Genomic DNA, 64661 nt, shown 5'->3' on the forward strand with positions numbered 1-64661 from the left:
GCAGTCACAAGGCAGAGGTGGGCAGATCATTCTGAGTTTGAGGCCAGTCTGGTCTACATAGTGTTTCAGGACAACAGCCAACATTTCATAAAGAGACCCTACCTCAAAAAAAAAAAAACTTTTTGTTCCTCATCCTCAAAAGTCCAAAAAACTCCACTAATAAGGCTAGTCAGTATTTCCTTTGTGTTTATCCGTGAGATAACGTGAGATTTTTTGACTCTGGGCATAATGTTTGTTAGTTTTGGAAATGCTGCCGTCCTCCTTTCCGTATGTTCTTCTGAGACTCTAGCCACACATGTATGAGCACTTTCTGTTAGTTCTGTGTTTACTGGCCTCCATGTTATCGTCCTTCTTTCCTCCATGCTTCAGTTTGAATAATGTCTATTAACCTCTTGGTCTAATGTGCTATTAAATGCACCTTAATTAGTGCTATACTTTAGGTACTATATCTTCCAATTTAAGTTTCAGGGAATGCAAAACCCTCTTCTGGTATCTCTGGACATGTATTACACAGACATACACATAGGCAAAACATACAAACATAATATTTTTAAAGTATCAGAATTTAAATTATTTTTTAAAAGTTTGAGATATAGTTTAGTGACAGAATTTGCCTTGCATGTTCCCATCTTCTGCTCCCAAAGAAAATGAGGTAATATAAAAATTACAAAAAATTCTATGGATTCCTTTATCAAACCAAGACTTCTTCTGAGTAGTACTACTACAATAAGTGAAATGAATGAAAGGCCCTGTCTCCTAGTCATGTCATTTCACTATAAAGCCAGAACACCAAAAATTTAAGTCACTACCTTAGGTTATTAAAATTAAGAATTCTATCTCACTCCTAAGGATCTCTGGAAATACTGGTTCATAACATTATATGTATCTTCCAAATGGTAATGCATTTTTATTATATAGTTTTTCAATACTAGGAAGCTATTTCACAAAAGCAGATAAAGCTTCTCAAAATTCTAAATCACATAAAATTCAAATTCAGCAACATTTTAGCTGTTTTCCTTGAAACAGGTGATACATTCTGGTTAAAGAAAAACATCATGTGTAATAAATATTTAAATGACCATAATTTGTAAATACATCTTTTAAATAATAATGCTGTGCCTTCAACATTCAGCTCATAAGTCAAAAGTTGAGCACAATTTTTTTTAATTTCAAACAATCATCATACTTTAGTTTGCAGAAGTATTTTATACATACCTCCCATTTTATCCCACAAGGTGAGAAGATGTTACATTTACGACATAAAAGTAGCAAGCCAGGTGTGGTGGCAGACACATTTGTGACCCCAGCACTTGAGAGGCTGCAGGGGTTCAAACTAGTTCAAAGGCAGCCTGATCTACATAGTGAGTTCCAGATCAACTTGGACTATGCAATTGCAAGATCCTGTCTCCAAAAAAAAAAAAAGCACAAAAGGAACTGGTATTGACCTTACTGTCTCATTTAGAGTAAGTCAGAGTGTGGTGGGGAAGAACGTGAACCATCAGTGTGTCAGAGTAGCTCTCGCTAGGGACAGTTAAGTCTTACTTCTACTTTATGTTCACTGCTTCTACACTCAAACAGCTTCTTTGTGTACAATCCTTTGAAAATCAACACTGAAATAAATCAACTGGTAATACCATTATGTTAGTTCATATAAAGAGCCAAGGAATAACACACAAGTATAAATGCTACATCTAAAAAGGCCTGTAGGCTAGATATGGTGGTGCACACCTTTAAACTCAGCTCTCAGTGGGCAGAGCCAGGCAGATCTCTATGAGTTTAAGGCCAGCCTAGTCTCTACACAGCAAGTTTCAGGTCAGCCAGGGCAATATAGTGAGACCTAGTAACAAAAAAAAAAAAAGAAGAAATAAAGGAGCTTTTAAAAGTTTGTGCTTTTTTTTTTTTTTTTGAGACAGGGTTTCTCTGTGTAGTTCTGGCCATCCTGAAACTCACTCTGTAGACCAGGCTGGCCTCGAAGTCAGAAATCCGTCTGCCTCTGCCTCCCAAGTGCTGGGATTAAAGGCATGCGCCACCACCGCCTGGCTAAAAGTTTGTGCTCTTAATCGGTAGTGGGAACATATCCCTTTAATCCCAGCAGAAGGAGGTGGATCTCTGAGTTTGAGGCCAGCCTGGTCTACAGAGCAAGTTTCAGGCCAGCCAGACTACATAGTGAGACCTAGACTTTAAAAAAATGAAACAAAGATTAAATAAGGAGGCTTTTAAAAGCTTGTCCTCCTAGGCCGGTGTGGTAACATACCCTTTTAATCCTAGAAGAATCAAGTGGATCTGAGTTTGAGGTCAGACTGGTCTACAAAGCAAGTTCCAGGACAGCCTAAACTATTCAGAGAAAACCTCTCTCAAAAGCTATCCAAAAAAATAAGTAAGAGCTTGTCCTTTTAGAATGTAAACAGCATCTAGAAGCCATAAAATAATTTACTAGTACTAGAAAAAAAAACTTACTTGGCTTCCTTTGGTTTACAGATTATTATCTGGTAAATAAGGAAAAACTTCAAAATGTTTACCTAGTATTTTTCTATCAGACTATGTAAGTATGCTGTGCACACAAAGACCAAGGAGTTTCAGCTTCCCCATCAAAGCCCTCATATTTAGTCCAGTAGAATAGAAAGACTTAGATATAGAGATGGCTATATTACAAGCTCTTGTGGGCTATACAAAATATTAATATAAAGTGCGAAGCAAGCAAGGAAGCATTGGAAAGATAAAGAGACTCCAGAAAAAGATGAAGAAATCCTTAAGCAGCTGAAGAGAAAAGCTATTACAAAGGTAATACATGAATAGAAACAGGAAACTTTGTAAGTGTGTGTTATAATTATAAACACTGCAGTCAGGGCTGAGGGAGATTAGGACAAGAACAGTTGAGATGGAAAAACATTAGGTGATACTAAGATGGAAACTATGACTGCCACAAGGGGTATGAACTCTACTTTCAACAACAAAATCTCTTTTAGGCAAAAGAGTAACTCCTACATGTATTTGATAGCAGTATGACAGATGAACCGAATGTCTAGAGGCAAAATAAAATTACAGGCCCACAATAATTAGGACTGGTTCTTAAGAGAAAAAGAAAAAAGAAGAAAAAGAAAAACAGGTGCCAGGCGGTGGTGGCGCATGCCTTTAATCCCAGCACTTGGGAGGCAGAGGCAGAGGCAGAGGCAGGCAGATTTCTGAGTTCGAGGCCAGCCTGATCTACAGAGTGAGTTCCAGGACAGCCAGGGCTACACAGAGAAACCCTGTATCGAAAAACAAAAAACAAAAACAAAAAAAAAGAAAGAAAAAGAAAGACAGACAGACAGACAGACAGACAGACAGACAGAAAGAAAGAAAGAAAGAAAGAAAGAAAGAAAGAAAGAAAGAAAGAAAGAAAGACAGAAAGAAAGACAGAAAGAGAGAGAGAGAAAAACAGGAAAAAAGGTAATCCATCTGACCTGGGCTAACTGGATGGTGGAAAATGTAGAAAATGAATGAAGGATGGCTCTTATTAGTTAAGACCAGGTAAGTTAATCAAAGAAGAGCTGCCGTATTCTCCACAAAAGAAAGAGAAAGAAGTTATCTGCCCACAATGTCTCAGTGCTCATTACCATTACTCATTACCATTACCCATGGTAATGACTTTTAGTTGTAAGTTCTTACTAAGAATCAGAAGATGCTTGCCTCTATAGTTAGCCTTTTTAAAAATTAGAAAATTATGGTTAGATATACTGTCAAGCTAGTTGGAATCAGTATAGTAAGCATTTCTTAAAATTGGAAAATTATACCTAAAAGATACACTGTCAAGTAATTGGGATTGGTAATATATCTGAAATGGAAGTATGATTTTTTTAAAAATTAAGACTGAGGAAAGTGTCGGTAGCTATTCTTTAGTATTATCTAAATAAATGTCTCAATATTAAGAAAATGTTACTAATGTTTCAGGATTTTGTATATTTTTGTCAAAGCATATTTATCAAGGCACTTCTGACACTCCCCTTAAAAGGGGATAACAAAAGAAGAAAAATAGCTACTAAACACCGTGTACACTTAAAACATTACATGGGAATGTAACTCCTATAACAATATATGGCACTCCTTATTTAAACTCTGTTTTAGCCTGAAAACCAGACTTAAATTTTTTTTCAAAGTAAAGCTCTAAAAAGTTGACTTGCCAGAACAGCTCAGTAACAACTTTCAAGCTTTGTTTTAAAATTCCATCCAGCAATTTAATCGGCCATCTACCGCTATATACCATAAGACATGAAATGACATTATTCCAAATAAAATGGTATGGTCACTTATCCCTCAATTAAAGCTAAAAACAAACAAACAAACAAAATTTTTGGAAAAAATTTAAATCATATCAAGTAGATCTCTTGAGTTCAAGGCTAGCCTGGTCTACATAGACTTCTAGAATAGCTAGGAATACAAAGAGAGACCCTCAAAAGAAACAAAAATAAGAAAAACTTTTAGGCTTTGAACTAAAAACAATAAAGACTGTCTCTATCATCGCTAAGGGTTCTCATCCAAAAAGTAGTGACCATTCAACACAGCCTAATCATACTCTACTTACTGCATCACCTCATAGGGTTAGTAAGCTAGTCATAGTTATTAGTGTAGTTAACATTTACAAGGAAAATAACAAAAAAAAAGGGTGGCTGGAGACATGGTTCAGCAGATAACACTGGACACTCTTGTAGTACAAGAGTTCAGTTCCCACCATCTATCTAAGGGCAACTCACCACCATGGGTCACTACAGCTCCGGGTATCCAGTGCCCTCTTCTGGCCTCTGCAGGCATCCACATACCCACACATACACAATTCAAAGTCTTTTTAAAATTTTTTTTAAATAATTTTTTTTTAAAGTACAAATAAAGAAAAAAAAAAGTAGTGGCTAGCTAAAACAGAATGCACCTGTTGTGGTTAGCACTTGGTGTATATGGCACATTTGTAGTCCTGGTACCCAAAAAGGTGAGACAAGACCACCACTGGAGCACAGGAGTAAACCAGCCTGGGCAACACAGGGAAATTCCATCTCAAAACAACACAAAATGAAGTAAATTAAAAAGCATGAAAAGAGGGGAAAGAGTAAATATATGTTCACTGTATCATAAATAGAATGATGATACAGCATGAGTTCCAGGATGCCCTGAGCTGTACAATGAGACTCCTGTCTCAAAAATACACATAGCTCAGGGATAGAATACTTGCCTAGCATATGCCAGGCTCTGAGTCAGACTACAGGAGAATTCAAAGTTTAGGGAAAGCCAGAACTATATATAAAACCCTGTTCTGGTTTTTTTGTTGTTTTTTTGAGACTCACTATGTTCTCCAATGCACTATGTACATCAGGCTGGCCTCAAACACAGAGATTAACCTGACTCTGCCTCCAGAACGTTGGGATTAAAGGCATGCACCAATATGCCTCACTCTTCAAAGCTAATTTGTTAAATGACCATTTGATACCAATTAGGCAACTAGTTTAACTTGAAAACACAACACCATCTCAAAGCCTTGAAAATGAGCCATTCTCTTTAATTCTACAAGTGGACTTACACCAGGAAATAAGAAAACATTCTATGTCTGACCTCTGAGGATATATATATGCTTATAAGTTAAAAACTATAAAAAGCTAGCAATAGGTTGATTATACAAATAAATGTATAACCACTAAGTTCTGTAAAAGAGCAGTTACTTATTAGAGAAAGTTCTTCAGAAATTCTTTCTGGTTTTGAAACCTGCTTCTTCTCCCCACAGAAAACAAATTACACAAAATCATTGTGTTGTTTGTTTGGTTGGTTGGTTAAATATGTATGGCTATGCAGGTTCCAGAAAACTAGCTAGAGCTCACATTTTGATGTCTCTTGGTAACTTATTTTGTCTTTAAGTTTCTCTTTACTCATGAGATTTTTTTTTCTTACAATGTGCATGTATTACCCGCGCAATGCTTTGAATTTAAATAACCTAAAACAGAATCAAGCCTAGTTTAGGTGTATAAGAATACTAGTTCAAGAAAACATCATCTGGGATATATCCTACCTTGGACGAGACTGGTATTTCTAAATATGAACTTTCAACAAGGGATACATGCTCAGGTGTTCGTGAATGCTGTTTAAGAACAGTCTGACTTATAAAGGCTATAATAATGAAGCAAGGAAATACAGGAAAGTAGGACACCTCCCTCTAAAATCCCTAATTTTTATAGGTCTTAGTAGTTCATCAGCATTGATTCTCATCTAAACCAAGGAAGGATGATGTCATGCACATAAGCTACCTGACCTAGGTAAGGAAGATAAATACATCTAAGAGCTGACAAAATTGGATGAGATTTAACTGAAGTATTAACTGAAGTAAAATATTCATAAGTCAAAAAGTTATTTCTGATAAACACCCTTGAGTTATTTCAAAACATAATTATAATGCCAGTAAGCTAGGTGAACTTGAAAACATCAGATTTTATATAATTGCATGTAAATAAAGACAATTCAAGTTTTAACCACAAATTACTTGTTAACACATTTTTTTGTTTCTAAAAAAAGAAAGAGGCCGGGCCTTTAATCCCAGCACTTGGGAGGCAGAGGCAGGTGGATTTCTGAGTTCGAGGCCAGCCTGGTCTACAGAGTGAGTTCCAGGACAGTCAGAACTACACAGAGAAACTCTGTCTCGAAAAAACAAAAAAAAAAACAAAAGAACAAAAAAAGAAAAAAAAAGAAATCTCAATTAATTATCTAAAAACTAGAGTAGTGAAACTTATCTGACTTCTACAATCCTTCCATTTATTTCACCATCATCTACATTGAAACTTGAGAGTTCCACTGCTAACACTAGACGAGATTTTCCATTATGCCAAGCATTCTTTAATGCCTAGATGGTTTAATCTGCAAAACAGTGCCTACTGGATGAGACCATAAACATGTCACTAATGGAACGAAGCACGTAGGCAGGGACACGGATAAGCTGTCCGTGAATATTACGCCGACCCATTCTGAAGTTAATGTTACTCTTGAAAACAAGAGTAACTTGTTCCTATGTAGTTTCCTTCCATGTAACTACTGTTTTCTAAAAGTTAAAATGAATCAAGATTTCACTCTCATTTTTCATTTTTGCAACACTGAGGGCTGAATCAAGAGCCTCGAACTTTTGCTCTACCACTGAGCTGTATCTCCAGCCCTCTTTTTACTTTAAGACAGGGTCTCATGAAGTTGCCCAGGTAAGCCTTGAGCTCACTCTGTAGTCCTGGTAGGACTTGAACTTGCCATCATCCATCTGCCTCAACCTCTTTAAGTAGCTGAAATTTCAGACTTTCACACAGGGTCGTGTGTCATCTTTATTTTCCAATCATATCCCATTCGTAAAAACTTCCCCCAAACAAATGGAAATTTATTTCCTAAACTCAAAAATAAAAAATCTGATTATACATCAGAATATATATAGTGTTAAATGAAATGCAGTTACTGGCCTGAAGCAAGTTTAACTTTCTATGCACGAAATAGAAACTTTCAGAGAAAGGAGTTCGGAAGTCAGAATGCCTCTACTTTCTAATTCACAATAGAGTTTTGTCCAATTAGACAACACTGCGTTTTATTGTTGCTGAAGCTGCAAGGGTGGATAGGGAATCTGCAATAACTATTCCAACAGCTTCCATCAAGTTACATGCTACCACTGAAAGTAGGAGCAGTTAGGTCCCAAACAGAAAATATGCCCCTCCCCCTCTCCCAAAATGTAGGCACAAGCCTCACCATCAGAAAATAAGGCCCATCAGCACCTCTTCCGAGAAATAGTCCCTTCCCCCACCGTTAAGTAGCCACTTAAGACTGCCAAGGAGATCCATTTCTTTATTAGCCGGTGCCCACTTGGGGCAATCGTACACCAAAGCTTTACTGAAGGGCCTGCCCTAATCCCATCTGAAACTGCTCAAGAGACTCAAAGGCTAGGATAAACCTTGAGAAAAAGGCTGGGTTCTTTCTGACACCTCTTCCCCACTCACCACTTCACCCCCCTCTAACCCGCCCATCCTACGGCCTGAGGAAAGCCACTCGGGCCGTAGTCAGGCAGGAACTGCCGGCCATAGCCGCTCAGGCAAGCCCCAGGCCTCCGCCATGCCAGGACTCCGGGAAGCACCGCCCAAGCGCACCTCCCGACCGGCCGGCAGGGCAGACAGGCCCGGGACGAGCCAGGCCCTGGCCTGCTCCCCGGCGCCGCACCGGCCGCCTGGGTCCGCTCCCCAAACCGGCTCCGGGGCCAGATGGCGTGGCGGGGCCCCTCACCTGGATGACCTCGTTGACCTCCCGGATACATTCCACCATGTGCTGCAGGATCTGTTCGGCCGTGAGCACCTCGTAGCGGTAATCCTCCTCCTGCTCGTGTCCCGGGCCGCCGCCGCCACCGCCACCGCCGCCGCCGCCTCCGGGACCCAGAGCGCTGCCGCCGCCGCCGCCAGTCTCCCCGCACAGCAGTCCGTCCCGCTCCCCGCCGACGCCCAGCCCGGGCTCCACCAGCTCCACCTCGCCCAGATCCAGGTTATCATCGTCCGGCTCGTCCTCGTCGTCGTCCTCCTCCTCCTCGGCGCCGCTGTCCTCCTCGCTGCACTCCTCGTCCTCGTCGAACTCGTAGTTGTAGCCCTCGTCCGAGTCCATGGCGCGACGCGCGCGGGCCCGGCAGACGCTGGCCGCGGCGCGGAGAGGGCGGGGACGCCGAGGCCCCGGCTCTCGCTCCGGCTCCGGCTGCCGTCCGGACGCAGGCCTGGTTCCGGCCCCGTGGGCCGCGACTGCTCCCCGGGTGCGGCGGTTGGAGGCGGGCGGCAGCGGCGGCCGGGAGGGCGCGGAGCAGGGCGGGAGGGAGCGCGGGGGCCGCTTACTGCCGGCCTCAGTCAGACGCCGCTCCGCTCCGGACTCGGACGGAAAACAGTCCCCAGCGCCACCTCCGCGGCCGCTGCTACCGCTACTGAGCCAACAAAGGGGCGTGCGTCACCGCGCCGCGCTGCGTCATCGCGTTGGTCCTCTGTACGTCACCGCGCCACGCCCCTTGGCCCCTGCGTCGTATTTGGGGAGACCCCACGGCCGAGCCGGAGGAGGACAGGAGCGCGGCGGCGCGGCGGTGGCCAGGATCGACTGAGAAGCTGTAGGTCCTGGACGCGAGGCGACTGAGGCCTTCCGGTCGTGGGGAGGAGTCCGGGGAGCGCCCAAGCGGAGGTTTTCGCCGCGGTCTTTCCTCTCTTCCGGGCCTCACAGGCACATCTGACACGCCCTGGCTAGTTCCGGGAAGCCGGCGGCTGCTCTGCTAAAATTCCGGTTGCCCGAGTTACTGCCTGGAAGGTAGCAGTACGCCGAACCTCCAAACTGTGGGACAGGTAGTTGGAGTGTTGCTGTCCACTCGTGTGGATCTCCAGCGGTTCTCGGGTCCCCCTGAAGTGACGTCATAGTAAAGAGACAGTTCCTGAACTCATCTTGACAAGCACTTCTTGAGGGTCCAAAATAATGTGAACAGTCATGTTCCTCAATTGATCACTAAGGCCAGCAATTCCTCAATCACTAAGGGCCTTCCATAGATATCACTCATTTTCACTGAGTCCTAGTACCCAGGTTATAGCAGAGGCACCCGAGGCTGTAAAAATAAAAGTGTATACCTTGTGGTGGCATATACTTGTCCAGCACGCACAAAGGCCCTAGTTTCAGCCCCCCCAGCAATGAAGCAGAGAGGCTGCTTAATAAATACATAATAAATCTTACATGTAAATTACAGTAATAATTCTAGGAAACAATACAGGCAAACCACATCTGCAAAGACCAAGAGAGACTGCATATCTGCAGACAGTGCAGAAGCGAGCTGAGTTGTTGGATGGCTGTTTCAACAGAGGAGGAGAGGAAGATGGCCTTGGCTCAAAACACAAGGTTCACTGTAGTTACAACACTGAAGCTTGAAACTCAATCAGTAAAGGGGAAATATTGGGCAAATTAGTTCGAGGTCATGACAAAGCACTTTGTGCCTTTCCAAGACTGGGTTTATCTAGTTTTATTTGCTTTGGACTTAATACCTTGAAAAATAGGACAGGAGAGCCAGGAAAGTGTTTTGAAGGAAGCAGAGGCATAAGAAATTTCCCTCTTCCAGTAACTTGAAGAATGGGCCAGTCTGAAAACCTTTTAAAAGCTGAATCTTTAATATAGATACAGTCCTTAAGATATAGATTCTGTTTAAAAACTTCCTTTGAAAAGTGGAAAACAAGCCGGGCGGTGATGGCGCATGCCTTTAATCCCAGCACTTGGGAAGCAGAGGCAGGCAGATTTCTGAGTTCGAGAGTTCGAGGCTAGCCTGGTCTACAGAGTGAGTTCCAGGACAGCCAGGGCTACACAGAGAAACCCTGTCTCGAAAAACCAAGAAAAGAAAAGAAAGAAAAAGAAAAGTGGAACACATATAGATACGTATTGGTTTGTCTATTGTGTTCTTAAATGATCAATTTACATACATATTTCATACACACACACACACACACACACGCGTGTGTGTGTGCGCATACGTACACACTGAGTCGAGGGCATGGCAAGTAGAGATCAGAAGGCAACTCGTGGGAATCAGCCCACCCTCTTCACTGTGTGGACTCCAGGAGTTGGGTTAAAGTCCTCAGGCTACATGGAAAGTGCTTTTCTGTACCTGCTGAGCCTTTTTCAGTTTGTTTGTTTTTTATAAATAGGATCTCATGTACCCAAGGATGTCCCTTAACTCCTGACCTTCCTGCCTCTGCCTCCCAAATACTAGGATTTGAGACATGCACCACCATGCCCAGTTCAAATCAAAGCTCTTAGCATCAGCTGTAGGTTATCTTGGTCCTCTGAGTCATTGTGTTCCTATTTAGCAATTTTAAGTTATTGCCACAACTGAGACAAGCCATAGACACAAACACCCTTTGTTCTTCTCCATCCCTGTTGTGTTATATCTATGGAAATCAGGAATATTTGTGTATTCATTAATTCACTATTTTATTGTTGTGACAAGATAACAGACCAAAGCAAGTTAAGAAAGGAGAGGATTAATGTCCACATTTTGAGGTCAAAGTCTATCCTGTCGAGAAAAGCATGATGACAGAAGTATAAGACAGTTGTCACATTGTATCAGCAGTCAGGAATAAGAGAGAGAGATGAACAACAGCTTTTAGATCACTTTCTCCTTATTAAGCCTGGGACCCCAGCCTGTGAAATGTTACAGCCCACACATAGGATGGATTCCCCACCTTAATTATTGGATCTATAAAGTCATAAAACTTCCCAGAGGTTTATCTCTTGAGTAATTCTGGGTCCATCAAGTCGATATTAACCATAACAATTTCAAGACTCTAGAACCCCTTTGTGTCATCTTCCTTTAGGTACTACTGTCAGGAAAAAAATGCATAGCAATATGCACTCTATTACTGAGTTTGAGTCACAAAGCCAGCTGAACCCTTAATACTACTCAATAGTACTGTTAAGTTTTAGACTTTGTTCTCATAATATGACTCCTTTCATACCTTAGTTTCCTTGAACCTCCAACCCAGTAGTGTGGGTGCTGGTTCCCACCTGTAATACTAAAATCTCTGAAGACTGAAGATTCCAATTTGAAGCCACCCAGCTTCAGTTTCATAGGGAGACCATGTCTCAAACAAAAACTATCAGCAACAAAATTCACTCCAAATCTGCCTTTTCCAATCCTCTCAAGCACATGAATTTAAGTTATACTAAAATTTGAAAACATCTGAACCATGTTTAAAATTTTGACATTTGAAAATATCATCATCACCGGGTGGTGGTGGCACACGCCTTTAATCCCAGCACTTGGGAGGCAGAGGCAGGTGGATTTCTGAGTTTGAGGCCAGCCTGGTCTACAGAGTGAGTTCCAGGACAGCCAGGGCTACAGAGAAACCCTGTCTCGAAAAACAAAAAACAAAGAACAAACAAAAAAAAGAAAAAAGAAAATATCATAATCACTGAAATATGCTGAGCAGCTAGATGCTATTAAGGGATGAAGCCAGAGAAGGCAGACGAGGCAGGGACCAGAGGGGCATCATGAGCTATCCTCCTAAGTTTACATTACGGCAGTGGGAAGTTTGAAAGGGTTTCAAGCAGAAGAGAAAAACAATATAATCCTTGCTCTCAAAAAGATAGCTGGGTAACTTGTAGAGCATTGGCTACAGTGACAACCGCTAACTATGAAACCATCTCAGAAATCCAGGGGGACAAGAGGGCTTGAGTTCGATTAAAGCACTGGAGATACAAGTGGTTAAATCTGGGTGTGATGTGAAAGTAGGCCCAACATGTTGTGTGACGAGAGCACCAGCATACTCCTCCATTTCTGACTACAGACACAGTGTGAGCCTCCTTTCAATCATGGACTCCCTGCTGTGATAAGATTCCATCTATTCAAATTATAAGCAAAAAAATTCAAAATAAACCTTTTTTTTCCCCATGAAGTTGATCTTGTCAGCTATTATTTGTCACAGTGACAAGAAAAGTGCTACAGATAATTGGTACCAAGAGACCGTGATAAGCCTAACCATGTGGTTCTTGGACTTTCTAAATTAGCTTCAGGAGGAATTTGAAAGATTTTGGGCACTGTGGACTAAAGAAACCGTAGAATGTTGTAATCAGACCCTAAAGGGCCATTCTGGTGAGAGTTTGGGGAAAAAGGGAAGTTAAGAGAAATGCATACAGTAGAGGCCAGGTTCATGAGGTTGGAGAGAGGATTGAGACACTTAATGTGTTGAAGGCCACTTATGTTCCACTCTAGCAAAGAGCTTCAATACATTCTGTCCATGTTCTGAAAACTTTGAGTAAGGCTGAATTCTAAGGTAATAGACTAACTTGTTTGATATTAGAAATTTCAAGATATAGAATTTTTAAAGCACGGAACAGTGCTTGCTGTTCCAAGTCAGTGCTACAATGACAGCACAAAGATGTGTGTGTGCAGCCCAACGAAGAAAGGAATGTGAATTTTATTTTTTTAAAGATTTATTTATTTATTTTATGTATGAGTACTCTATCTTCAGGTACACCCGCATGCCAGAAGAGGGCATCAGAACTCATCACAGATGGTTGTGAGCCACCATGTGGTTGCTGGGAATTGAATTCAGAACCTCTGAAAGATGGCTCTTAAACTCTGAGCTCTCTCTCCATCCAAAAGTGTGAGTCTTTAAAAGTAGGCATGGATCAACTGTGAATGTCAAATACAGTAATACTGGTAAAAAGAAACCTTTCGCTATGCACCAGAAAATAGGAAGCATGCCCTGAGGACAAGACTCCACCACTGATGACTCCAACTTGTTAAAGTGCAAATTCACTTCAAAAGATAAGCCTGAGGTGAGAATACTATGGATGGGCTTCTTCCTTGCCTAGGGAAGCTTTTTCACCAAGGTTAAGCAACCAAGCTACACAGAGGCAATTAAAGTGCTGTGGGGTAAAAAAAAGAAAAAAGAAAAGGCCTTACTACATTAAAGCTGTCCGCAGACTTCGGAAGCATCATTCATGGAGCTGGTTTTGTAGACATACAAAAACGCAAGAGTTAAGAGTCATTACACTACCGTTTCCAAAAGCTGAAAAGGCCAAGCAACGTGAAGCAAGGTAAGATTCCCTACTGGGAGACCATCCAGTGAAGACTAAGCCTCAACAGAACCTGACAAAATGGTACCCACTTCTAATCCCAGCATTTGAGAGGCAGAAATGTGCAGACCTCTGTGAGTTAGAAATCAGCCAAAACTATGTAGGAAAGACCATGTCTCAAAACAAAGAAAGAAAAGGAAAGGAAAGAAAGAGGGAGAGAAAGAAAGGTTACAATGGAGACCTTAGGGCCATGGAACATCATGTGAGGGAAGCTGCAGGCCGATAACGAAGAAAGCTCAAAGGAAAGTCTGCATATAACTACAGGTCACAGAGATGGAGGGGTGGGGCTAGTAAGCTTGTTGGAGCATAGGTAACATCAGCTCAAATGCTTATGCTTAGAGCACAGGGCTGCAGGCTTTGGTGTCTTCCTACTGGGTTTGGTGTTATTTTGGCTCTTCTTTCCTCACCGTCACAACATTCTTTTAGATTGTGAGTGCTTATTCCATGCCACTGTGTATGTTGGAAGTATGTAACATGTATTTTATAGCTAGTCAGCTCACAATTGCTTTAAGTCTCAGAAGAGACTTTAAACCTTAGAATTTTTTGAAATTTTTAATTGACAGCATCATACATTTATATAATTAATTTTATTTTCCCATTCCCATTTTTCATCTTCCTCCCTCACCAACCAAAAACCTTCATAACAGTTTCCCTTCCTACTTTTATGGTTTGTGTGTGTGTGTGTGTGTGTGTGTGTGTGTGTGTGTGTGTAGTGGGAGGTTATTTACTGGAGCAAAAGAACACCTTATCAGTAGCTACAATATTGAAGACAATGACAACTCTCAACAATTGTTGACTGTTACTTGGATAAGGCTTTGGGCCTCATGGCCCCTCCCCAATCCATGATGAAAATGATCACAGGTCCAACCATGTGCAGGTCTTTGTGGATGACCACAAGTGCAGTTCATGAGTGCAATGACTCTGTCATGTCCAGAAGATGACTTTTTGCTACACATCTCTCCATTCTCTAGCTCTTACATTAATTCCTCTCCTTCTGCAGTGATCCTCAAGCTTTAGAAGGAATGATATAGCTGTCCCATTTAGAATGAGCCTTTGATGACGAGGGATGGAATGTTATGGTTAAAGTGATGTGTTTTGGTGTAGATTTGACAAGTGGTACACTTGTGATGATCATCTAAGACATTCATCTGGCTACATTTGGAAACACCTACTGGACACACTTCTGGGTGTGTCTTTGGAATGTCTTCAAGAAAGGCTTAACTGGAGAGAAAACACCAACCCAATATGTGTGACACCATCCCATGGACTGGAGTCTCAGACTGAAGAATAAGGGAAGAAGAAAGAATCTAGCTTAATGCCAACACTCATCATTATCTGCCTGACGACAGAAGCAGTATGACCAGCCACTTCATGCTCTTCCTTCTGTCAGGCCCCCTCTCCCATTATGTACTGCACTCCCTCACACTGTGAGCCAAAATAAATCCTTTCTTTCAAAGAGGTTGGAAAAGTAGCTTCTATTTGCCTGGTGTAATTGTCATCTCAGAGGATTACTGCCTCAGTCTGCTAACCTAGGCCTAGTTCCAGAAGCCTCTAGCCTCCATACAGTCTAATCTAGGCCTAGAATGTTTTCAGCCTCTGGGACTTACTGCTGGATATGCTCACCCTTTCTAATTCTTTCTAAACTCTAAAGGCTGGTTTAACTCAACTGTTCTGGCTCAAATTTATCTCCAAGCTCACTGATCTAATCTGACCTCTTTCAGCTACTCCTCAACTGCTCTGCTTGGTCTCAAGCTAACTCTAGCAATCTCTTCTGATTTTCTAGCTCCTCATTTTGTAGCTCCTTCTGTCTTCACCTGTGTCTGGCTTGTTCTTCTCTTCTGCAACCTGTCTCTGTACAACTGTTCCAGTAAAAATTGCCTCATTTCATCTTTTTTTTCCTCTCTTAAATAGTCTCTTTTTCCTCTCTCTTCTTATGAGAGTTGGGCATGTCCTATTCTGTCACGTCTTCTGCCATTCAATTAGACATCAGTTTCAAACATGCATTCTTCCTTCTACAAACTAACTCTGCCTTCATTGTTTAGGATTAAAGATGGCCAGGCAGTGGTGGCGCATGCCTTTAATCCCAGCACTTGGGAGGCAGAAGCAGGCGGATTTCTGAGTTTGAGGCCAGCCTGGTCTACAGAGTGAGTTCCAGGACAGCCAGGGCTAAACAGAGAAACCCTGTCTCGAAAAACAAAAACAAAAAATAATGATTAAAGATGCATACCAAGGGTATTCCAGCCAGAGGGATTAAAGATGTATGCCAAGGCTGAGCCCCACGATAACCAGAAACAGATTATTTCCCAATAAATAACACAGTCGTGGGGTTCACAGTAAGATCAAATGCCCTGCAGCAAGGGGGAAAAACTTGCTTTAAGTTTGTACCTTTATAGAGGAATCAACACTGCCTACAAGATTTAGGGTTTGAGCAACTAAGACAGCGCATTGTTTTTCTTATTAGGCATCAAGGCAGAGCTATTAAGTAAGAATCCCATTACTAATATTCAGAACAGAAAATCAAAAAGAGCTAGATGTGGAGATAGGATTTTTATAAATGTTGATATTTACTGAATTGAGAAGCAGGGTAGGATAATGGTGAGGCCCTTACGCTATAAAGGAGAGCAGAATGTACCTCTGTGTTTCTAGTTGTTGTCTGTAATCTTAAGAAAATTATTGACTCTCTATGAGCTTTTCTGTAAAGGATCATAATTCCTACTCTCATAGGACTACTCATAGCAGTGGGAGTGTAGCTCTTTAATAGAGCATTTGCCAAGCATGAGCGGAGCTCTTGGTCCAGTTCCCAACAACACAAACACACACACACTACTTGTATCAAATGAAAACTGTATTTAAAGTACCTGAGGCCAGATGCTCGCTTTTAATCCCAATATTTAGGAGGCAGAGACAATTGGCTCTCTGTGAGTTTGAAACAAGTATGAGCTAAACCAAGTGCCAGGACAGCAAAGGTTACACAGTGAGGTCCTGTCTCAGAGAAAAAATGAAATATGAGAGTCAGTACCTGGCATATAGTTAGGTACTCACAAAATTACAACCTTAAAAAGTTGCTGAGGCAGTGGTGGTGTGCCTTTAATCCCAGCACTCAGGAGGTAGAGGCCAACAGATCTTTGAGTTAAAGGGCAGCCTGGTTTACAGAATGAGTGCTAGGACAGCTAAACGTACATAGAAAAATGCTGTTTCCAGAAACAAAATACTCCGTCATAATCATCTGCATCCATGGGGAAAAAACTGTAGCCAATTAGATTTAAGCCTTTATATCATTTTAATTCTGCTAATATATATATATATACCCCAGAGCCTCCTTTTTTGAGTATGCATGTGTAGTGTGTATACATGTTTGCATACGTGTATGGTATATACCCGTGTTTGTGTGTATGCAGATGTGTGAACCAAAAATCCACATCAGTTGTCTTCCTCAATTGCCTTCCACGAAAGTTTTGGAGGCATGGCTTCTGACCAAAACTGGAGCTCACCCATTTGGCAAGGATGGCTGGCCAGAGAGCTCCAGGGATCTGCCTATCTTCCCCAGTGTTGGGGCTACAGATACCAACGGCCTATCTGCCTTTTCGGATGAGTACTGAAGAGCAAATTAAGGTCAGGCACTTTACCAAGTGAGTCATCTTCTAAGTCCCTCACCCCCAATTTCTAGAAAGGAAAATTTATCTTTTTTTCTCAGAAATTCTCTCAGTGATCTCACGGATCATTTAAAGAATAAGCAGTATCAGAATGCATCTGAAATTTTGATTCTCCTACTCCAGGATCAGCTTTCACAATTAGGTTCTTGGCAATAGTCATTCCATTCATATTTGGAAACTATCTTAGATTGAGGTTAGCTTATGGTGTGTGTTGCTATTTAAGGAAAACCAGTAGAACAGCTTCTCTAACGTCCCAAATTGGCCAAGGGATGACCTACATACATTATTAGGGATTTGTTTTTTCTTTTAATGATTTGCTCTGAAAGGTACTGCCTGTATTATTATTGTCTCAAGTATGATGATTACTGGGTGGAAGTATAGTACTCTGTAAACAACAGGACATGGCCCCTGGAAAAAGAAAATAGTTAAACTAATTCTTCCTTAGTACAGGAAGGAATTGGTTTTGGTAATGCAGTACTCTCATTCCTATATCAGAATGAGGTCTTAAAAAAAAAATACTAGCACTAGTCAGTGGAGGTGCATACCTTTAATCCCAGCACTTGGAAGCCAGAGGCAGGCAGATCTCTGTGAGTTCAAGGCCAGCCTGGTCTACAGAGTGAGTTCCAGCACAGTCAATGCTACACAGAGATACCCTATCTCAAAATAATAATAATAATTATTATTATTAAAATTATTATAATAAAAAAAAAAAAAAGAAAGAAAGAAAGAAAGAAAGAAAGAAAGAAAGAAAGAAAGGAAAGGAAGGAAGGTAGGAAGGAAAGAAAGGAGGGAAGAAAGAAAAAAAGAAAGAGGGAGAGGGAAGAGAGAGGGAGAGAGAGAGAAAGAGAGAGAGAGAGAGAGAGAGAAAGAGAGAGAGAGGGAGAGAGAAAGGCACTAGCTAGCCAAGCACAGTGATTCTTATCTGTAGTCATAAGGCTGTGGCAGAAGTTTGAAGCCAGCCTAGACAACATTAACAACCCTCCCTCAGCATAGTTACACGCCTAATCCCAGCAACTGGGAGGTGGAAGCAGAGGGATCGTGAATTTAAGGCCAGCTTGTTTTATTAAAAAAGAACTCAGTCTCAAAAAATAAACAAACTCAAGACTCACAAAATAGTTATATATTTATTAAGTATTCATAGAGTAAATCAGTACTTACGAAATGGTTATGAACTAAATACCAACAAGAAGAATATGACATGCTTTTTAGATACAAATTGGGATAGCACTGTAATTTTTCTGAGGACAGATAATAGCGCCATGACCTATACCAAAGCCTAGAGTGATAACAGGTTACTAAAATAACTAACCAGTCCAGTAGCTCAGGACCTGATTCAGGGACATGAGATTTGCAATGCTAAAACAAGCTCTGTGGTGAAGGATGCTTGAGTCAGCCTATAGAGAACACCACAAACATTTTGAGATGTTATTGGCTCTAAAAGTAGGTGGGGAAAGGGTGTTTTGTTGTCCTATTTATCAAATGTGTTTCATTACAGCTTTTTTTAAAAAAAGTGTGCGTGTGTGCGTGTGTGTGTGTGTTTCGTGTGTTTGGTGTGTTTTTGGTTTTTGATCTTTGATTTTCTAGACAGGGTTTCTCTGTGTAGCCCTGGATGGCCTGGAACTCACTTTGTAGACCAGACTGGCATGGAACTCAGTGATCCACCTGCCTCTGCCTCCCAAGTGCTCTGACTAAAGGTGTGGGCCACTATGCCAACTCTTTCTTTCCTTTTTTTCCTTCCTTTTACATTTTAAATTTTATTTATATTTTATGTGTATGAGTATTGTATGTATGTATGTATGTATGTATGTATGGTATGTATGCATGTGTGTGTATGAAAAAGTATGTGGTGCCTGAGGAAGCCAGAAGAGAGTGGGATGTATTCTGAAACTGGAGTTACAGATGGTTAGGTGCCATGTGATGTTGGAAATCAGACCCAGGTTCTCTAAAAGGGCAGCAAATGACTTTAACCACTGATTCCTCTTTCTAGCCCCAGTCTTTGCTTTTATTTGACTAGGTGTTCCTGTGTTCTATCAGCCTGGAAGGATGTTAACTTTTAACTTTAATTTAAAAGTAAATTTTAGCAAAAGTACAAAACAATGTTATAAATTAATTTTGTTCTTCGTATTTTTTTTAAAAAACCACACATTTATTTAAGTCACATATTTTATAAAACATCCATTAAGTGTAACATAATTGCTGAAAAGATTTTATTTCACTGATTCTGAATGGTAGATAATAAGGCATAAAGAAACAGGTTATCTGCTCATTAGAAGCATGTAAGAGAAAATAAGATAATAATAAGAATCTAAACCTAGTATAAGCATAATAAGTAAAATATAACCCTAGATTTCTCATTGCGGTCTTGTAAGAGATCTTCTACCTGATCTTTAAAATATACAAGGTCAGAGTGAGGATTTAGCTCAATTGGTAGAGTGCTTGACTAGATATACAAAGCCCTAGGACTCAAACCCCAGCACCACAGGACTGGTTTCTAGTGGCATTTTTGGTAACACCTGTCATTCCAGCACTTGGGAGGTGGAGGCAGAAGGATCAATAATTCAGGGTCATTTTCAACTACATAGTAACTTTAAAACCAACCTGAGATATTTGTTGTTAATTTCTCCACATGTATGTCCTGAAATTTTTGCTCTGTCTGGGTCATCGCTTCTGCTTCAGGTGTTCATTGTCTAGGACTGTTTAAGTTCAATCACCTTGTAAAGTTCGAAACAAGTTACTCAACTCTTGAGTAATTAAACTAATACTAGGCCTTAATCAGTTAATATCTCCCAGTAGTTTCAGAAAATCTTCTCTTCTGATCTGACCTTTTGTGGTTGAAGCTTTTGTTGATTTAATTTAAATCCTGGATGGTTGGTAGAATCGCTTCTCAGATTTTTTTTTTTTTCAGGAGCAATCTGTAAAACCCAAGTAGGTAAAATCCTTTTTGCTTCATTAAACATTCTCTTGAATGTATTTGCATCAGAATCAGCCAACAACCATATAATGGTAAATTATAGATTGAGGAAATTGTTTACAATTATTTTAAGTGGCTGTTGTACAAAATATTGACATACGCCGGACAGTAGTGGCGCACGCCTTTAATCCCAGCACTTGGGAGGCAGAGGCAGGCGGATTTCTGAGTTTGAGGCTAGCCTGGTCTACAGAGTGAGTTCCAGGATAGCCAAGGCTACACAGAGAAACCCTTTCTCGAAAAAAACAAGCAAACAACAACAACAAAAAAGACAAAATATTGACATAGAGTTGGACTATTTAACATTCCTTGAAGACAAACTTTACATGGGTATCTTTTCACAGGTTGAGCACTGTTATAAGTAGGTCATTTTGTAAAATAATATAAGTAGGTCATTTTGCATTTTGTAAAAGCAAAATTTTCTCTCTTGCTCTTGTAAGGGAATAGTAAAGAAGCAGTTTTTAAAATCAATTATTATTATTTTTAATATTTTAAGGATATATTTATTTGTTTTATGTACATAAGTACATACCACAAGAGGGAATTGTATACATTACAGATGGTTGTGAGCCACCATGTGGTTGCTGGGAATTGAACTCAGGACCTCTGGAAGAGCAGTCAGTGCTCTTAACCACTGAGCCATCTCTCCAGCCCCCAAATTGATTATTATTATAAGCCATCCTTTTGGTAATAGAGAAGGTAAGGTGATATTATTGTCATTGTTTTTTAACCAATTGGTTTTATAACCAATCAATAGTTATTTGTCTCTTACTGTATAGCACCTTTCCAGGCATTCTAGAAAGAAAAAAGGATCCTGCCATACAGGAGGTCACAATCTCATTTAGAAAGAGGCTGTAATTTTTTTTTAAAATGTCTAATTATAAAGATGTAGTTGAAGAGATGTCACAAGCTGAAAAGAATGGGAGGGGCTAAGGAGATCAGAGGAGGCAGAGTCGCTAACCTGGATTATTCTAAGAAATCACAAGATGACGACCAGAGAGAAGCTCAAAATCCAGACAACCTGAGTTCAATCCCAGGGACTCCCATGGTGGAGGGACAGAACCAACTTCAGAAATTGTCCTCTGTCTTTTACATATTTGCTGTGACACATGAATCCAAATGCACACATGTTCATGTGCATACGTATACTCACACATATGTGCACACAGGTATACACACACACTGAAAAAAATAAATGTGACTTAAAAAGAAGTCACATTAGACTTAACGGTTTTTAATCTATTGTTTAGTCTACCTAAGCTCTCTACTTAGCTAATCCATGTGTTTCAAAACTGCTGTTTTTCCAATCATTTCATACTTGGCACTTAAAGCCTATAATGTGAAGTACCCTTGTGTCTCCCATTTGTAACAAGAATCTAGGTTTTTGCTAGTGTGGGGGTTAATTATAAATCCGAAGCTGTAAACCAATCGGCATTTATTGACTTCCTATCTCAAAGTATATTGCGTCTTGCCAACTTTAATAAACATTGGTATGTCATCTGCTAATTCTTTTAGGTCTTCATGAGAACTTGAATGCTGGGAGAAAGAGAAGAGAGGGGAGTAGGGGGTGGGATGTCCATCTGTTCTGTACCAGTCCTTATCTAGGACTTCTCTGGGGTACATGTCCATCCAGCCTCCCTCAGTAGCAGCTCTTAATACTGCACTGCAAGTCCAAGGAGATAGGATACAAAGGCCACAGTGCAGCTCGTTTGCCAATGACTGAAGGACTGCAGACTGACATTAACTGCCACAACCCAGAAACAGCAGCGTCGGGTTGTGTCCACAGACCATCAAAGCTTTCAGAAATGAAAAAGCTGTTGTTCTGTCTTTTATTTATTTTGATTTTTTTGTTCTTCTGGTTTCTTATTTTGGAAACAGTACCATGATTGAAGAGTTATTATTATTATTATTATTATTATTATTTTTGGTTTGGTTTGGTTTTTCGAGACAGGGTTTCTCTGTGTAGCCCTGGCTGTCCTGGAACTCACTCTGTAGACCAGGCTAGCCTCGAACTCTCGAATCTGCCTGCCTCTGCCTCCCAAGTGCTGGGATTAAAGGCGTGCGCCACCACCGCCCGGCCGTCTCTCAGTGTTATTAAAGAAAATAGTCCCAATTGTGCTATATTGTCAATTGAAACATCCCATTATATAACAAAAAATGAGGTATGTGTAGGCACATGTTCCCAAGGCTATGAGGTCCTTGAGACTATAACTTTCCATATGAGTACATACAGGAGGTTGGAAGTGGAGAGGGTCAGACACGGGGTATGTTGTAGAAAAGGAGCCGTGTTCTAACTCTTGAGTTTTTCTTTGAGGTATTGGGAAATGAACCCGGCCAGGGCTTTGTGACTAAAATAAGTGGATTCCCTTGATTCAGTTCTTTTTATTTTGGGGTTTTGGTTTAGTATGTTTTGTTTTTTGAGACAAGTTCTCTTTTTGTAGCCTTGGTTGTCCTAGAATTGTATATATACACCACACTACCTGACTCTGCCTCCCAAGTGCTGAATTTTAAGGTATACTCCACAATAACTAGCTTTGAGGAAATTTATTTTCTGATTTGGTTTGCTTTTTTTTTTTTTTTTTTTTGATACAGGGTCTCCCTGTGTAGCCCATGCTGGACAGAATTCGAGGCCTTCCTGCATTGGTCTTCAGTGTGCTGGACTTAAATAGGCATACATCACTCTGCCTGACTCAATTCAGCTATTAAAGGCACCGTCACTTAGCACTTGACACCACAGGCTTCAGGACAGGAAACTCACACAATAAGTATTTGACCTTAAGCAATTCATTTTATGAACTTGATATCTCATCTGAATACAAAATGGGAGTAACTATTTCCTTCATTGGGTTGTAACAAAATACTACTTCATTAAAGGACTCACATCATATGGAACATAGAAACACAAGGCTTAGTTTTAGACCTAAATATGTACAAAGATACTTAGACTGTTTTAATGTAGTGGCTCTTAGACCAGTGTCAAGCCATATTTGTTTGTCAATTGTTGAAAAGACCATTGTGCTCTTTTTTAAAATCTATTTGTTATATATTTAATTTATTTGATATATATGAATATTTTGATGTATATTTATCTGATTTATATCTAATTTACATATATTTTTATATATTAATTTATGAATACACTGTAGCTGTCTTCAGACACACCAAAAGAGGGCATCAGATGCCATTACAGATGGTTATGAGCCACCATAGGGGTGCTGGGAATTGAACTCAGAACCTTTGAAAGAACAGTCAGTGTTCTTAACCACTGAGCCATCTCTCCAGTTCAACCATTGTGCTCTTATAGACCTATATATTACTTAATTCAACAAGTCGGTCATCAATATGTCAGTCATGATGTTAGATATTTAAGGAAATGAATAGAATCATTCCTGTCATTAGCATGCTTACATTTTAAGCCATGAATCATACAATACGGTAAGTATTAATACCGACGTACATAATGATTTGAATGTTGGGACATGAGAAGATAGGAATCTGACTCAGAGTAGGATGCAAACCCGATCGTCATAGAAGACTCCCTAGGGGTTTGGATGACCTGAGCTGTGCATTGTGGAAGAATAAATAAATGATCTGTAAAGAAAGAATCTGAATGTATGTGCAATGCTAAGAATATGGAATAGAGGCTGTAGAGATGGCTTAGCGTTAAGAGCATTGATTGCCCTAACAGAAGACTTTAGATTTGATTCCCAGGACCCATACGTTACTTTTCTGCTGCAATGGCAATGCATCATGACCAAGGCAACTTATTAAAAAAAAAAAAAAACTGTCCTTTGGGGCTTACAGTTTCAAAGGGTATTAGAGTCCGTGACCTTCATGATGGGAGCACAGCGAAGGCATGGTGCTAAAGCAATAGCTGAGAACTCACATCTGATCGACAAGTGGGAGACACAGAGGAAGTCAACTGGTTATGCGTTGGTTTTTTTAAACCTCAAAGCCCATCGCACATGACAAACCTCCTCCAACAATGCCACTCCCCCTAATCCTTCCCAAACAGTTTCAAACTTCAGACCAGGCATTCAAAAATATGCACCTAATGGGCCTGTCTCCCGACCCCAGCCGCACAAACCTACGCCCCACCCTGCGCGCCTTCCTTCCTGCGTTAGCCAGCCTCCTTCTCTTCTTCTTCTTCTTTTTCTTCTTCTTTTTTTTTTTTTTTTGAGACGGGGTTTCTCTATGTAGTTCTGGCTATCCTGGAACTCACTCTGTAGACCAGGCTGGCCTTGAACTCAGAAATCCGCCTGCCTCTGCCTCCCGAGTGCTGGGATTAAAGGTGGGCGCCACCACCGCCCGGCTAGCCAGCCTCTTCTGTCTCTTAGAACCTACCTGTGGTTGTGCCTGCGTCTTGCCGCTACAGCCTCTGGAGCTACGTTCCATCTTTTCAGTCTAAGACCCGCCCAGAAAAAAACAAAAACAAAAACCCTAATTATCTTTTCTTGCTCAGCACCTACATTGGAACCATCAAAAAAAATTATTGTTCCAGGACAGCCAGGGCTACACACAGAGAAACCCTGTCTCGAAAAAAACAAAAAACAAAAAACAAAAAAAAATTATTACAGTAAACCGTAGCCATGAGGGGAACTCGTGCACATCCAGGCCGGACAGTGTGGCAACCAGATCCATGCTAAGTTCTGGGAGGTGATAAGTGATGAACATAGTGTCAACCCCATCCGTACCTACCATGGGGACAGTGACCTGCAGCTGGACTGAATCTCTGTGTACTACAATGAAGCCAGAGGTGGCAAGTATGTCCCTCAAGCTAGCTTAGTGGATCTAGAACCCGGAACGATGGACTCAGTTTGCTAAGGAACTTTTGGCCAGATCTTCAAAGCAGACAACTTTGTTTTTGGTCAGTCTGGGGCAGTTAACAACTGGGCTAAGGGCCACTCCACAGAGGGAGCTGAGCTGGTTGACTCGGTCTTGGATGTGGTGCGGAAGGAGGCAGAGAGCTGTGACTGCCTGCAAGGCTTTCAGCTGACCCTCTCACCAGCCGTGGAAGCCAGCAGTACCGGACCGTCGCTGTGCCTGAGCTTACCCAGCAAGTCTTGGACGCCAAGAACGTGATGGCCGCCTGTGACCCGTGACCTGCGCCACGGCTGGTAGGTACCTCACAGTCGTGGCTGTCTTCCGTGGACGGATGTCCACGAAGGAGGTAGATGAGCAAATGCTCAAGGTGCAGAATAAGAATAGCAGCTACTTTGTGGAATGGATCCCCAGCAATGTCAAGACCGCGGTCTGTGACTTCTCACCACACATGGCCTCAAGACGGCAGTCACCTTCATTGGAAAGAGCACAGCCATGCAGGAGCTCTTCAAGCGCATCTCGGAGCGATGTTCTGGCGGAAGGCTTTCCTCCACTGGAACACGGGTGAGGGAATGGACGCGATGGAGTTCACCGGAGCTGAGAGCAACATGAATGGCCTCGTCTCTGAGTATCAGCAGTACCAGAATGCCACTGCAGGAGAGGAAGAGGATTTCGGAGAGGAGGCAGAAGAGACCTAAGGCAGAGAGCCCTGCATCACCTCAGTCATCTCAGCATTCTCCAACTGCACTTTGTCCTCCCATTTCTTTCTGCTGCCTCTGTCCTGTTTTTTTTTTTTCGTTTTGTTTTCTCATGGGGGGAGGGGAGGAGGTAAACAGTGCCTGGCACATGGCAGGCACTCAATAAATGTTTGTGGAAAAAAAAGTATGCGCCTCTGGGAGTCCGTTCTCGTTGAAGTTACGCACACACAAAACCGTCTGTATCTCCGGTCCTAGGAAACCCCGTGCTGTCTTCTGTCTTTTCAGATGCTTCACCTGTATGATGCACAAACATTCATTCAGGTAAGCAAAACACCCATACACATAAAAATACATCTTTTTAAAAAAGAGTATGGGATATTTAAGCTGTAGCCTGTCTGGAGACCTGCCAATCAAAATTCTGGTCTATGTAAGACTAATAAAGGCCATGGTGGTGTATGCCTATAATCCCAGCACTCAGGAGGCAGAGGTAGGCAGATCTTTGAGTCTGAGGCCAGCCTGGTCTACATAGTGGACAGCCAGAGTTACATAGTGAGACCCTGTCTCAAGGAAACCTAAATAAATAAACTACTAGAAAGGCCCTCAGCACGACTCTGTACCTCCCATATTCCTTTTCCTCCTATTTTTTATTCCCTTCTTTGTGTAACTTTGCCAAAGTCCGCTAATACAGCTGAAAATTCGAACTCCGATCCCTGTCTCCAGTCTGCTTTATACTCTGACAATGTCTTTTTCACCTGATGATGTTATATTTTGCTGGGGTTTTTGAAGAGGAGACTGTGACAGGTTGCCTGCTTTGCTGTTTTGATTACACATCCAGAACTTGCAGAGCCTCACACATGCTTCGCAACTGCTCTAGCAATGGACGACAGTCTCATATTTTAGACTTTATTCTACCCATCTTCCTTCTGGTTATTTTTTATTATTAAGCAAATTTGTTCTTAGGCATTTCACACATATACACCAGACACCACTCACCTCCCTAGAATTGTCTAACTTCAAACGTCTCTCTTATATTCATGTCTGTTCAGTTTATTTCATGACACACTAACCAGGGCTGCCTTTGTGACCATGGTCTGGTGAAATTTAAAACCATAAATATATTGTGTGACTATTTCTGTCACATAGGCATATTATATGTGCTTTATGTATAAGAAGTGTAACGTTCTTCATGCACAACATGGACTAAGACTCGGCCCTGTGGAGGGAGACAACAGTTTCTGTGTTGAAATGGATGCACTGAACTAGAAATTGTGACTTTCATAGTGCGCGCTCTCTCATAGTGTAATATTGGCAATCTGATCCTAGCTTCTGTGTTGTAGTAAATAGCTAACCAAATAGTAGACATAATTTGGAAATTAAATTTCCTGAACTCAAGTAAAATCTATAACACCGTCAGCATCAGATTTAAAGAATCAGATAAATGTATAAGCACATACTTGCATGGCTGAATTCAGGGATGCCAGATTGTACAAGCCCAGGGGAGCACATTCACAGTAGAGTTTACACAGTGGGAAGGAAAGGAGACTCAAGTTTATAATTTATTTATTTATTTATTTATTTATTTGGTTCCTTTCTGAGACAGGGCTCCTCTGAGTAGCCTTGGCTGACCTGGAAATCATTCTGTAGACCAGGCTGGCCTTGAACTCAGAGATCCACCTGTCTTTGCCTCCTGAGTGCAGGGACTAACGATGTGTGCCACCATCTACCTGTTAAAGTTTATGCATTTCAACTTCAGTCTGTTCTATCTAAAGCTCTCTTGTTTGTCAGGTCTTTTGAAACATGTCTATATATCTCAGGCTGGCCTTGAATTCAAGATCTGCCTAGCTTGGTTTCCTCAGTGCTGGGAATATATAGGATTATGTATGCCATTGTGCTTGGCTTCATCTTCAACTGTTCATCTCTGTCCCATAAAAAACTATGCTTGTCCTACAAAGTGTGAAATGCTTTGTGAACGCTTAATTCACTCATATATTATCCTTATATAGGCTAGGAATGCCGGGCAGTGGTGGCACATGCCTTTAATCCCAGCACTTGGGAGGCAGAGGCAGGTGGATTTCTGAGTTCGAGGCCAGCCTGGCCTACAGAGTGAGTTCCAGGACAGCCAGGGCTACACAGAGAAACCCTGTCTCGAAAAACCAAAAAAAAAAAACAAAAATGTAGGCTAGGAATGAATTCAAATTAGGATTTTCAGTGTGAACACATTCATTTTAGTCTTAAATATAGGATTAAGAATATGGATACTGGTGCCAAATGTTTACTTCACAAAGATGGTCCTTATAAATCAGTTTATCAAAACTTGCCCCAAAACAAAAATGAATTCTACTGATCTATATGTTATTGCAGGATATTTGATCACATTGTTAACAAGATTGTGTTATTTACTGGAAAAAAAAAGCTGTTTCTACTTGTGGTGTGGCTCTGCCTTAGCACACACCTTTAATCCCTCTGGCTGGGATACAGATTTGCACTTAGTACACACCTTTAGAAAGAAGCACCCATGTTTGAAAGTGATGTCTAATTGAGTGGCAGACAGAGAAAGATTTGACAGAATGAGATATGCTCAATTCTCAGGAGAAAAGAGAGAAAAGAGAGGCCTCTTAAGGACATAGAGGAGAGAGGGGAGAAAGGGGGTGCATGGGGAGAGGGAGAGAGATAGAGGGAGAAGAGAGATGGGGAAGAGGGAGAAGGTGGGGGAGAGAGGTGTGAGAAGAAAGGAAGGGGAGAGGGGAAAGAGAGGAAGAGAAAGGAAGAGAGGGGGTGGGAAGCAGTTTTAACTGGAGAGTTTTACAGACACAGGTTGGGGAGAGAACAAGCTGGATAAAGGTGAAGACAGAACAAGCCAGAGAATGAGAAGGAGCCAGAAGATTAGAACTGATTGTCAGAGTTAGTATGAGAAGCCAAGAGACTCCAGATTGAATCCGTCAGCTTGGAGAGGAGTTTGAGCCGGAAGAGCTGAGTTGAACCAGACATCCAGAGCTCAGAACTAGAAAGGGTGAGCTTATTCAGCAGTAAGTCTCAGAGGCTAAACATAGTCTAGGCCTAGATAAGCTTGTATGATGGCTACAAGCGTCCATTGTAGGAAACCGAGGTTAACAGGCTGAGGTAGTAAGTCTCTGAGATGAAAATTAATACAGGAGGATAAAAGATAGATTTACAGCATGCCAAGGCTCTGAAGGAGACTTTTAGCCAATAAACACTATGAGAGACTGAACGGCCCAGAAAAGCTCAAGACTTGGCCGCCTGTGGAACTAAATCCTGCCAATAGCTATGTGAGCAAACATGGGACCAGACCTTTCTGTAGTCAGGCATACAGGTGGGGGATCCAGCCTTGGCCGATACTTTATTTGGACTCTTGTACTGAATACTGAGATAGGCAACCTGGCTAAGAAACAATCAGTTTTTTTTTTTTTTACAGATAGATACTGAAATGATAAGTACTTCTTATTTTTGTTTACTTTTGAAACAAAATCTCAGCTAGACAAGGCTGGCCTGAAACGTTCCATAAAGGCAAAGTTGACCTCGAATTCTTTGTTTGTTTGTTTTTTGAGACAGGGTTTCTCTGTATAGCCCTGGCTGTCCTGGAACTCACTCTGTAGACCAGGCTGGCCTCGAACTCAGAAATCCACCTGCCTCTGCCTCCCAAGTGATGGGATTAAAGGCGTGCGCCACCACTGCTCATCGACCTCGAATTTACATTTGCAATCCTCTTGCTTGCATCTCCTAGAGGCTGAGGTTACAGACACGTGCCACCACAGCCAGTCATGTAGCACTGGGAATCAAACTCAGGGATCAAATCCATGCTAGGCAGGAACTTTACCAATGACATTACATCCTCAGCCCCTGTAATTATTCACTTTAATTCACCTTCAACAAATATCTTGCCTTGTGAATGACAAGGGTCATCTTGCCTTGTGAATAACAAGGGTCATCAGAGCAAATAGTGTCGACTATACACTGCCATAAGAACTTAGTGCTTCTTAGGATTCAATAAATTTGCCCCGTGGAGTATCTTTCCTCTTAAGTCTGGTGTGAAACGAAAGGAAAGAAGGCCCAGCTGCTGCATTCGTTACTGTAGACTAGGTAGTACTGGGTCTGATACTTAGAAGGCATACCATAATTAGCAGGAAGGTTGGTTTCTCCATTTATTGTATCAGTTTAGAATCTTGTAAAAAGTAAAGAAAATATAGAATTAATAGAGCTTGGTGAACATTAGACAACCAGAGGTAGCCAGAGCCCATTGAAGAACAACGCTAAGGGCAGTGTCTACAAACAGAGTATCAATGTGTGTGATTACACACTTGAGAGATTTCATGTGTAAAAACAAAACCATAAATAAAAGATAGAGACAAATCAGGGGAAATAAAACACTGTTCATTGTCTCTGATGTGTAAAAGTTTTATATGAGTGTAAAAGAAACACATTTATACATGTTAATGTGCTTGAAAGTTGTATGTAAACTGAACTCCAAATGGACAAGAAAATGACAAGAAAACAAATCAACCTTATTGTTGTTATTGTTGGTTTTTAGTTAGTTTTGTTTTTTTTTTGTTTTTGTTTTGTTTGTTCTGTGTAGTCCTGGCTGTCATGAATTTACTACATAGACCAGACTGGCCCCAAATTCAGAGAGATCTGCCTGCCTCTTCCTTCTCTGGGATCACAGGCATGGACCACTATACCTGGCAAATAACTGTAGTTTAAAAAGAAAAATAAGCTCTATTTTAACCTAGTCAAACATTTTTCACTGGATGGTGATGGCAAACACCTTTAGTCCCAGCACTTGGGAGGCAGAGGCAGGTGGACTTCTGCGTTTGAGGCCAGCCTGGTCTACAAAGTGAGTTCCAGGACAGCCAGGGCTACACAGAGACACACTGTTCAAAAAAAATATTTATGAAGTACTAATGCTGAGTCGTAATTTTAAAAAATAATCAGACAGACTAACAGGGATAAGGCAACTCCTTGCCAAGTCTGTGATCATACACACCTGGCCGCGTCTGATCCCAAAAGCTAGGCAGGGTCACCAGTCTCCTGGTTGGTACTTACAGAATATATATTTGCTGAGACAAATTTTGGAGCAGCTTTTCTAGAAAGCATGTTGTAGACTAAGAGAAAAACAAGCTTTATTAGCATGCCTATTCATCTGGACACAGTCACCTTAGTAATTTGATCTAAAGAAATTTGCTTTGAAATTCAGCTGTGGAAAAATTCAGGGAATGAATTGAATTGCCTTAACAAATTAGAAAAACATTTAAAGTCATCATTTAAAATGGTGTTGTGCCGGGCAGTGGTGTCGCACGCCTTTAATCCCAGCACTTGGGAGGCAGAGGCAGGCGGATTTCTGAGTTCGAGGCCAGCCTGGTCTACAGAGTGAGATCCAGGACAGCCAGGGCTACACAGAGAAATCCTGTCTCAAAAAAAACCAAAAAAAAAAAAAAATGGTGTTGTAATCTGTAAATTCATCGGGAAAAAGTCAAGATATATGGCTAAACTGAAAATAAAAAACAGTCACAATCCATGCTGGAGGACAGTGCCACAGCATATATGTTCACTTACACAGGTAGAAAGCAAACACACTAGGGGATATTTAAGTCTTATCCATGCTAGTTTACAAGTCCTAAAATGTGTGGACTTTGAGCCTCAGCTAAGGAGCCATGATTGGACACTGCTAGATCCATCCTCCTTTCAGGAAAACGTTATTTTTCCTTTTCGGTCTCTTTCCTTTGGATGCTGGCCAGAGCCTAAGTCTTTCTGATATTTCTCTGATATTTGGGGTTTCGGAAGCAGCACCCCCACCCCTCACATGTGGCTCTCGGTTTTTTCAAGACAAGATATCTCTGTATAGCTGTAGCTGTCTTGGAACTCACTCTGTAAACCAGACTGGCTTCAAAATGAGAGATCTGCCTGCCTCTGCCTCCCTAAGGCTGAGAGTTTAAGCATGTGCCACCACTGCCTGGTTTACACTTGTTCATTTTAAATATTAAATTCCCCCACTTTATTACTCCTAGGCAAAATCAGAGGCAGAACACAAAACGTCAAAATGATTGTAATGACAGTTGAAAGGTTTCCCAAGAAAGAGAAAGATAACAAGCAAATGCACTTGAATTCCTGGAGCGTAGACAGTTGCAGAGGGACTGAAGGACTTGGTTTGGGCTTCTGCAGCTGTGCCTGAAGCCAAAAGGCTTTAGGGTTAACCCCATCTGCTCTCTCTCTCTCTCTCTCTCTCTCTCTCTCTCTCTCTCTCTCTCTCCTTTCTAGTTCTCCCAACAGATTGCAGCTTAAGGAATAAGAGTTTGGGTGTGAGGCTATTTAAGGCCTAATTCTGCTTTCATTTAAAAAGGGAACTAGGCTTGATAAACACCAAGACACATGAGCTCAAGTAATGAGAAGGTGATCAGAAAAGAGAAAATATTAACAGCCTAGACTGACTTGTCTTTCCTTTTTCTTTGGGTGTGCATGTAGAAGGCGTGTGCATGTGGGTATGAATGCAGTACGGAGTGGAGGCCAGAAATCAATTCAAAGAGCTTCTTTATCATTCACCACCAGAGTTGTATTTGTTTAGTTTTTGAGACAGAGTCTCTCACTGGACCAGAACTCTGTGAATTAACTAGACGCAAACCCGAATAATTCTTTCTCTCCTTTCCCAGAGCTGATGGGGTTACAGCCATGTACCCTCCCACCTGGATTTTATTTGGGTGCTAGGGATCTCACCTCAAATCCTCATGCTTGCACAGAAGGACTCTTTAACACTGAGCCATTTCTCCAGTCCCTGTGCTGCAAGTCTGTGAGAACAAATTACTGCTGTGGAAAATACATATCTACAAAGAGCAATACTTGGCTATATTGGGCACAACTACACCGACTGGGCTGAGGTGATCACTGATGTTTATGGTCCCAGCACTCAGGAAGCTGAGGAAGAAGGATAAATACAAGTTGAAGGCAAGCCTGGACTACATAGTGATCTTGTCATACATACATAATAACAACAGTAATGATGATGATGATAATTGTTTAACTGGGTTATCATCAGAAAGTGCTGTATACATTTAATGCGGCTCTTCTCATTTCAAATAGGCTGACCGGAAAACTCCCTAACAGGAGTGCCCAACAATTTGTCTTTTAGTTAATTCCAGATCCAGTCAACCAAGACTGACTAATATACTTAGTTGATATGTTGATATATATAAACTTTGAAAGTCTACTGTATCACAGGCAGTTGTAGTGTGCTTACCCAGCATGCATAAGGGCATCCTTCATCTTAATCTGGTATTTGCTTCTTTCATCTTGCTTTTACTGAGGCAACAGGGTAGAGGCCCTAAAGTCTATGTGCTTGGTTTCAAATCCAGAGCCACCAGTAAGTATGTCATCTTTCTGTCTTGGCTTCATTTGTAAGGCAGAGAAGCTAATAGCACTTAATGTGTAGGTGTGGGTAAAAATCCTACGCAATGTTATCTGTAAAATATTCAACACAGTGCTTGGCACACATAGAAAACATTCAATAAGCATTAGCTACTTATTATCCAGAGTAAACAGACTTTAAAATGGTAACATGATGGGCAGAAATGTCACTAGAAGAAGAGATCAAAGAAGCTTTGTTTTTGTTTTTTTCGAGACAGGGTTTCTCTGTGTAGTCCTGGCTGTCCTGGAACTCACTCTGTAGACCAGGCTGGCCTCGAACTCAGAAATCCGCCTGCCTCTGCCTCCCAAGTGTTGGGATTAAAGGCGTGTGCCACCACTGCCCGGCGAGGTCAAAGAAGCTTAATTGAAGTTTTGAGGCAGAAAAGAAAGTGCACGGGATGGTCGAGGTTGAGTCAGAGCCAGACAGTAGCAAGAAACTGGACTCCGGAAAACCTTAAACAAGCATTTCTGTAGATTTGGGGATAGAGAGGAATTGTGGACCTTAGAGGTTTAGTTGAAGCGCAAGTTTTAAGATCGAGGGGGTGGGGGTGGGGGTGGGTGAGATGAGCTTACTCTTATTTGCCTTGCCTAGGGCAACTGTGGGGGGGGGGCGGGGAGCTGAACTCTAAAGAGTAGGCTGAAATAGTAAGGAATTGAGACACTAGGGAGGAGAGACAGCTCGGCTGGTAAAGTGTTTGCCACGCAAGCGAGAGCACCATGTAAGATGATGCCAGGTGTGGTAACTCAACTGTAACCCCGGTGCTAGAAAGGCAGAGAGAGATGTTAGCCAGTCTAGAGCAATCTCAGAATTTTGAGTACAGCGAGAGACCTTATTTCAAAACTAAGGTGAGCGGGGCTGACAAGATGACTCCGTCGTTAAAAGCAGTTGGTGGTCATGCAAAGGCCCCCAGTTTGGTTCCCAGCGTCTGCTGAGGTTTTCAACTGTCTGTAACTCCAGTTCCAGGGGATTCAACTTCCTCTTCTGGCTTCTGCAGGCATGGTATGTGTCTTAGTTAGGATTTTACCGCTGTAAACAGACACCATGACCAAGGCAACATTTATAAAAGAAAACACTTAATTGGGGCGGCTTACATGTTCAGAGGTTCAGTCCTGCAGCATGGCAGAACCCAGGCAGGCACAATGTGAGAAGAGCTGAGAGTTCTACATTTTGTTCTGAAGGCAAACAGAAAAAGACTAGCTCCCAAGTGGCTAGGAGGAGGTGTGTGCCCATGTCCACAATGACACACTTCCTCCAACAAAGCAACACCTCCTAATAGTGCTATTCTCTAGGGCAAACATATTCAAACCACATTCTCCCAAGTGCTGGGATTAAAGGTGTGTGCCACCACTGCCCGGCCACCTAGGTGATTCTTACACATTACTGAGTCCAGCTGTAGCACAAGGTATGACCTTGGCTATCTCTAGAACACAGCTCCTTTTAGCTTCCTAGAAGATTTCAGCTCAGTGATGCTGGTCTCTTCTTATTCACCACTAATTTCTTAACTCTAGCTAGCTCTTCCTTCCATTCTTGACACTAAAGCTAGAGCCACATGGCCAAAGCACCTGAGTTCTGCTGCTTGCTGGGGCTGGAACATGGCCCCCCTTGTTCTGGTACCAGCTTTCTGTTTTCCACCTCCCTCACCACCTAAGCTTGGCTGTCTTAAAACAATCTACTCTTCAAATAGATTGACCCTGACCTCAGAGATCTGCAGGGCTCTGTCTCCTGAATGTTGGGATCAAAGGTGTGTACCACCATGTCTGGACTTAAGCTTTTCTTCACCTAGAACTTTTTTTTTTTGTCCCAGGCTGGCCTTGAACTTAGAGATCTGCTTCCCTTTGTCTTCTGGGATTGAAGGTGTGTACCACCAGGCTTGGCTCCTAGTCCTACGATTTCCATGGCCACTATTCCTCAAGATCCAGATCAAAAGCCTGTGTCTTCCAATCTCAGGATCTGGATCACAAGTGTGCCTTCCATTTCTGGAGTGTAGTTTATTCAGACTAAATTTCTTGTTCGACTGCAAACACAAACAATAAGCTTAGCTGGGTGGGATCTTGCCCTGAGATCACCATTTCCTTTTGAATACAGGATTCAGCTCCATTTCACTTTCTGGGGCCTCTATATTATTACTTGAACCACACATTTTGTACTTCTTTCTCTTTAAGCTTACTATGCTTGATCTGAATGCTCTTCGTGAGACTAAACCAAAGAACAAAGTCCCTGTTGGGCTTTTTTGAGACTTCCTTTGTCAATGCAATCTTTACCTTAGCCTCAGGTAGACTCTTCAGACAAAGGCAAAAGGCAGCAACATTCTTCACCAAAATATCACAAAAACAGTCTCTAGACCACATTCTGAAATTATTCTCCACTGAAACCTCTTAGCCCAGGTCTGCACAGTTCAGATAGCCCTCAGCACCAGTGACTTCCATATTCCCACTTAAAGCATTCCACTGCTTTCCAAAGACCCCAAATCCACATTCCTCCAAACAAAAACATATCAGACCTATCACAGCAGTAACCCAGTCCCTGGTACCAAATTCTTAGTTAGGATTTTACTGCTGTGAACAGACACCATGACCAAGGCAACTCTTATTAAGAACAACATTTATGGGGCTGGAGAGATGGCTCAGTGGTTAAGAGCACTGACTGCTCTTTCAGAGGTCCTGAGTTCAATTCCCAGCAACCACATGGTGGCTCACAACCATCTGTAATGGAATCAGATGTACTCTTCTAGTTTGTGTCTGAAGAGAGTGACAGTGTACTCAATACATAAAATGAATAAATAAATCTTTAAAAAAAAAAGAACAACATTTATAAGAGGTTCAAAGGTTCAGTCCATTATTACCAAGGGATGAACCAGGCAGGGTCCAGACAGGCATGATGTGGGAAGAGCTGAGAGGTCTACATTTTGTTCTGAATGCAAATAGGAGAAGACTGGTTCCTAAGTAGCTAGGAGGAGAATCGAATTGCCCAAGCCCTCAGTGACACCCTATCTCCAACAAGGCCACACCTACTTCAACAAGGCAACACCTCCGAATAGTGACTCTCCCTAGGCCAAACATTCAAAACACCACAGTATGCACATGGTACACTTACATAAGTGCAGGTAAGGCATTCATAAAATTAGAAAAATAAGTCCTTAAAAAAAAAGAAAAGAAAAATATCAAAGCGAATCAATTGAGGAAGATAAGATCTCTTATGTTAACTTCTGGCTTCTGCATGTACACTCACACACATATACATCCATGCACACAGGCACACATGCACACACACATGCTTACAAAAAGGTTTGAAGTATTCAAAATTATTGATTACTTTTACAGCTGAAAGGGGCTCTGATGTTACAGCAGAGAAAACTGAAACCCAATAAAATAAGCCGACTCCTTTATCTCCAAGTTTCCAGGAGTGAATGGTTGTAAGATTGTCGGTCAATTACTTTCTAGTGCAACATTCTCCACTGATGTGAGTTATTAAAATTCAACATTTCCTGAGTGGTAGTGGTGCACAACTTTAATCTCAGCACTCAGAAGGCAGAGGCAGATAGGTCTCTGTGAGCTCCAGGCCAGCATGGTCTACAGAGTGAGTTCCAGAACAGCCATGGATATACAGAGAAATATTATGTATTTATCACAGTATCCCCTCCCCCAAAATCCAACATTTGAGATAGTCTCTTAGAAAATTCAATCTATACATTCCTAAATAATTCCCTGGGGCCTGAAGGTAGATTGATATGATAGGTTTTGGTTTTTTTTTGGTTTTTTGGGGGTTTTTTTGTTTTTTTTTTTTTTTGAGACAAGGTTTCTCTGTGTAGCCTTAACTGTCCTGGAACTCACTCTGTAGACCAGGCTGGCCTTGAACTCAGAAATCCACCTGTCTCTGCCTCCCAAGTGCTGGGATTAAAGGTGTGCGCCACCATTGCCCAGCGATATGATATTATTTTTAATGTTCTCATTTTTAATTTATTAAAGATCTCTGTATTCGGGGAATGGCATGTGGAGGTCAGAAGACCCTTCAGGAGTTAATGCTCCCTGTCCACCACCTGGGGCTCAGGGATCAAACTCACGTCATCATCTTGCCAGCCAGGGTTAAAAAATATATATGTATATTAATAGTGCTTCTCAGAGATACATTTTATGGGCCCCATCTCCAGAGAATGTGATTTTAAATGGTGAAAATATGAGATCTGTATTGTTAAAAAAAAAAAAACTATGCAGGTATTTTCTTGGTAAGCCAAGACCTAGTACATCATCTTTTCTTAATTGTAACAAGTTTCTGAAATAATCAGCTTGTTAGAGTCCAGCTTGATGGTACACGCTTGCAATCTTAGCACTTGGGAGCTGTGACTGGGAGATTATGAATGTGTGCCAGCCTGGACTACACAGTGAGACTCTCTATCAAAACAAACAAAAACAGTCAAAACAAAAGAAAGAAAGAACACACACACAACAGGGCAACACAAATGAATTTCTAAGAAGGAAAGGGCTACTTGGGCTTATGGCTTCACAGGCTTCAGCCCATGGTCACGTGGTTATTTCTTTTAAGCCAGGCCATCTGTCACAGCAAGGAGCATATGAAATGGCAAGGCCATTCACTTCATAATAGCTGAAAAACAGAGACGGGGTGGGGGAAGATATCAGAAAGACCAGAGTCTCAGTTTGGTCCCGCTGATAGCACCGGTTTTACTAGCTTTTAAACCTACTGACTATCAACATCAGTCACATTCTAGATGGATCTGTGGTCCTTGGCAGCAATGATGCACTTACAGACTGGTGAACTTGCTAGTGTAGAGCCACATGCAGAAGCTGTGCTTTCTCCCTCCAGGTACAGTACAAGCACAAAAAGCAATACTTATTTTATTCTTATTTTATGCATATGGATATTTTGCCTGCATGTAGGTATGGTTTGTATATGCTCAATCCAGGGAATGGCACTATTAGAAGGTGTGGCTCTGTTGGAGTAAGTGTGTCGCTGTGTGTGGGCTTTAAGACTCTCATCCTAGCTGCCTGGAACTCAGTATTCTGCTAGCAGCCTTTAGATGAAGATGTAGAACTCTCAGCTCCTCCTGTGCCATGCCTGCCTGGATGTTGCCATGCTCCGGACTTGATGATAATGGACTGAATCTTGGACCTGTGAGCCATTCCCAATTAAATATTGTCCTTGTAAGAGTTGCTTTGGCCAGGATGTGGTGGCGCACGCCTTTAATCCCAGCACTTGGGAGGCAGAGGCAGGCTGATTTCTTAGTTCGAGAGTTCGAGGCTAGCCTGGTCTACAGAGTGAGTTCCAGGACAGCCAGGGCTACACAGAGAAACCCTGTCTCCAAAAACCAAACCAAAAAAAAAAAAAAAAAAGAGTTGCTTTGTTCATGGTATCTGTTCACAGCAGTAAAACCCTAACTAAAACAGTAGGTCTGTGCACTAAAACCCATAGAAAGGTGGAAAGTGAGAGTCAACTCACAAAGTTGTTCTCTTACCTCTACCCACACACACTACAAACACGAGATGCATAATAATATTAATAAATATTAGCCATATTCTTTTTTTTTTTTTTTTTTGGTTTTTTCGAGACAGGGTTTCTCTGTGGAGCCCTGGCTGTCCTGAAACTCACTCTGTAGACCAGGCTGGCCTCAAACTCAGAAATCCACCTGCCTCTGCCTCCCAAGTGCTGGGATTAAAGGCGTGCGCCACCACATCCTGGCCAAAGCAACTCTTATAAGGACTTTGTTTTTAAGTGTTCATCTGAGAGAATTGGACGTGTATGTCCACAAAAAGAGTTTTACAGGAATGCTCATAAGTTTATTCATAATGTCTGAAAGTGAAACTAACCTAAAAGGTTGTTAAGAGAATGAAGAGTTTGTGGCATATTCATAGAACTGAATAACTGCTCAGTAGATAAAAGGGGGGATAAAGTTCTGTGCACACAAAAATATGCCTGACACTCATGGGCATTTAGCCAAAGACTAGACACAAGGGAGTATTACATACAAGCACACATGTATATGTATGTATAACAAAGCAGGGTCTCATGTAGCACAGGTTGACCTCAAACTCACTATGTATCTGAGGACAACCTAAGGACTAAGCTTCTGACCCTCCTTCCCCCACCTTCCGGGTGCTGGAACTAGAGGTGTGAACCGCCATACCTGGTATGATGTCGTGCTGGAGAGCAAACCCAGGCAAACATTCTTCCATCTGGTGTACATCCCTGGCTCCCAGTGGAGTACATATTGATGATTCCATCAGTGTAAGTATTTAAAAGAACAGAAGTTGATTTTTATCCTTACCACTTCAGCACTCCCTAACCCCTCTTGTCTTTGTGTGTAGGAGCCAGCTTTCCCTCCTTGCCAGCTCCCTCTTAGAGCACTCTCATCTGTGATGAATGCTCTTTAGATGCACTGGAGAATGGTCCAGGCTCTTCCTTCTAAATTCTGTTCCTTGTTCTCCCGGACGAAACCCACTCTTCAAATCTTAGACTAAATATTTCCTCTTGGAAAACCTCCCTTCATACTATGGTTCAGCCTGTTCTGGACTCCTAGCATTCTATACCTTTCTCCTGTGATTTAACACGATGGTAATTAAAGAATTGTTTGTGATAGAGTTGACCTCAGCCACTAAATCATGAGCTCCAGAAAACAGGGCATTAATCCCGCTGATTTCAGATCCATTGTAGGTACTCAAGTGGTATTTGTTAAAATGAATGAAAGAAAGTGAAGTAGATCAAAAAGTACACGTCCACACACAGTTATATAGTATACAACTTTTTAATTTTTTTTTTTTTTTTTTTTTTTGGTTTTTCGAGACAGGGTTTCTCTGTGTAGCCCTGGCTGTCCTGGAACTCATTCTGTAGACCAGTCTGGCCTCGAACTCAGAAATCTGCCTGCCTCTGCCTCCCAAGTGCTGGGATTAAAGGCGTGCGCCACCACTGCCTGGCACTAATATTGTTTTTAAAAAGAAATTAAGCCCGTTGTAGTGCATGCCTTTAATCCCAGAGGCAGAGGTGGGCAGATCTCTGTGAATCCAAGGCCAGCTTGGTCTACATAGTAAGGTCTAGGACAGCCAGGGTTACATGGTGAGACCTCATCTCAAAAAAAAAAAATAGATAGATGGACAGACAGACAGACAGACGGATGGATGGATAGATAGGTAAGAGGTAGCTAATAGAAGAAAATTTACAGCAGAAGTTGAAATGTCTTTGACTCACTCTGTATTGGTTTGAGACATGAGCAGTCTCAGGAGCAAACTTGTATTCTCATCTTAGTACAGGAGTGCCGCCGTCTCCAGAAGCCAAATGAATACCTCCTCCACTTGATCTTGGATGTAGACCCCATAACTGAGCTAATTAAACTTTTCTCATGCCTTTAATCCCAGCACTCCAGAGGCAGAGGCAGGCAGATAACTGAGTTCAAGGCCAGCCTGGTCTACAGTGTGAGTTCCAGGATAGACAGGGCTACACAGAGAAACCCTGTCTTAAAAATAAATAAATAAATCAATAAATACTTAAATAAATAAACAAATAAATAAATCTTTTCTCTTTATCAGTCATCCTGTCTCTGGTGTCTCTGCACAAACACAAAGCTCGATACTACATGCTGTTCTTAGTTGCTGGACTTAACGCTCCAAATGACATCAGTATTTTCCTGTTTCATATTCTTCTTCTTTGACTCAAGATCCAAGGATTGAAAACAACAAAGAAAGGAGGGATGTGTGTAGCAAGCACAATATATGTGGAAGAAAACAATGATCCTATGCTGGGGAGGCAGACACAGGAGGATGCCAGGACCTCAACAGCCACCTAGTCTCAGCAAGTTCATAAATTCCAGGTTTACTGAAAAATCCTGTCCCAGAAACTGAAGTGGAAGGGCTAGAAGGAAGGCTCAGTGGTTAAAGGCACTTACTGTTCTTTCAGAGTTTGGCTCCCAGCTTCCAGGAAAATGCCTTACAACTGCATGTAATTCCATTTCCAGGCTCTCCGCCCACCTCTTGTGGCCTTTGGGAGCACCAGGCACACAAGTGGCACACATACATACAAGCAAACACTCATCCACATAAAAATAAAAATAGAATGTTTAAAAAGGAGGTGGGAGTCTATAGAAAAAGACATTCAGCCCTGACCTCAGCCCTCTGCATGGAGGTTTGCATAGTGTGTGTGCATGGGCTAGAACACATTATGGATACACATGTATACAACACATACACACACATTTCCTAAATTATCTGGTGATAAAAAACAATTTCTCAAAACATAAAACTGTTTTTACTAGAAACCCCCATTCAAAAATACACTTTTTTTTTTAACACTTCAAACTCAGAGTAATACTAACCGGACACATTTCTAGGCTGAGTATTCTCAGCTGTCACCATCTTGTCCTATTGGTTCTCTGTACTTCCACATATATATTTTTTTCTTTTTGCCAAACTATCCAAAAGCAGGCAACCATGACATATATACATACATACATACATACATACATACATACCATGACATACATTTAAAAAAGCATACATACCATGACATTTCATTTCCAGATATCTCAGTTGACTTCCTAAGCAACAAGGATATTTTCTTACATACCCACATTATTACTAACGTGGAGGGGAAACATCACATTAATCTAATACAACCACCAACATACATTCAGTGTTCAAATTTCCCTAGTTTTCAAAAGAATGTTTAAAGACTTTAGGGAAGCTCAGGATCAAAGCACTTCATCTGCCTGCTACCTTGTTTCCAGTCTTCAGTTTGAATACTCTGTTACCTCTCTCTTTTTTTCAGGATACAATGTCCTTGAATAGTCTGGACCAGTTATCGGCTAGAATGCCCCACATTCCGGATTTCTGTGACTCTTTCTCTTAGGAAACCAGGTCAAAAATTGCTAAGCAAAACACTACAGTGGTGATTGTACATACCTCCCACTGTGTCAAATCAAGAGGTACATTGTGTGATGTCATCTTGACACTGTTTCCAAATATTTCCATTGCAAAGGTGGATTTTCAAATAACAAACATTTGAGGGAGCCAGGCGGTGGTGGCACACGCCTTTAATCCCAGCACTTGGGAGGCAGAGGCAGGCGGATTTCTGAGTTCGAGGCCAGCCTGGTCTACAGAGTGAGTTCCAGGACACCAAGGGCTATACAGAGAAACCCTGTCTTAAAAAACAAAAACCTAAAAAAACAAAAAAAACAAAAAACAAAAAAAAGTTGAGGGATTTGAGGGAGTGATAATTTGATATTCTGTTTCCAAAGAACTTACCACTGGCCTGAAATATACTGGTGCTAATAAAATAAAGATCTGAAATGTTTCTCAGACTTTTTATATTTTCTTCCCAAAGTATTTAGTGTGTGTGTGTGTGTGTGTGTGTGTGTGTGTGTGTGTGTGTGTGAGGGCATGAGTGTGTGCACATGTGTATGAGAGATTGAGAGAGAGCAAGTGCCCGGGAAAGTCAGAAAGAGGCATTCGATGTCCTGGAGCTGGAATGTGAAAAATTATTTTGGAGGCCTGAAAATTATATGCATCACTCATTTATTTAAACAATAATTTTTTGCTTCTAGTAAATGTTTTTAGGGTTTCATTTTATTTTTATGTAGTCTGGAGCCTCAATCCACACCTCTAACTTGTTAGGTAAGCATGATACCACTGAGCTAAACTCCTTAGTGGTTTGATTTTCAAGACTCATTCTTGATTAATTCCAAATAGTTTGTCACTTCTACTATGATTCTGTTTTATCTACAGTGACAAGTTATTAAAATAGAGAAGCCTTTCTTTTAATCATTCTGTCAACTGAATTTAAGTTTAATTTTGTTGTGATTAGGAGAAAGAGACAAATGAAATAAAGAGACAGCTTTTAGCATTTTTTTAAACCATCATAGTTTTAAAAAGTATTCTAGATATTTTAAAATAAAGTCTTCCTTCCCTGCCTGTCTTCCTCTTTCCTGCCTTCCTCTTTTTCTTTGACTAGGGGTTTTCATATCTATATCTATCTCTATCTCTCTATCTCTCTATCTCTCTATCTCTCTATCTCTCTCTCTCTCTATCTCTCTATCTCTCTATCTATCTCTCTATCTATCTATCTATCTATCTATCTATCTATCTATCTATCTATCTATTTCCAAACTGGTTCATCCTGCCTTGGTTCTCTTGGGATTGTAAAGTATGAACCACTAAGCCTGGCTATTTTCTCTTTTATTGAGTCTGTTTTCTGGATTATATTCTATGTTCTAGTTTCATTTCTGTTGCTATGAAAAAATATGCTGGGGAAAAAGCAACTTAAGGGAAAGAGGGCTTATTTTAGCTTTATTCCGTATTACCATCCATCATAGCACAGAAACTAACACTGCAGGAACCTAAAACATCTGCACAAATCACAGTCACAGTCAGTGGGAGAGAGACGTAAATGAATGCATGCATGTTCACTAGCTTGCTTGCTTGTCCTCAGCTCATAGTCCCCACTCTTATAATTGCCTAGGGAATGCTGCCACCAAGGGTAGGCTTGATCTTCCCACATCCATGAACTTAAGCCAATCTCCTAAAGACATGCCCATAAATCAACCCAGTGTAGAAACTTCCTCCTTGAAACTCTTGTCAGGTAATTCTAGGTTGTATTAAGTTGACAATTAAAGCCCGAGTTCTACATAAATTATAGCTCCAGATAGTTTAGGCAATCCTCAAACTTGCTATGTAGTAGAGGATAATCTTTTTTTTTTTTTTTTGGTTTTTCGAGACAAGGTTTCTCTGTGTAGCCCTGGCTGTCCTGGAACTCACTCTGTAGACCAGGCTAGCCTCAACCTCTCGAACTCAGAGATCCACCTGCCTCTGCCTCTCAAGTGCTGGGATTAAAGGTGTGCGCCACCACTGCCTGGCCCTCTTTTGGTTTTTCAAGACAGGGTTTCTCTGTGTCCTAGTACTTGATCTGTAGACTAGGCTGGCCTTGAACTCACAGAGATCCACCTGCCTCTTCCTCCCAAGCTGGGATTAAAAGCATGTGCCCACCATACCTGGCAAATGTCCATGATTTTTAATTAGTTCCTTTTCATTTAAACTTATTTTTCTCTTTCATAGGTTTACTTTTTTAGTTATCTAATAATTTAGTCTAAAGTTTTTGTCATAGATAACCCCCAATTACTTCAGTGGAATGAATGAATACCCCTGTTGTTGACTGTTCAGTTTTTCTAAACATTTCCTTGGAATTCCTATATACAGGCAATTTCTGAAAGAAAAAAATAAAGGTATTTGCTGAGCAGTGGTGGCACATGCCTTTAGTCCCAGCACTCAGGAGGTAGAAACAGGTGGATCTCTGAGTTCGAGGCCAGCCTGGTCTACAGAGCAAGTTCCATGACAGCCAGGGCTACACAGAGAAACCCTGTGTCATAGAGTGATGACTCAGAAGGCTTTGCAGAGGAATGGCTTCATTTCCCAGCATGGCTATTAACAGCCATCTGTAACTCCAGTCCCAGAGCATCTGCTGTCTTCTTCTGGCCTTCACTGGCACTAGATCTACATGGTACATACATGCAGGCAAAACACCCATACACTTAAAATAAAAATAAATAAATCTTTGAAAACAAAATAGGATCTCACATAGCTCAAGGTGCCCTGAAACGTACTATGCCTAGTGAATGCTGGGGTCACAGGTGTGTATCAACCATACTGGATTTGTCGGGTGCTGGGGATTGAATTTAGGGCTTTATGCATGCTAGGCAAGCATTCTACCAATTTAGTTACATCCTCAGTTCTCTAGGCATTTTGGGGGCAGTGGGGTCATCCTGGCTGTTTTAGGGTTCCCTTATTTTGGCTAAAGTCACGTTTTGTTCGGTTTTAATCCTCCCCTCCCCCTCTCCTTCCTTCTAATGCCTACCCTCCCCTCTAACGTGTGAGTTCCTGTGTGAGCCAGGTGTGTGAGAGTGAGAGGGCAACACTGAGCATCTGTCCTGTCTTCTGCCTTCAGACAAGGTCTCCTGGTGTTCCCTTCTGTACGTTCACGACTAGCTGGCCTAAGAGCTGAGATAGCCTCTGCTTTGCCTCCTGTCTCCTGTAGGAGCCTGGAATTACAGACCTGTGCTACTGTGTCCAGCTTTATGTTAGTTCTGGGGTTCCAAACTCAGGTCTTCACCCATGTACAGCAAGCACTTTACCCAGCCTTGAGGAGTCCGGTCTTCTGACGGAAAGCTTTAGGTCTCCTGTTCTGTTACACTGTTCAGGAACACCACAGAAGCAGTTAGAGACCTGCTAGGCTGCCTCACTGTCGAGTTGGCAACCTTCGGCATCTTTGAACCCAAGGTCTAAATAAATTACAGCTCCAGTCACTGCTTGGCAGCTGCTTCAAGTTTCTAAAACTTTTTTGAGTTAAAGCTGTGGACCTGACCCTAATCTGTCTTGAGAGCATGTTGAGTCCCTTGTACCCAACAGGAGTCTCCTTCCTCCTTCCTTCTGCTCACTGGTGAGTTGAGAGCACATTAAATCTCGGGATTATATTAAACCTCAGCTGGCATTTTGTTTGCAGCCGGTGACGTTGTTTCTGGTGTGTGAAGCTTTTGGTCTTGGTTTGACCCCCTCTTCTCTTCCATCTAGGACACTACAAATGTCCTGGAGAATTTCAGTAAGTTTGTGAATGCATCACTAAAATGTTCTCCTCACCTGGGCATAAGAATCATTTTTTTTTACATGATTGACTATAGAGTTTCCCCCTCCACACCCCCAAGATAGGGTTTTTCTGTGTATCTCTGGGTGTCCTAAAACTCACCCTGTAGACCAGGATGGACACAGCAGTTCAAGTATTAGTCCTCATAGGAATTGGGGATCTCCATGAGTTCCCCAGAATCTACCCATACCTCTCAGCTTTTGAGGGTATTTGATATTTTCTCCATTGAGATTTCCAATTCCTTTCCATCAGTATTGCCCGACTTGTCTTCATCCTGAGAATGCCCAAAGCCATAAACAGTAAAAGCAACTCAGAGTTAAACCTTCATCAAGGATCACTTGGCTTCATGGGATTCCCCGGTGCCTGAAAAGGTCTCTGTTCCACATAGGGCATTTATTGCTAGCCTTTTTCATTTATGACCCTAAATTCTATAATCATCATCATCATCATCATCAAAAATATCTCAGTGAGGACTCTGGTGATTACAGAATACTTGTTGCTTTTCCAGACGATCTGAGTTTAGCTCTCAGGACTAAGGTTAGATCGCTCAGAACTGCCTATAACTCAAGTTTCAGGAGATTCTATTCTCTCTCCTGGCCTCTGTAGGTATAGGTACTCGTACTCAGGACACACACACACACACACACACACACACACACACACACACACACAAATAAAAATAAATCTTTTGCAAGAATAAAATATATTTCCTCTGTGAATTCTTACTACCTTCTCTTTTATTTTCAAGACGTATTTGTGTGTGCGCGCTCACACTCCAGAAGAGAGTGCTGATGTCCCATCTCCTCATCTCCGCCTCGTCTTTGAGGAGGCTTGTTATGTGGGTGCTGGGATTCCAGCTCTGAACCCCACACCTGTGCTGCCAGCACTGCTAACTGCTGAGCCATTTCTCCAGCCCTCCATTCCTTTCTCTATAATTGTCTTACATATTTTGGATGCGGTGCACACAAAAGACATTTCGTTAGCGTTCATGCTACTACAGACATGATATCCGAAGGTTTCATCTGAGTTCACAATCACTTCTCATTGGCCCTCACCCTCTCTAGTTTTAAGACAGCAGGATTTAGCAGGATTTAGCCTTCAGTCACCCTATCACAGTCTTGTGGAAGTTAGTTTTCCCTTTCTCACATTCTGTAGTTTTTTTCTTCTCCCACTTAGAGACTGCATCTCCGCACGTGACATTTCAGCTGTAGCAGGCAGTGCTATTGGCACTGGCCCAAAGCCCAGCCTGGACTTCTGCCATAGGTTCGTGTTGACAGTCCCATCAGGAGGATGAGATTGGAAAGTTATGTAGTTGAGAAAAGAGATGATCCCTAGAGGAGGGGAAAAATGACATGTGGTTTAACAGACAGACGGTCTCTTAGCTCTTAAAATTCCCATTCATCCTTTTACGGTCTAGTTAAGGTAATGCTTCACCCCCTGGATTTCAACAATCATGCTATTATTTTCTGTGCACCCTTAAACAAATTACTTAACTCATCCAAATCTCATTTTTCAAGAGAAGAAGTTACTAATTCTAGGCTTTTGATTGTCAAATCGGTGCTTTCTCACCACACCACACTGCCTCCCCATGTACAAACCTGTCGTGTGTCTGTTTCTTCTCCATTCTACTTCCTGTTACAGAACTGACTTCCTGTCCCCTCCTCCTGAGCCCAGCGCAGGGCTTGACTCACCGACACAGATATATAAGACGTCACCGCACCAATTAAGATAATAGGTCCACAGGAACTCAGACTCCATGGCACTCTTTGTGTACCATTCAACCTGGGCCAGAAACAGGTTGAGGGAGGAGAGCAGGCAGACAGCTGGGACCAAAAGGAAAGATGTCACAATCTATCAGCATGTTCTGTCAGCCTTGGCTGCCACCCCCAGTTCCTCTTTCATTTGTAGGGATCATACCCATGGCAGAGATCAAAAGGTTTAAAATTTAGGGATTAGCCAGGATGAGAGAAAGAAGGGGTCGTCGGCCTTGGTGTAAGACAATGAAGCTGTATGTATTAATTAATTAATTAAGCTGTAATTAAGCTGTATGTTCCATGCAATGAGATATGACGAGGAGATGGTGTGACGATGAAGAGAAGTAAAGGACAGGAAAGACTACGAAAGCCCCCAGAGACATTCCATGTCCTTGACTGTTTTTACCTTGGTGCTTTTACTGCCTTGCTAGTCCATACCTGAGCAGAAACTGAGCAGGAACACCTTCAGATCCAACTTGGAGGACACCATTCTTTTTGTGGGGCGGCAAGAACTGAAGAGCAAGCCAAGGCCAGTAAGCATGCAGAGGAGAGACATGATGAACAAGATCCTGGAATACAGGAGGTAGTCTGCAAGGAGAAGAGGAAAGGCCTGGTCGGTCCAGTAACTGACGTCCTTGAGGAAAGCTGGAGATCCAGGCATAGTGTCACACACCTGTCATCCCAGCACTCAGGATAGCACAACAGAACTAGGGAGGTCTGGATCACCCTGGGCTATATAGTGAATTCCAGGCTAGCCTCTGCTACTTGAGACCTTGTCTCAAACAAACAAACAAACAAACAAACAGGTAACTAATTAAAGCCAAATAAAACCTCAGAGAAAGAACTAGGACAAAAGGAGGTAAAATGGAGTTTGTCATGTAGTATCAAACTAATAAGATCCTTTTTAGTAAGTTTTCATATCACTTAAAATACCTTTTCCCTCTCTGAGACAGTTTCACCACACAGCCCAAGCTGGCCTTCGATTGCTGATCTTCCTATGCCTGTGCTAGGTACACGACCATACCTGGCTACATGGATTTTTTTTACTGTGAAGACAAAGCCTTTTTTGGAAAATTAAGGGTAATACATGAATATTTCAGTCGTGCCAATTAGTTTATTAAAGGAGTGATTGCCACCACAAACCAGCATAAGACCTTTTTTCTAATTCTAGTTCTAAAAGCAATATATGTTCAATCTGAATCTTACAATATGAGCACTAGATACAGCGCAACAAGAAGACAGTCGGCCACATTCTCAATGATTAGAATAACCATCGTTGGCATTTTATCCCATTGTTTTACCTTATTTTATTTTTGTTGTTGTTGTTGGACACAGCTCCCATGTAGCCCAGGCTAGGCTCAAACTTGCTAAGTAAGTGAAGACCTTGGACTCTTTCTTGATCCTTCTGTCTCTAGCTTTTAAGTGCTGAGTTATAAGCGTGTATCACCATGCCTGGCATTTTTTTTTTTTGAGAAAGAATGTTCTTCTAACTTATTATCTACTCAATTTGGGCCCAACCTAGACAATAGAGTAAGAGAGGCTAGCCTGCATTACCCTCCCAAGTGCTGGGATGGCATGGCTTGTGGCACATGGCTTTAGTCCCGATACTTGGGAGACAGAGGGAGGCAGATCTCTGTGAATTCAAGGTCAGCCTAGTCTACCGGACAGCCATGGCTACATAGTGAGACCCTGCCTTAAAACAAACAAACAAACAAACAAACAAACAAACAAAGATTATTTCAATTTTGTCCAGGTGAGGTGGTACACACAGGTAATCCTAGCACTTAGGATATAGATTCGGGAGAAACAGACGTTCCAGATTGTCCTCAACTGCATAGTCAGTTGGAGGCCATAGAAGGCTATTTGAGACCCAATTTTTAAAGAAGAAGAAAGAGAAGGAGAAGGAGGAAAGGAGAAGAAGAAGGAGGAGGAGGAGGAAGAGGTGGAGGAAGAGGAGGAGGGGAGAGGGGGAAGGAAAGGGAGAGTAGGGGGAAGAGGAAGAAGGAGGAGGAGGAGAGGAAGAGGAGGAGGAGGAAGAAGAAGAAGATGAGGAGGAGGAGAAGAGGAAGAGGAGGAGGAGGAGGAGAAGGAGGAGGAGGAGCACAGTAGCAGCCGCCAAACCAAACAAACAATCAAAATACCAAAGAATCCTGTCTAAGAACTGCCTCGTGAGGCTGGAGACACGGCTGAGCAGTAAGCCCATGTACTGCTCTAGCAGAGACCGGAGTGTGGTTCCCGGCATCCATGCTCATAACCATCTAGAGTGCCAGTTCCAGCGGATCCAACATCCTCTTCTGGACTTGCTGGCACCTCCACTCACATGTACCAAACATACTTAGTTAAAAATTTGAGGCTTTAAAAACAAAAGATCTGCTATATAAATTTCATTTTGTTCTCTGTAGCCTGCTCCTTATGATAAAAACATTTTTTTCCATTGATAGAACTCAGGAGTCTAACCATGGAGGTGAATTGCTTTGAGGCTCCCAACAAGAAGAAAATAAATGTAGCTTATTTCCTACAGACTGTGTCACTGAGGGTGATCAGTCCATGTACGCTGCTGAGCTGTAGGAAGCCTACAGCTAGGGATATTTTGCAGTACTTAGCTCTTGGTACCTTAGTCACCCTATCCTCGCCTACAGCTGCCTGGCTATAACTAAGGGGACCAAGAAAGGGAACTTGGCCTAAGTTGGATCTATTTGATTATTTGGCTTGGAAATGTCGGTTTCCTCTTGCTTGTGTGAACTGATGAGCTGTAAGGCTGAGCCTGCTGTTGGCACCGACGCACTAATAAACAGGAAAACCTGGGCTGTGGAGATAAAAGCAAACATAAACGATGATGAGTATCAGCTGGACATCAGAGGGCCCGGGAGACGAGATGGGCTGGTTGTCTTTGTCTGAGAGCCCAGTCCTGAGTCCCTTCACACCCTCTGCACTTCCTGCCCTTGGAAGTTTATGACATTCTCTCTTATCTTTTAAAACGTTCACCCTTAAGTTTACACTTAACCAATTCACGGTGGTTCTGGTACTGGGAGTGGAAAGACAGCAAGACTGCTCAGTGGGTAAAAGCACTTGATGCCAAGCCTGACAAGCTGGGTTAGATCCCTGGGACTCACAGGGAAGCAGAAAACCAACTCCAGAAAGTTGTGCTCTGATCGCCACAAGTGTGCTGTGCTGTATGCAAAACCAGACATACACAAATGTAAATAAATGTTTAACACATAGATGTTAACATGCATTCAAATGCTTGTGTACACACAGATACACACACACACACGCACGCACACACGCACACACGCGTGTGCTCGAGCAAGATTGGTGTTTGAAACAGGTCTGGCTATGTAACCCAGCCTGGTCTCAAACTCACTGTTCTTCCACCAGCCCACCAAAGAATAAGATTACAGGCATGTCCTGCCATGCTTAACATCCCTTTTTTTTTTCCTCCTGAGACAAAAATCTCATGATTTAAAAATAAATAGAATTTTGTATAGTCCAGGCTTTCTCAAACTTACTTCTGTTCCTCCCATCTCTGCCTTCTGAATGCTAGGATCAGAGAGGTGCCATCACAGCTGGTTTACGCTTTGCACAAACCTTGTGAATGGTAGGCAAACACACTACCAACTTAACTACATCTTTGCCCTCTACATATTTAGTACATGGCAAGAGAGTACTCGACAACAAGCTTCATCCCCAGCTCTGGTTCCAGCTCTTGAAGGGCAGCAAGCTTAGCTGTCAAAGTTTCAAAATGTTTAGGACCTCCAAAACAAAAGGGCCTACCTGAATATGTCAATAAGAAGCCTTGATCTAGAAAGAAGAGTGGTCCAGACAGAAAGGACACTCAAGTATCAATCATGTGGGTCACCTGTATCCAAACCTGTTCCAAGACAGTATCTTATAAATGCCAAAAGAATTCTACCTGAAGCCAGGCGGTGGTGGCGCACGCCTTTAATCCCAGCACTTGGGAGGCAGAGGCAGGCGGATTTCTGAGTTCGAGAGTTCGAGGCTAGCCTGGTCTACAGAGTGAGTTCCAGGACAGCCAGGGCTACACAGAGAAACCCTGTCTTGAAAAGACAAAAAAAAAAAAAAAAAAAAAGAATTCTACCTGAAGAATAGTAGCAGATTTTATTCATTTGGGACAGGAGTCAACCCAGGAAAGGAAAGAGGATATATACAGGATACCAATTAAAAAAAAAAGAGCAGTCATAGTCACAACTTGTCTCAGATCCAAAGATCTTAAAGGAAGAAAGTCAGACCTGCAACTGTGGGGCCTGTGACACTGACTTTTGTGGCACTCACAGGGTGGCTTGGGTACGTGGCTCCAGCACAGCTCATGGTTGCATAAGGTCCAGAGTCCTGCTTTGAGTTCAAGGCCACTGTTGGTCACCAGGAACTGCACCCAGTTCAGTGGGGAGGTGCAGATCAGCAGCAGGAGGCTAAAGGCAGACAGGCTGCCGCAGAGCATCCGGATGTAGGTGTAAGCCTCATTCACGTACTGCTGTCGCTTCTGGGCTGGCATCGACTGTGTGTTGGTAGGAAGGGTAGGCTACAAGGATGAGGAAAACGTTGCCAAAGAAGCTAACCCCAGATCCCTGGGGTCTCCTGTCTCTCTCTACCGCAATATCCCCAAGTAGGTTTGATCTGTAGACATCTTGCCTCTCTCTAAGTCCGAATTCCATAGGTGCTCTTTTCTATCCAGCTCTGTCAAGCCCTCTTCCTCCCCTCTGGCCTACAATGTCTCCTCACCCGTTGGTATTTCAGGTCCCCCTTTATTTTGGCGACCGAGGGATTGTAAAAGGTCATGGTTTGTTCCTTCCTCGCCATCTTGGCAGCCAGTTCGACTTTCTAACTGCCACGGAATTTGTCTCAACGCCTCTTCACACATGCCAGAAGAATCATGGGTATAGATCCTGTTTCTCTTTCATTGTTTTCAGTCTTAGAACACTAGGAAGAAATTATCAGAGAGAGACAGAGACAGAGACAGACAGAGAGAGAGAGAGAGAGAGAGAGAGAGAGAGAGAGAGAGAGAGGGGGAGGGAAGGAGGGAGGCAGGGAGGGAGGGAGGGAGGGAGGAAGGGAGGGAGAGAGGGAGGGAGGAGGGAGGGATTGTGAGTGTCTAGACAGGTTTCTCTGTATAGCCTTCTGTCTTTACATGTGTTCAAGGAATCTAACTTGGGTCACCAGGCTCACACAAAGTGACTTTACCTGCTTAGCTCTCTCTTTTTCCTCCGAGTCCCTCTTTTCAATATCTTCTGTTTATGGAAGAGCACTCTACCACAGACACACTGCTGATAGGGTCCACTATCATGCTGATAACTATTGCCCTGGACAATAAAATAAATCCGATGTGCTGAAAATTATAACTCTTCATGATGCAGAGGCGGTGCTAGGCTCTACATGAAAGTACAGAGTTTCCCTGGCTCACATCAGCCTAGTCGATGACCTAGTGACACTAGTTGCCTTACACAACTGTCTGCATCTGAGCCTCACCCCCCACCTCTTAAGAGCTATACATCAAAGGGGCAGTGCAGGTGGCATTCTGCTCCTCTGCCACATCACCAGCACTTGCTTTGCTAACACAGAAACACTGGTTCCTAAATCTGATCTGCATCCACATGCCTAACTATAAGCTTCTGCCAGCCCACCCTCTTCCCAATGCCCATGTTCTGTATTTCAGTTGGTGAGAACCACTAGTTCTACATACTAGTATATTCCCATGCTTTAGCGTGCGGACTTCTCTTGTGCAAGCGGTGTATTTGTTTGGGACATGTATCCACATATGTGTACCTGTGTATGCAGGTACATATGCAAACACGTATATGGAAGCCATAGCTTGACAAGAGTTGTCTCCTTCAATCACATTGCACCTTATTTTTGAGACAAGGTCTCCCATTAAACCCAGAGCTTGCCAATATGGCTAGCCAGGCCAGCCAGGCCTAGGGAGACATGTTTTTCCACACCCCAGTGGGATTACAAATGCATACACTGCTCTAGACTCTGTATGAGAGTGTTGGGTATTGTGTGACAAGCACTTCTTTTCTCAAAGGTTTTATTTTACTTTTTATGATATATATATACATACATATATATATGTATGTATACATATATACATACATATATATATATACATATATATATGTGTGTGTGTGTGTGTGTGTATTTGAATATCTGCATGACAGTGCAGGTGTCTCCAGAGACCAGAAGAGAGAGTCAGATCTCCTGTGAGCTGCCGAATGTGAATGTTGGGAATTAAACTTGGGTCCTTTGGAAGAGCAGCCAGAAGTGCTTCTTTTCTAACTGGGCCATCCCCCCAGCTCCTCTAGTGCAACACAGGCTGACTTCAATCTCATGATCTTCCTGAACGTGCCTCTTCAACATTTTCCTACTAGCAGGAACCAACAAAGCCAGCCAAACTTCCTTCTGCCAAAGTACTATTTCACTTTTCCAGCACCAGTTCAATGTGTGGAGACAGAGTATTTAGTGATGAATGAAAAAATGCGTGACCAGCACATTTCTAGACAACTCACTGAGGTTGATACAGAGAAAAGAGTTGTTACCACTAACAGGAGTAGAGAAAGGTATACAAGATATATTTTAAAGGGTTTCCCAGGCCATCAACCTGGAGGATATTTGGGGGTGAAGATTTGTCCCATGACAGGAAGGCATGAAGGACCCGAGGTTCTTAAAACACTAGCAGTTGGATTCTACTAGGTGTGGAATAAAGGTTGCCACTCCATGTGATGGCTCATGCCTGATTTCAGCACTGAGAAGTCAGAGGGAGCGTAATCACCATGAGTTTGAAGCTAGTCTGGGCTACAGAGTAAGTTCTAGGCTAGCCTGGACTACAGAAGAAATTCCAGGCCAACCTGAATAAAGAGTGGGATGCTGCTTAAAAATACAAAACCACACACCGGGCAGTGGTGGTGCACGCCTTTAATCCCAGCACTCGGGAGGCAGAGGCAGGCGGATTTCTGAGTTCGAGGCCAGCCTGGTCTACAGAGTGAGTTCCAGGACAGCCCAGGCTATAAGAGAAACCCTGTCTCAAAAAACCACAAAAAAAAAAAAAACACAAAAACAAACAAAAAAAAAACCCAACAACAAGACACAATATATTACACACCACAACTAGATGGTTGTGCTGAGCCTATTGCTCAAGTCATGTCACACTCTGGTTCTGGGACATAGAACACTGAGGTAGGACCTGACCTCTAAACCTCTGTCCTGCTGGCCAGCTTCCATCAGCCAGCAGCTTTATACAGGCTGCTGGAGGAGAGAAGGACGCCAACAGTCTTACCCAGCCCTGCATCCTGAGTATTACACGATCACCGTTGCAGCCCCTCTGCTGTCTCTGCGAGCCTGCTCAAATGCAGTTTTGGCGCAAGTCACATCATGACAGATAAAATACTAATATTGGTGGGAAAACTGTGTTATCCCCGGCATCCCTGGGAGCCCTTCGCTAGTGGCATTAAACAAGCACACCACCAAACAGATGATGTTGATGTAATGTGGGATACCAGACCATTTGTGAACAGTGACTAATGTCTTGAATAAAACACTCTACTCATTAAAGGAACAGATTGGCACCACCCAATCCTCAGGCCTACCTACCTTGAGCACTTACCTCAAAGAGCAGGACACATGACGAGTAAGGACCTTGCTAGGGTCTGTGATGGGTAGAACAAAACATCCATGTAAATCTGGTGGCTATGTACGCTGTCATTTAGTATACATTGAAACCACTGTCATTGTTTTGAAAAGCAGTCATGTAAGAAGAAAATATGGAATAACTATTTATTTTTATTTATTTATTTATCTATTTATTTCTGAGACAAGGTTTCTCTGTATATCTCTGGCTATCCTGGATCTCTTTAGGCCAGGCCTTGAGCTCACAGAGACCTGCCCATCTCTGTCTCCCAAATGCTGGGATTCAAAGGCATACACCACCACTGCCCATCATGGGGTAATTTTTTTCCACTCTGAAAAAGGCAATGTTTTACAAAAAACATAAGCTGCAAAGAAATATTTTGTAAATAGAATGAACTTCCGATTAAGAACTTCTATTCACCAGATAACGGCACCAACAGTGTAAACAGGTAATCTACAGAGCAAAGTCACCTTACAGTATGTATATACTGCTGAGTGGTCTTTTCTGCCCTAAAAAATCTTTACATATCCTAGCAGGAAGTCCATATATATATATGGTATATATATGTATAAAGATTCTTTGGGCCGGAAAAGACTACTCAGCAGTTAAGAGCATGTGCTGTGCCGGGCAGTGGTGGCGCACGCCTTTAATCCCAGCACTTGGGAGGCAGAGGCAGGCGGATTTCTGAGTTTGAGAGTTTGAGGCTAGCCTGGTCTACAGAGTGAGTTCCAGGACAGCCAGGGGTACATGGAGAAACCCTGTCTCGAAAAACCAAAACAAAAAAGAGCATGTGCTGTTCTTGCATCAGGCAGCTCACAACTGCCTGTAATTCCAGTTCCAGGGAATTTGACACCCTCTTCTGGACACTACAGGCACTACATGTACCTGCTCACACCTGCTCACACATGCACATACACATGCATACATATACACATATATACACACATACACACACACATCATACATACATACACAGTCTTTAACAAAAAAGGAATTTTGTTTTGTTTTGTTTTTCGAGACAGGGTTTCTCTGTGTAGCCCGGGCTGTCCTGGAACTCACTCTGTAGACCAGGCTAGCCTCGAACTCAGAAATCCGCCTGCCTCTGCCTCCCAAGTGCTGGGATTAAAGGCGTGCACCACCACCGCCCAGCAAAAGGAATTTTTTTAACCAGGCACATACCTTTAATATCAGCACTCAGGAGGCAGAGGCTAGCAGATCCATGGTTTCAGAATCAGTCTGGTCTACAAAGAAAGTTCTAGACCAGCCAAGGAAACATAGTGCAACTGTGCTGGTAAGATGGCTCAGTTGACAAGGTACCTGCTATGAAAGCTTGACAATCTGAATTTAGATCCTGGTTCTATCTTCGAAAACCCAGAGATGGTGGCATCCGCTTGTAATGACAGCTCAGGGGAGCAAAACCAGAAGATCCTGGGTTCAATGGGCTGTCGACCCAGACTACTAGGCAAGTTCCAAGATATAGAACCTGACTCAGAAAAGTGGTCAATGCCAACAGAACGCCACCTGTGGTTGACCCCTGACCTCCACATGCGTGAAATTATGTCTAGACTTTAGCTAATTTCAATGATATTTCCTAGGTTGGGGCTTGGGTCCTAAAATTAGGAATACGGTTATTCTGAGAAAAAGCTATTGATTCCTGTGTAGTTGAATTTGTAAACTGAGGATCTTGTTTTCTACACACAATATTGTCATGGTTATATTAAAAAAATACATATGAATTCTACAGTAAAGAAGTGACGTCACCACTCTCCGTAGCCCCTGTTAAGTGATTCTGTTCTCATTGGCAGACATTCAGGGGTGGAGTTGTTTGTCTCTTCATTTGTGACAGATAGACCTTGAGCATGCTATGCAGCCAAGGATAAATTTAAACTTCTTTTTAAAAATTTTTAATATTTTTTTTCAAATTTTTGTGTATGTCTACATGAGTGTATATTAATCAAGCTAAGATCAAACCAGGGCTTTTACACACTAAGCTAACCTTCTACCAAGTGAGTTACATCCCCGTCTCTCCCTTTGTTTGAGACAGGGCCAGGTAACTTCCAATTCCTGCTCTGATCACTCTGCCTCTCAAATACTGGGATTACAGACATGTATTTCCATACCTAGTAAGTTCTCTGACAGGATTATCAAGTCCCTGGAGGTAGCAGGAGTGTGGGTGGGGGTGGTAGGACAAAACATGTGTATCAGGTGTGAGCCCCTAGGTTCAACTCTTAGAACTGAAACCTGTATCATGTCTATAACTTTTTTGCATGTGCATATGTGTATGGTGCTTCTCTGTGTGTTTTATGTGTGTGTGAACATGTGTGTGTGTTAAGTACATATGCACACATGCGTGCACGCAAAGACAGACACGCACTAGGGGAGCCTGGAATGCTAAGCACATAAGGCTGTTCTTTCAAGGGAAGGAATACATAGCCTTTTATCTGCCCAGAAGGTGCCTAGTGATCTTTGTGTTATCTGTGTGTTGAGAAATTTTCTGGCACAAGATCCTCCCAAAGACCTTTACTGTAAATTTATTTCAATCAATCTATAGAACCTATCTTGATGGGCTTTACAAAGGAAAGTTTTAATGTTACATCTACATTACACACACACACACACAGCAAGCATATATACACATAAGTTTACTCTGTTCTTCAAGGAGATATGTCAGATTTATTGTGCACATGGGATTGAGTTAATTGTCACCAGAATAATTTCCACCAAATTGCATTACGCCTAAAATAAACCACTTGTGGCCAGACTCCTGAAATTTGAACCAACAACTGTGTGCTGAGTCATGTTGAACCAAACTGTTTTCTTGCTTCCTGCTCATTGCTGCCGGCCGTGAAGATCACACGGGCCCTTAGAGAAGGACATCAAGTGTATTGCATTTAAAACACAAAGAATTTTCTCATTTCTGGGTGATTCTTACATTGCCTATCATCACTCAGAAAATGGGAAAACTCATCCTTCAACCTTTGTCTCCATGGTTAGAACTCTAAGTTCTCCTGAATTGCCAGTTTGTTCCTTTGCTGGCTTAACAATCCTTTATCTTTCCACTGGCCTCCTGACACTGTCTGGATGATACAGACTCAAGGGAGATAGCAGGTTTTAATACCTTTCCGTGCAGTTATTTTTTTTCCTTTAGAATTATTTTATTAAATCATAAACGTACAACAGCTTCTTAACTCTACACACGCACTTAAATTTTTAAAGGAAAAACATCATGTCTTATTACACCATGATCCTGGCTAATAGCCTTTCAAAACTTTTGAGAAAAAATCTTGAAAAAGGTTTCCCATGTCACCTGAAACTTACAAATGTAACATTGTCAAAGAAGGAATGCTTCTACACTCTTACAAAGACCACTAGAAAAAAACAACAATTTAAAAGCTAAGAAACTGTCTCAAAGGCATTTTTTTTTTTACAATCCTTCCTCCAGAGTAAGGTGATGCTATTAAACAATCCAATCCGTTCACAAAATGGCTGTCTGCATCTGCTTCTGCCATATCACTGCATATTTATGCATGACTGAGAGTTTCCTTACCATTGTTATGGCGATAACCTGAAGCTGTCCTGTTACCTCTGGGCTCTCATCCTCTCCTATTTATACAGTAAAGCCCATGGTAAGTAGGAAGAAGCTCAATATCAGCTCCTTCCACCATATCCCCCATTTCCTCCAGGACCATAGTTCCCTCCACCATATGGTCCCCCCATGTTCCTGCTACCACCAGACTTTCTACTCTTCATTGGACCCTAGTTAGAAGGTTGCTGATTATAATTTCCAAAATCGTTGTAATTTCCACTTCCATAATTTCCTCCTCCATAGTTGTCATAACCACCTCTGTTGCTCCCACCCTGGTTGCCGTATCCAGGTCCTCCACCACCATATTCTCCTCTTCCTCCTCCATAACCAGGGCTACCTCCAAAATTGCCACCTGCAGGTCCTCCTCCATAGGCATTATAGCCATTCCCAAATCCACGTCCACTTCTGTATCCATAAGAGCCCCCCCCCCCAAACTTGATTCCTGGTTCTGGTCCAAAATTGCCACCGCCACCACAAGAATCCCCAAAACCAAAGTTTCCTCCTCTTCCACTCCTAGAACTTTGGACTTCTTGCATTTCTTGTCTAGACAATGCCTTTCTAACTTCTGCATTGTGACCATTTATGGTGTGATATTTTTGCAAGACAATTTTAGCCACAGGATCACGGTCATCAAAAGTAACAAAGCTAAAGCCTCTGTTCTTTCCAGATTGCCTATTGGTAATTATTTCAATAGTATCAATTTTTCCATATTCTTCAAAGTAATCTCTAAGGTGGTGTTCCTCAGTATCCTCCTTAATTCCACCAACAAACAGCTTCTTCACAGTCACATGGGCTCCTGGTTTTCCAGACTCCTCTTGCTACAGCACGTTTTGGCTCAACCACCCTGCCATCAATGGAATGAGGCCTTGCAGCCATGGCAGCATCAACCTCGGTCATGGATGAGAAAGTTACAAAACCCAAATCCTCTTTTGCTTGCACTGTGTGGTCCCTCATAACCACACAGTCTGTGAGCTTTCCCCATTGCTCATAGTAGTTTCCCAAACCTTCTTCTGTGGTTTCAAAGCTTAAGCCACCAATAAAGAGCTTACGGAACTGTTCCTTTTCTCTCTCCATCGTGGACTCAGTTGCTTCAGTCGGATTTCCCGCAGCCGAGGGAGATGAGAAAGACCTCCGCGGACTGACACGCACGGGACTCATCCTGATGCTGGAGTGAGAGCAGCGGGTGGGTGGCCAAGAAACTGCGCCGCACGGAGCACCTGCACACGGGACTGGCACGGTTGCTACTGCCCCTGTGGAGTTTCTTTAATAGGATTATTCATCCACTGCTCCAATGTTGACCTTGTCCAAATCCTGAGCTTGAAAGTTGTTTCATTTCTTTTGAAGTTCTTAGGTTGTTGAAAGTTGACAAATTCAAGTCCATAGCATTCTTTTCTAGAATAAGTCAGTGGAATAAAATACAGACATGGTTGCAATGAGCTGCATTCAATCTCAAGGAAACCAGATGATCTTAAGCACCTCTGAGGGAGAACCCAAGGGGTGCAGACAGACTCCCTGTCAGGGGTTCTACAGAGTCACATCCCCGTTCCAGCCCTGTCACTCTCTGCATATATTTCACCTTAGTAGAATAATTTCACTTAAAAAATTGATTTGACGCAGGCATGATGCTATCCACCTGTAATCTTAGCTTTCAGGATGTTAAGGCAGGAGAGTAAGTTCAAGACCATCCTAGACTGGCTACATAACAATTTCCTGTCTCAAAAACACGGCAGCGGAAAAAATTTGTGGGGTTGCACTGTGCTACATGCGTTAAGCATTTATTTATTAATTGTCCAAGCCAGCTCAGTCAGTCAACAGGGTCTCCAGGGCAGGAGTGAGGATTAAAGAAGAAGGCTATTGGACAACACTGTAACACGACCCCAGCCAGTGCTGAGGCTGATGAGATTTTTTTTCAGTCTGCTTTTATATCATTCTAGGTACATACAAAGAATATGGTCAGTGCTAAGACATAAACAAGGTAATCAAGGAACAAGTAGGATAATAATCAAAAGAAACAAACAAGGCAATAAACAAAGTCTCTTGGTCACTGGGCTTTATCCCTTGGTCACTGAGTATATCAGAATGACTAAGATACAAGCAATACAATATACTCCTTGGCTGTACTTACCTTGAGTCTACTTCCTTGTCCTAGCCCAATGCCAAATTTCTGCCAAATTCCTAGAATCGGCTCCCAAAGCTCGCCACAATTAATCCTATAACCACTGAATACTCAACTATGCATCCCGAAGGTGCTAGGTACTGAAAGTGTCACTAGATGTAGGAGCCTAAGCTGGCTCTTGAGGACCAGCACCTCACACTCTGTCCTCAGTTCCTTCCCCGTACATGACAGGTGCAGACTAGACTTTTCTAAGATCACATCTAGCTCTTAAGATTTAAGAATCTCAACTATTTCCCTTAAATTACTAACATTTTTAAGTATGTATTTATGTGTATGTGAGTGTGACTATCCATTTATATGTGTACCACATGTGAGCAGGTTTGTAAGAGGCCAGAAGAGAGTGTCAGATGCCCTGGAATGGGATCTGGAGGTAGTTGTGAGCCCCCTGATGTGGGTGATGGGAACTAAACCCAGGGCATCTGCCAAGTTCTCTTAGCTGCTGAGCTGTCTTTCCAGCCCGTTGATACTGCTTTCTGGGTGAGAAGAGATCTTCTGTTCCCTTAGTTCATGCACACATACAATAGAGAGTAAATAAAGCTTTCGCACATACAGACTGTGTTGGTTTGAGTTGAGAAGAGTAGTGCTTCTCCCTGAGTCTTCGTGAAGATAACACTAAGTTCTGACCAGTGATCTAATGTGGCTCTAACTCTGCCAGGTTCCTGAAAATGTTCTAAGGGCAGGAACAGCCAAAGCCTCGCTCTTGACCTCTGAAGAACACAGTGTACTGTGGGGCTGTGGATCATTGCCCTGGAGCCATTTTGACCTGGTTTAGACTCTCTTGTCCTGAACACCCTGCCATCCCTTTCCAAATCTCTTCCCAGGGGAAGGATGCATAAGACAGTGTGTGTGTGTGTGTGTGTGTGTGTGTGTGTGTGTGTCCCACAGGAGGGAAAACTCTAATAGAGGGAACTATAACACAGAATATTTTTAAGTGAGAAGAGGTGAACTAGGGACACAGCCGTGTAGGTAAAGTGCACGCTGTGTAAGTGTGAAGTCCTGAGTTTGGATCCCCAGGACCGATATTGAAAAGCACTGGGAAGCAGGGACAAGTGGCTCCCCTGAGCTCACTCACTCAGACTGGCCAGGTTCAGCTAGAGAGCTCATCTCAAAAAACAAAGCAAAGAATGACTGAGGAAGAAGGGACAGAGCGTGAACGTCTAGACTCTACCCACATGTGCACATATGCAATAATCCACACAACATGCACACACTTCACACACAGAGAAAACTGTGCCATGAAGAAAGAAATCCACAAGAAACACTAAGGGGGGCTGGTCAACAGTGCAACACTCGCCTAGCCTAGCATTCACAGGCCAGCGGTTTGATTCCCAGCATCGACAAGAACAAAATGGCATTTCACATAGAAGTTACTTTTAAAACAAATAGGTTATCTGCTATGTTTATTTTTATTTTATGTACAATGGTTTTTTTACCTCTGTGTATGCCTGTGTGAGGGTGTTGGGCTCCCTGGAACTGTGGTACAGTGGGTGCTGCAATTGAACCAAGTCCTTGGGAAGAAAGGCCACTGCTCTTCACACACACACACACACACACACACACAGACACACACGCACAAACACACGCACACACGCACGTACACACACCAAAACAGATCAGTGAAATGTGTTATTTGGAAATTGTATTTTCTGTTTTGTGTAGGCGTGCATGAGCCTCTCCATCCTCCATATGAGTCCCAGGGATTGAACTCGGGTTTCAGGCTTTGCACACCGAGCCATCTCACCAGCTCTGGAAACTGCCACAGCACTACGTCACTAGTTTTCTGAAGCCAAATACTAATGAATGGCCCAGGACAGACGGTCTCACAGATCTGTGCTATAAATTTCTAGAAGTTGATACTGGGCTGTTAGTCAAAAGGGAGGACATAAGAGAATTCTGGCACCAGAGGATGAGAGGAAAGTGAAGAGTGACTGACAAAGCTTCCAGGGCCAGCTAGAAAATTCCAGTGAGCAGCAAGGACAGGGTGGAATGCTTTCCTACATTCCATCCTTGGGTTTTGTTTCAATGTTGCCACACCTTCTCTTGGGGTAGCGGGGAGGTGGTTCCTGTGGTTGAGGGCCAGGGCCTGCGCATGCGCCTGCGGGCACAGGAAAAGCTAGCTGTGTTTTCCTCTTTACAGCGGTGAGGATGGAAGGAAGTGCAGTTCCCCAAACAAAAGAACAGAAACCGTCTAACAGCTAACTCTGAAAAGCCACACGGTGTGCTGCAGGCACTAAGAATCCTGAAGCAGGAGGATTTCACATTTCAGGCTAGCTTTGGCTGTGTAGTAAAGTAAGATCTTTTGTTTAGAACGGAAGAAACAGAAGGAGGGAAGGAGGAAGGCAGGGAGAAAGGAGCTGAAGAAATAGCTCACCAGTTAAGAGCACTGGCTGCTCTTCCAGAAGACCTGGTCTGGCTCCCAGCACCCTGGAGTGATTACTGTGGCTCAGAACTGCGTGTAACTCCAGTTCCAGGGTACCCAGGGTACTCTTCTGGCTTCCAAGGGCACCTGTATTCATGTGGCACACACATATACACGTAAGTAAAACAATTACCATTTAAAAAGACAGAAAGATAAGAAAGAAGACAAAAGGCAGATGAAATTAAAATGTGTAGATGGCACATATTTACATGTTAAAAAATAAAAAAATATCTCAAATGTTCTATGAGGAGAATCCCCTCCCCTGCTAGGTGGCCTTCGCCTCTCAGTACCCACCCCTCCAGAAGCAGTCAGCATTCACAGTCACATACACCTGTTTCCAGAGACAGAGCACTAGACACGCCACCGTTTCCCTCCTTTTAGTAGCATTTTTCTTTGTAAGGTCTGGGAGGAGTTTGTGATTCTTAACTGTTTCTGCTAGAGGGCCTTGGTCAGTGTCGGCCCTGCCAGATGTTCACTCGGTGCATCCTCAGAACAAGGCTAAGGACATCGCCCGTGTCATCTGATGACATCGTCAAGTTTCCAAGGCTGCTCTTGACTCACTTATTTTGAATTTTTCTTAAGACTAGAGGTCACTGCCAGGCCAGGCATGCTACAGTAACACTCACATTTAACCCCAATCCCCGGGAGACAGATGCAGGCGGAGCGCTATGAGTTCAAGATCAACCCAGTGACTTCCAGACCAGCTAGAGCTTCATAGTGAGACTGTGTCTCAAAACGAACGAACAAACAAAAAACCTAAAAACACAAAACAAAACGAAAATTAAACAAAAACAAAAATGGAGATTTTTTACTTACCTTTGATTTCATGGTTGGTATTTCATATTATCTCATGACCCAAGAGCCATCTTACATCTGAAAGACTTTCCATCTAGTGTAGATTAAGAAAGTAGACTGCTGAGGCATATCATGGTTTTAACAAAATAGAACTTTAGGGCCTGAAGATAGTATATAAATATTATCATACAGAAGAAGAAACTAGGACTTTTGTTATGAGTGTGTGAGGCCAGAGGTGTTAGATCTATCTCCCTGGAGCTGGAGTTACAAGAGGTTTTAAGCCACCAAATATGAGTGCTAGGAATCAAACCTGGGTCTTCTGCTAGAGCACTAAGCAGTCTTAATCACTGAGCCATCTCTTTGGCCCTGGGCGTACGGCTTTTCAGAAACCTGCTGTGTGAATTCAGAGGAAGAACTCATAATAGCACAGGGGTGCTCTGGTAGCTCCATGACCAGCACTGTAACTGGTCAGTCACACAATCTCCTATCTCCATCACCAACAC

General features: G+C 42.4%; 2 protein-coding genes and 2 pseudogenes across 2 annotated transcripts in view; 1 reads left to right on the plus strand and 3 right to left on the minus strand.

Annotated features, from left to right (window-relative positions):
• The window catches only part of Arih1 (ariadne RBR E3 ubiquitin protein ligase 1), a 98376-nt gene extending 89486 nt beyond the window's left edge, over positions 1-8890 (minus strand). The window contains exon 1 of the mRNA XM_028774452.1: positions 8257-8890. Within this exon, the coding sequence (XP_028630285.1) occupies positions 8257-8625 (369 nt within the window). The 5' untranslated portion in view covers positions 8626-8890. The remainder of the gene's footprint in view (positions 1-8256) is intronic.
• Positions 8891-25208: 16318 nt separating this feature from the next.
• LOC114626891 lies at positions 25209-25856 on the plus strand (annotated as a pseudogene).
• Positions 25857-46475: 20619 nt separating this feature from the next.
• Tmem202 (transmembrane protein 202) lies at positions 46476-52420 on the minus strand. Its single transcript, XM_028774602.1, has 5 exons — positions 52284-52420; positions 51837-52083; positions 47982-48131; positions 47481-47612; positions 46476-47120 (listed from the first exon to the last, which is right to left on the minus strand). Exons 1-5 carry the CDS (start codon positions 52359-52361, stop codon positions 46900-46902), a joined length of 828 nt encoding a protein of 275 aa, XP_028630435.1. The 5' UTR covers positions 52362-52420; the 3' UTR covers positions 46476-46899.
• A 6395-nt stretch (positions 52421-58815) lies between these two features.
• Positions 58816-59867, minus strand: LOC114626916 (annotated as a pseudogene).
• Between the last annotated feature and the right edge of the window lie 4794 nt (positions 59868-64661).

This window comes from Grammomys surdaster, unplaced genomic scaffold, assembly GCF_004785775.1.
Source record: "Grammomys surdaster isolate TR1022 unplaced genomic scaffold, NIH_TR_1.0 241, whole genome shotgun sequence".
Classification (NCBI taxonomy): domain Eukaryota; kingdom Metazoa; phylum Chordata; class Mammalia; order Rodentia; family Muridae; genus Grammomys; species Grammomys surdaster.

What these genes read in the sequence shown, in the direction of transcription:
- Tmem202 (XM_028774602.1), bottom strand. Translation starts at nt 52,361, where the DNA reads ATGGCGAGGAAGGAACAAACCATGACCTTTTACAATCCCTCGGTCGCC. An exon ending in GGGACCTGAAATACCAACGG is followed by an intron (nt 52,084 to 52,283) that starts GTGAGGAGACAT and finishes TCATCCTTGTAG; the next exon opens with CCTACCCTTCCTACCAACAC. An exon ending in CGTCTTATATATCTGTGTCG is followed by an intron (nt 47,121 to 47,480) that starts GTGAGTCAAGCC and finishes CCCCTCCTCTAG; the next exon opens with GGATCATCTCTTTTCTCAAC.